The sequence below is a fragment of the Rana temporaria genome, chromosome 3 (assembly GCF_905171775.1).
Source record: "Rana temporaria chromosome 3, aRanTem1.1, whole genome shotgun sequence".
In the NCBI taxonomy this organism is placed as follows: Eukaryota; Metazoa; Chordata; class Amphibia; order Anura; family Ranidae; genus Rana; species Rana temporaria.
This window is the reverse complement of record NC_053491.1, coordinates 218,080,928-218,149,210: the sequence shown is the minus strand read 5'-3', so window position 1 is coordinate 218,149,210 and position 68,283 is coordinate 218,080,928. Positions and strand designations below refer to the sequence as shown.

Sequence of the window (68,283 nt, the reverse complement as noted above, 5' to 3'; positions counted from 1 at the left end):
CAAGTCCGATGCACAAAAATCCTACGCATGCTCTAAATCAATTAGACGCATGCTCGGAATCATTGAACTTCTTTTTTCTCGGCTCGCTGTAGTGTTGTACGTCACCGACAACATTTGTGCGCCCGTGTGTTTGTAACACAAGTTTGAGCCAACATTCCATCGGAAAATCCACGGTTTTGTTGTCAGAATGTCCGATCGTGTGTACGCGGCAGAGTAAAAAAAAAAATAGCCAGCTTTAGGGACCCACTGACCCAAAATATATGCATATCAGTTGTACAGACACATCAATGGTTGCTTGCTTTTTCCAGGGCAGTTCACCAAGCAGCGAAGCAAGGATACCAAACCTGGTGTTAGCAAAGGCAGCTTCCATATTTCTACACTGACACGTTCTCTTAAGTCCAATGAGGCCTCCATTGTAAAACTCAAATCCGACATGTTACACATAGCAAAACCAAGAAGTTGCTTCCTTTTCAAGCCTACACATGAACAAGGACAAATGCAATCTGATGATAAACCTTAATGTTCTGTTTGCAGCACATTGAAGTAACTTATGGTACAAGTCATGTTTAAAGTATATGTTACCCCAACACTTCATATTCCTGATATGTGCCTGCTGTACTATGATAAAATCTCCTGTTCTCTTTGTATTGCTGCCTCTATGTGAAATCCCTGGTGTTCCAGTCAGTCCCTCTGCTTTCATATTAAAAACTGACCACACTAAGCAGGATAACACATCGTGGTCAGTTCTCTAGCTATGCTGGGAACTCAGTGTACTCTCCTTTAATAAATAGACTTGTCCTGACATGCCCCCGCTGCACAGCCATTCACTGGGAAGCTCAGTGTCCTGCTGATTCCCCTCCCCCCAGCTCTTATGCAGTTGAGGACAAAAGGAAATGTGATCACTAAAAAAAAAAAAAAATATTTATAATGTATTTTTAGATCTATACAAAATAAATGTTTTGCCTTTTATTCCCCTTTTAAATTGAATGGGTTGCATCACAAAGTGATTGTTTACAATCAGTTTATTGCAACACTAGTTAAACTGTTGTGTGTTGTGCTGCCATTAATCTAGAATTGAAACTCTAAATTGCTATTAGGCCCCATGTACACTGCTGCTGTTAAACGGATGTTCAGAGGCAATTGGATGCTTTTTTTCAACTGCCCCTGAACACATTCAATGTTATCCTATATGACCATGTACACCGTCTTATTTACTTCCGTTTTTAGGCGAGTGAGTGAGTGAGAAACGTATATAGCGCAGCACATGCAAACTGAAATCGCCTCTGGGCGCTGAAGGCAGTTGCTTTTAACAGCGTTTCTTTGAAAGCAAAAAAATTAGTTCAGGTGCCGGAGATTTCCAAGTTTCAGACGCTAAACGCGGTACCGCGTTTAGTAGCTTTTTCATTTAGGCTGTTTTTGGCCATTTAAAGCGCGGCATGTAAAAGCGGCAAAACGGACGTTTTAAATGTGGTTTACTATCTGTTAAGTTTAATCATTTAGGAGCAGTTGTAAAAACGTCCCGTGTACATGGAGTCTTACAGTGGGGAGACACAGGCATCAGTGTCAAATGATAAGACTTGTGGAGCCGACAGCAAACAAAAACTGCAGGAAGGTAGGTAGGAAGGAGAAATTGGCTGCCAAAGCCACAAGTATACCAATGCTTCCTTAGCAGGGGAGTGCCAATTTTAAATTTTTAGAGACCTTACAAAGCCTTTTCAAAAGAGCTTTGTGGGCTTAAGGGACATTTGATTAGTGCATTTGGCACCTCCATAAAGTAACACAGAAGTATCCTGCTCTCTTGCACTTCTCAGGCAGGCAGTAATAAATGGAAAATTGTATCAAATACCATCATTTTCCTTTCCTGGTGCCAATTCATGGCAGCATACATGTGGTAGCTTGCTGCCATCTTGGCACCAGGAAAAGGAAAATTGTATCAAACACCATAATTTTCGTTTCCTGGTGCAAGTCCATGGCAGCATACTATGTTGGTGTCAGGAAAAGGCATTATTCTTTTTCTTCACATTTTGTGACGCTAGAATCCAACAAAGAATTATAAAGAACACATTGCACTGACTGTTGGCGATTGCTCTTTCTAGGGGTATACCAGGTTGACCCTCGTACTACGCAGGCCTGGAGAATACTCTGTTTTGCAACCAGCTGGAGCTTCCAAAACCATCTGAAGTGAACAAAAGGAACCTTCTTGGTTCCAGAAGACAAAAGATTTGTTTTACTGCTTTCTAAGAAGAAAGGAAAATGCAGATTCCTCTGGTGATTTTCAGATAAACATATCCAGAGCACTACCAACAGCTCAACTCAAGGATGGACTGGCCATTGGGACTACAGGGAGTTTCCCGGTGGGCCGATGGCTCAATGGGCCGGCTTCAGTGACAGCGGACCGCCGCCGCCCCCCTACGCTCCTCTGTCCCTCCCTCCCCGCAGCGCTCACCTGGGGGGAACAAAGATGCAGGGGGAGGACCAGAGGAGCATGGGGGAGGGGACAGACGGCTGACTCAACAGCTATGGCCTGGGAGTTTCTCACTTCTGCCTAATCTTATCTCATAAGGGGGGGGCACCAAACTGATTCTTTGCCCCGGGTGAAATAATGTCTAGCTTCCCCACTGGTACTGCCTATAAGAGTACCAGTACCAGCCTCTCTACTCTAATAAAGTAAAACGGCTAGTGGCTAGTGAAGGGGAAGAGGGGGCTTGGGTGGCCGGGGTGGGGGTGCGGGAGTTGTCCAGTCGCCATCGGAGAGACCTGTCAAAGTGGGCCAGTCTGGATGAAGTCCAGGGCCAAATTTTTGTCCCAGTCCAGCCCTGACTCAACCAGATAACACACATGCAAGTGCCAATGCAGCTTACAGGCTGTCACTGTTTTTCCATCAGGGTCTGGGTACTGTCAACCTCTGGGATATAAACATCCACAGGGATTGTTCTGGAAAAGTCCCACTGCTATTGCACACTGAGGTTCAGCAGAGTAATGCAGTTCAAGTAAAAAATTCAATCAGCCACAGACACTACCAAAAAAAAAAAACTTAGGCAATGCTGGAAGTGGGAGAGGTTTGTGCAGTGTCAAACTTTGCTATTGGCCAGTGTCCACGGATCGGGAGGTGGAGCACAGTCCAATAGTCTAAGGCTGGCCTTAAAATGGCCAGTTTTCCCTCTATTTATTTAGTAGGCTGAATGAAAAAAACAAAAACGAAGTGTGTAGATGGAGGAATCCCTATCATCCCGCAGGGACGTTATATTCTGATAGCAGGACTCGCCATTGTCCGAATACAACAGCATGTCCCTTTAACAGCAGTCAATCAAATGATTAACTTTCCATGGAGCAGGGAGGGCCACACGCTGACGAAAATTCAGCCAGTCCCCACTGAACCAGACAAATTTTGATCAGTCTACAGCCAGCTTTAGAATAAACTCTTCTGTGTCCTGTGATGCGATTAAGAAATATATTTTCTCGAGGCGTCTTCCAGGACAGCCCATGAGACCTAAGGCTCCTCCTATCAGGACAGGAAACACATTAACCCCCACCAGATAAAAAGTATTAGTATTTCCTCCGGACGGGGGTGGGGGGGCAACATGTTTCCTGGAACCTGGTTTCCCTAGGTCTCACCAGCAATGCTCTTGTTGCCGTTAAGGAGATATTTCCTACAGTCTCCTCTGTCCCAGAGCTGTCTGGAGCAGCATGTTTCCCCGCTGGCAGCCTGGCTGTTGGTGCAAAGGAAAACCATGAGAAGCCACAGCCGCGTGGGAAGTTGAGCAGCTATCAGTGGGTGCCCGAGATGTTGGTTCCGGTCTCCAAATGGCGAGAACAGAGGATGCTGGGCAGGTGGTGTTTAAAAGGGTGAAGACCCAGCTGAGGCTGTGGACCACCACAGGGGCAGGATGGATGCCTCTACAGCACCTGCACAGGTAGCGGATGCAAGCTCCAGCACCTCACAGGTAAGCTTGGAGTACTTGTACCCCCTTGCAAATCCTGAGTCTTCTCACCTTGTGAGACTTGGTGAAGGGGGCACATTTTGCCCTCTCTCCTGCACGGGGGCATTATGGAGTTATATCCTGGGTCATTTGTTTTCTGTTTCAGGACAAGGCTCAAGCACAGCCACCCAAGAGGAAGTGAAACAAATTGAGCTCCTTATTCAGTAAAGCACTCTGCTGCACTTGTCTAGACAGCCTAGTTAATGATGACCCAGAAGTATGTTGTCAGAAAATGCCGACTTCAGTTAGGGATGAGCCAACTTCAACTTTTAACTCTTTTAAATCCCTTATTGCTAAGATACAGTTTTCCTCAGAGGGTCCATCCCAAGATAGGACTCCATTCGGTTCTGACCCTCCACCACAGAATGCAGAAAGTGAGGATTCTGAGGAAGAAACTAGATCTTCGCGTTCTTCTCAGGAAGAAATCAGGATCAGATGGAGGGCCTAAAGGATAGAGAATTTGTTAGGGGCTCGAGGTACAAGCTGCCACTAGAGGATGTTGATGACTTGTTAAAGACCATCAATGTGACTTTTGACATAAAAGAGAAGGTACAAAATGTCTAAACCTTATGTACGAAGGAATGCATTAGAAAAAGGCTAGCGTTTTCCCCGTGTATAGTTCCCTTCTGGATAGGATTAAGCTAGAATGGGAAAATCCAGAGAGAATTTTTTTTTTCCGGTAACCTAAAAAGAAGGTTTCCAGTTTAAGGAGGACACAGCGCAACCTTGGAACAAAAACTTAAGACATTCCTCTTAAAAAATTTCAAAAAATACGGATCTAGCGTTTGAGGATATAAGCACGCTTAGGGATCCAATGGATAAGAGGAGATATCCTTTTACGCAGGGCCTAGGACTCATCTATTGCAAGTCTTAAACCAGCCTTATGCCACGTACACAAATGTTCGATGTGAGCTTGTTGTCAGAAAATCCGACCGTATGTATGCTTCATCAGACATTTGCTATCAGAATTTCCAACAATAAAATGTTTGAGAGCTGCGTCTCAATTTTTCCAACAACAAAAGTTCTTGTTGGAAATTCCGATCGTCTGTAGCCAATTCCGACGCACAAAAATCCTACGCTTGCTGGGAATCATTGAACTTAGTTTTTCTTGGCTCGTCGTAGTGTTATACGTGACCGCGTTCTTGACGTTCGGAATTTCCGACAACATTTGTGTGACCATGTGTATGCAAGACAAGTTTGAGCTAACATTCCGTTGGAAAAAAAATCCACGGTTTTGTTCTCGGAATGTTCGAACGTATGTACGCGGAATTAGCGTCTACTTGTGTAGCCAGGAACCTGGAGGTATGGTTGACACAAATACAAACACATCTTTTGGCAGGAACTTCAAGCAAACAAATTCCTAAATCCTTCCCACTCCTCTTTCGGGCAGTTGATTGTCTGGCAGATTCTTCTTCTGTCAGTTAGAATGACAGCTAGGACCTCGGCCTTAGTGAATTCAGCCAGAAGTAGTCTTTGGCTTAAAACCTGGTCAGGTGACTCTTTTAAGTTGCACCTATGTGGTCTTCCCCCAACAGGCGACCATCTTTTTGGCCCTGGTCTGCAAGAGGCACTAGAGCGCACGGCTGACAGGAAAAATGCCTTATCTGAAAACAAGAAAGAAGCAGACAGCCAGAAAAAAAAATTAGATATAATTGTGACCAAAGCAGGCAGCAGGGTCCAAGGTAAAAGGACAACAGGCCAAACAGGCATAGGACAGGGCACAAAGGTAAGGGGGGGGGAAGGGTTGTCTTGTTTAATCCTCCTCAACATCCCGCCAAGCCACAATGACTCGTGTCCCAGTGGGAAGATTAAAGGCCTTCCTCAATATGGGATCAGAGATTCGTTACTTTCCATTCCAGGCCCTACCCTTCAGGTTGTCATCAGCCCCACGCATCTTTACAGAGGTCTTGGGAGAAGCACTGGCTCCGTTGAGGTTAAAAATGATAACAATTGTCCCTTATCTGGACAACCTCCTAATGGTGGCAGAGTCATACCAGAAACTAGAGGCGGAGCTCCAGACCATACAGGATTTCCTACAGTCGCTGAGCTTGTTGTTAGAGAGAAGTCTTCCCCGATTCCAGCCCAGAGGGTGACTTATCTGGGATACAAAATTTGGTTGATAAATCAGATTGTCCTCCCGCAAGAAAATCACTGGATCTCGCTCAGGGAAATCTCAAGAGCAGTGGGTCTGATGACCTCTTGCTTTCCCATAGTTCCATGGGCAAGGTTACACCTACGAGCACTGCAGCGGTCGTAGGTGTAACAGATAGGTGGGACAGATACACAAGTTCCCTAGAGATGAGGATTCGAATACCTTCCAGGATAAAAAGGAAGCTTGTGGTAGTGGAGGTCACAACCTCACCTGACAAAAAGGTCTGCAATGGCCCATTCCAATATCTCAGAGGATCACAACAGATGCAAGTTCCTGGGGATAGAGAGCCCATCTAAACAACACTGTAGCACAGGGACGATAGTCCCCCAGAGGGAGCTTCTGGTGATACATTGGCAGCATTTCAAACAGATGTCAGGGGTCACAATCTGCAGATTCTATCCGACAACATTACTACTGTTGCATACCTCAACAAACAATGAGGAACGAGAAGTCAGATTCTTCAATTTATAGTCATGGGCAGAAGGGAATTTGGCCTCAATCACAGCAGTACACCTGAAAGGGACGCAAAATTGTCTGGCAGATTATCTGAGCCACTGCCAGGTGTGTCAAGACAATTGGTCCCTCCACCCAGAGGTTTTTGTGGAACTTACCAACAGATGGGGATCTCCCGGAGTAGATCTTTTTGCAAATCAGAGAAATTGCAAGACAGAAAAGTTCTTTTCCCTGAACTCAACAGACCAATCTCTGGGGAATCGATGCTCTAGCAAATCCTTGGCCATTCAACCTCTGCTACCCCTTCTCGCCTAATTCCAGTAGTCCTTTGCATGTTTCTTCTGGAAGAGAGAGATCTAATTGTAATAGCCCCTTTTTTTTTTAATCCCAAGTGGCCATGGTTTTCCCTGCTGCAGACTGGTTTCAGAGCCTCCACAAGAGACAAGACTTATTGTCTCAGGGTCCAGTGTCCCACCCGCAGGTGGCATTCTTAAACTTGATGGTTTGGTATCTAAAGAGAAGATATTCAGCTCCCAGGGAGCTTCAAAGTGGTCAAAACTCTGGTTAATTGTAGAAAGGCAGTTACAAGAGCTATATATATTCCAAGGTTCGGAAGAAATGTAACACTTGGTTATCTGAAAATCAAAGATTGACTCGCGATTTTGGATTATTTTTCAGGAGGGTGTCGACACGGGTCTTTCCGTTAAAAAGGTAGTGTTTTCTCTTGGAAAATCCCACTATAGCTAGATTCTTTAAATCTATATCTAGAGCCAATCCGGTAGTTAGAACTTGTCCTACCTGGGACCCGTCTAGTTCTTTCAGGCTCTGGTAGAGTTCCCATAAAATATACTTCAGTTAAGTTAAATTACTCTACTCTAAATTACTCTAAAGACAATTTTCCTTGTTGCAATTACCTCAGCTCGTAGGGTAAGCGAGTCCCTTTCAGAGAGCCATTCCTCACAATCTTTAAGGTTTGGGTTGTGCTAAAAACAAATCTGGGGTTTTTGCGTTAGTTAGCCAGTTTCTTCCACAGATCTCAGGTTATTGTGCTACCAACCTTTTGTTGTACGCCGAAGAGCGAGAAAGAAAATAATTTTTTTTTTTTTTTAGACGTCACAAGAGTTTTTCTCATCTACCTAGAAATCACCACAACCTTTAGGAAAACAGATGCCTTGCTTGTTCTCTTTTCGGGAACACACAAAGTGTGTATCCAAAGCCACCTCGGCCAGATTGATAAATCAGGCTATTGCTGAATTCTACGGGGGTTATAAAAGGTGCCACCTGGTAGTTTTTCCGACCTTCATTAAACAATAATCGCTGGACCTCCTATGTTCTCAGGAGCAGGCGTTTGGTCATGAGGTCCTTCAGGCAGTGGTCCCGCTGTAGACTGGTAAGTTCTGGTTCGTCTCATGGGCTGTCCTGGAAGATGCCTTGAGAAAAGCAGAGTTAGACTTCCTGATTGTCTTCCAGGACAGCCGGATTCCCACCCGGTTATGTCTTGAGTTATGTGTATTATGCATATATGTTTTGCAGGTTTGTCCTACAGTTCTTCAAAAATGACATGAGGCCTGGAGGACTGCCCCTTTATCCAATGGGGGTTAACGCGTTTCCTGTCCTGGTAGGAGGAGCCCTAGGTCTCATGGGCTGACCTGGAAGACTCTCAGAAAAAAAAAAGAGTTACCGGTAAAGCTAATGCAGTTTTGTTCAAATTTACTGTTAATACTACTCCATTAAGCCGGGTTCACATATCTGCAACTGCAGGTTTGTGCCTGGGGTCCAGTGCGTACCGGTTCAGGTGCGATTCAAGTCTGAATTTTTGCCTGAATTTGCACCTGAACCAGACCCAAACACACACAGGACCCAATTCGCTCCTCGGCCTACCCGGACCTGTGTGAACCAGCTCCTTTGAGACGGTCATACTCGCCTGTCATGCAAATTGGATGCCCGAAAAACCCACATCTAATTCACTTATGTGAACCCAGCCTTACACAAAGACCCCAAAATGAATTACACAGAAGCTCAACATTTCTGAAGCTTTTTATTTTGTGGACAAAGAAAAAAAAAAGTATACCTTTAAAATATGTTGGCTTACAATGTTGTAAAAGATTATATCATATCAGAAACAACTTTTAAATAGACCAACAGCAGTATGAAAACCCTAATCAAAAAAAAAGGAAAAATATTGATGCGACAACCAGAAAAAACAAAATATGGTAATGGCATCATCCAGAAGATTGGAAGGCAATACACCAACGTGACGTGACCATTCCACATATAGCACCATAAAGTGGTCCCATATTTGATTTCCAACCTGATTTTTATATAGTGTCAGAGGTTTACTACACAACTTTAATAATGCAGAGCTACAGAATGCATGATGCCCATGGTGTGAATTATGTACTTTGTGTAAAACGCTAGCACAGCTGTGTGAGATAAAAAGGAAAAGGTCATCACCTTCCTTGCCATGGTTTGTAAGCAATTTCCAGCACCCCTTAGAAACCAGCTGCATATCCTTCACAATAGAGGTATTTTATACAACTCAATACACAGCCTTCAAGTAGTTAGAAACATCCTAAAAGGCTGCAAGTTAAAGTTTTGTCAACAATCCAGGCAGGAAAGGGAACATTTATTCTTTTTCACAGACTGTAAAGCAAGGGTATACATATTTTACATTGTAAATTCAATTCATCTTTAATACCCAACAAACCATATAAATCTGTTACACGGATAATTTGAAAAACATGATGTGAATTTCCCTGCAGCAACAAATAACATACAAACGTTTTATTTCATTTGTATATATATAAAAAACTAAAAGTGTCCAAATCAAGTCCGAAGATCCACACACAGTTCAGGATTTTAGGACTTGCATAAATTGTTTTGCTTAAAGCAGTATTAAACCCATAGGCAAATATCATATTGCAGTTTACCAATTCTTAGATGTGATTGATGCATTCGTTTTTCTTTTTTTGTTTGTTAAGTTGTTTCCCTTAAAGTGGTTGTAAACCCTTTACAACTACTTTATGCTACAGGTAAGACTATAAGGCTCATCTGTAGCTACCCAAGATATCACCTAAACCTGCACGGTTTAGGAGATATCCCCTACATGTGCCAGTGTCATCGGCACATGCACACTAAAGCAAAGGCACCTATGTGCACGGCTCCCACGCACATGCGCGGGAGTGACGTCATCGCGGCTCTGGCCAATCACAGTGCCATCGCTGCGATACCCGGAAGTGACCCCCGAGAAAGATGTCACCGGCCAGAGGAGGGGGGGGGGGTGGAGATACGAGGACCGCTTCAGGGGCTTCCATATGAGGCAAGCAATTCATACTAGCTCATTATGTCTTTGTCTTGCAGGTTTTTTAAAAAAAAAATTATAGGGTTAGCAACCACTTTGTCACCTAGTTACCTAGCTAGCAAGTCTGTTTTTTCAACAGAACAAGCTGTCCTCTAAATGTAGCAGTCAGAGAGTTAAGACAAACAATTTAAAAGTAGTTGTAAAGGCTAGAAGCTTTTTACTTGCATGCATTCTATGCCTGAAGGTTAAAAAAAAAAAAAAAAAAAAAAAACTCTTCTGTGTGCAGCATCTCCCCCAGCCTCCGCCATCGTAATAATTACCAAAGCCCCATCTCGATCCAGCGATGTGCAAAAGAGAAGCGGCTCTCCCAGGTCCCTCTATCCTCACTGGCTGAGACACAGCAGCGGGAGCCACTTACTGCTGTCAATCACAGGCAGTAAGGAGGGAGCAGGGCCATGCTGTGCCCGGTGTGTCTATAGCAGATTGCTATAGGGGGCACTCAGAAAGAGGGAGGGGTCAGGAACACCGACAGGGGACCGAGAAGAGGATCTGGGCTGGTCTGTACAAAACCACTGCACATATCACGGAAGTATAACATATATATTATTATTTTTTTGTGAGCCTTTAATATCCCCTTATCACCAACAGGAATACTTACGGTCATCAGCTTTTATTTATGTAAAACCTTTAGCCCCAAAAAAATAAACAACTGTTCATGTAACTGGCTTCAATTGGAAATTTAAAGCTGCTAGGGCAGTTTAACCCCGCCAGGGAGGACAGTGCTGCTGTCCAAAAGGTGTCTGTTGCTCATTCATTCAAAGTTTAGGCACTCTGATACAGGAGGTCTGTTACTAGCTGTCAGAGATGGGCTTGGGCATGTTTGGGATCCTAGTCCCAACCCACCTGCCCGATCCCGCCAGGAAGGCAGTGAGACATTTCCCGATTTGCAGCTGCGGATCAAGAAATGTGCAGTGTCAGCTTCCTGGCTGGATCAGGCAGGTGGGATCCTGAAAAAGCCAGAGCCCATTCCTACTAGCCGGATCACCAAGCGAAAAACAGATGGAAGACCCCAAAAAAAAAAAAAACACGAATGCAGCCACCCCATTTAATGATTGGTAAGATGCAATATATTACATTTTGGGTATTGGGTTTAATACCGCTTTAATGCCAAGGCATTTCTAAGGGGCAGGGCACATGAGGACATCACTTTATGATCAAATTAGCCATGCAATAGGGAACAACTGAAGTAGAAGCACATACAACGTGTACTTTACATATCAACTTTCAGCAATGAACTAGCCAAGTTCTGATTGGCTTTTATAAACCTCTGCACACTGATGTCCATGGTGCAAGCTTTGACCTTACCTTGCTACAAAAGTACTTTGCTATACATGGCTAAGGTGGTAAAAATATGAGCTCCTGTTTGTTGCATCCTTTTGGATGCACAATGATATCACTTACACTGCATTCGACCACATACAATAAAAAATAAATAACAGCCTTGACATGGGACTAAAAATGAGAGCGTTCTTAAATTATGCAATTCAAGTACAAAAACACTTTGTAAGACATTAAATAAAGAACAGAATATTTACTCGTCTTTAACTGCTGCCATCGGGTTAAGTTCACTAATTTATTGCAAGGAACTAAATTGGCCTGTAGCCAGTCAGAATGGACTAAAGTATTATATAGCATAAAAAAACCTTCCCTGCAGAGAACTTCGCCTGACAGATATACTGTATGCATAAATACAGTATGCATAAACATGGTAAAAGAATGCTCAAGCACAATCCAGCTTGAGAAGAAATCACATTTTTTGCTATTTCGTTAAAAGTAAAACAAAATGTTTGATGTCCAAAATTTACAGCACCACTGTTATATCCATATAAAAACAATTGATAATTTCCTAAAATAAGTAGAGCATGCAGTTCATGAACAACTGCATCACACAGCCAACATTAAATACAAAGCGCAACTGTGACTACTCTAGTTTATATGCTTTTTCCCAAAAAGTTAATTTTTTTTTAAAATTCCTACCTTAAAATAATTGTTACTACTACAGCTTACATTTTAATAAAAATAAGGGAGGTAACATTTTAAACAAAAAAGGCTTCAGTTAGTCAACTGCAACTGAGGTTCAGTTCTTTGTGACTGCAATAAAACTGCAGCGACACTTGCATAGCTTGGAACACGCAGCAAATCTTAAGCACTGCTGCTTTCTTGTGGTTGGTCCTCACAGTGGTTAGGCGCAGACACGTGCTCAGTATGGGGCTGAGACGGCGGCTGCCCGTTCTGAACAGACTCCGAGTTACAGGGTGCTAGAAAATAACAAAATCAAACAGTTAAATCAATTCTATCAAATATAAAACTTCTTACAATTTTCACTGCACAAAAAAAAATAAAAAAAAATTGCAAACTTTATTGCTATGTCCTTCTAGGAGGGATCTTGGGCCCCTTTCAGACGTCCGCTCCGTCTGTCCGTTCATTACAAGTCCGTTAACGAACTTGTAATGAATCCCTATGGGGACGCGTCCGTTAGCGGATGGAGCATCCGCTAGCGTCCGCGTCAGTCGGGTTCCGCTTTTCCGAACGGAAGAAACCCTATTTTTCTTCCGTTCGGCAGAGCGGAACTGATGCAGACGGACAGACGGTACGTCTGCATCAGGTTCCCCATAGGGGACAGCGGAGCAGAGACACTTCCGGGTAGTGAATCCCGCCGGAGTGGGCGTTCATATTCAGAGACTAAGTGATTGACGTATGACAAAAGCTTCACCCCCGGTGCATAAGGCGCGTCGCCAGTTTCCGAAAGAAGCCGAACTGCGAGACGGCTCTATACGGCGCCTGCGCACCGACGTTCGGCTTTTGTCGGAAACTGGTGACACGCCTTTTGCGCCGGGGGTGAAGCTTTTGTCATACGTCAATCACTTAGTCTCTGAATAGGAACGCCCACTCCCGCGGGATTCACTACCCGGAAGCCGGAGGGGAAAATACCTATACTACGATATGTAAACCGGAAAAAAAAAAAAAAAAAAACGGCATACTGTACATGTCAGCAGTATGCTGGATTGAATGGTATAAACTTGTTTTTAGGGTGAACCTCCGCTTTAAATCAAATACAGTGTAGCGATATTGGGGGGGGGGGGGGGGGGGGGGGGGGGGGTATCCAAGGGTGTATTGGAGACACAGACAGGCTGAAAGGCTCTGACGGGGGACACAGGCGTGCGCCCGTGCAGAAATGCTAGGATGAGATTTCCATTTTATTAATTAATTTAAAAAATAACAATTTTTTTGCGGCCCGCAAATATTTGTAAAATCTACAATGTGGCCCTCAGGCTTAAAAAATTTGGAGACCCCCCTGCTCTAGACTGATGTCTGAATTCACTCAATAAAATAGAAATACAAATCAGAGCCAAATATGCAGAATGGTGAAGATCCAGAAACACAGACGTGCACTGTTTTAAAATAAAGATTTTTTTTTAGATCTTTTTCTCTCCTACAAACTAAAGTTATATTTAAAATATTAATTTTTTGAAGTTTGGCAAAGGATGTTAAGTGTTAATGTACAAGGGTTTTTTTAAATCCGTGTAAAAAAAGTGTATGGCAGAACAAAAAAAAAAAAAAATAATAATAATAATAATAATAATAAAAAAAAGTACATCTCTGCAATACATGCAGGTTTCCTTATGTTATGTTTTATCCCATTAAAGACCCAGCAAGTGCAGAAAACCAGCCGTTAATCTACCAGAAAGGCACTTGGGTCATGTTGTGGACTGATAACACACAGCCTTTGGGACTGCTTGGTGTCAGCCCTGCCCAGTTGTCTTTTGCTAAACAACTCACCTGCAACCCTACAAAACAGACACAGTTATCTAGTACAAGATAAGAAGCAGAAGGACTTAAAGGGGTTGTAACGGTACAATTGTTTTTCCTAAATAGCTTCCTTTACCTTAGTGCAGTCCTCCTTCACTTACCTCATCCTTCCATTTTGCTTTAAAAACTTCCTTATTTCTTCTGAGAAATCCTCACTTCTGTTCTTCTGTCTGTAACTACACACAGTAATGTGAGGCTTTCTCCCTGGTGTGGAGTGTCATGCTCCTCCCCTCCCTTGGACTACAAGAGAGTCAGGACACTCTCTACGTTGCAGATAGAGAAAGGAGCTGTGTGTTAGTGGGCGTCCTGACTCTCCTGTAGTCCAAGGGAGGGGGCGAGCACGACACTCCACACCAGGGAGAAAGCCTTGCATTGCTGTGTGTAGTTACAGACAGAAGAACAGAAGTGAGGATTTCTCAGAAGAAATAAGGAAGTTTTTAAAGCAAAATGGAAGGATGAGGTAAGTGAAGGAGGACTGCACTAAGGTAAAGGAAGCCATTTAGGAAAAAAAAATTGTACCTTTACAACGCCTTTAACCACTTCATTACTGGGCACTTAAACCCCCTTCGTGCCCAGGCCAATTTTCAGCTTTCAGCGCTGACGCATTTTGAATGACAATTGGGCGGTCATGCAACACTGTACCCAAATTATATTTTTATCATTCTTTTCCCACAAATAGAGCTTTCTTTTGGTGGTATTTGATCACCTCTGCGATTTTTATTTTTTGCGCTATAAACATAAAAAAAAATGAAAATTTTGAAAAAAAATTAAAAAAAAACACAATATTTTTTACTTTGTTATAATAATAGCCCAATTAAAAAAATAAAAAAAAAAAAAAAAAAAAAATCTCCCTCGGTTTAGGCCGATACGTATTCTTCTGCATTTTTTTTTTTAACAAAAATAACGCAATAAGCGTATATTGATTGGTTTGCACAAAAGTTATAGCGCCTACAAAATAGGGGATAGATTTATGATTTTTTTTACGATTTATTTTGTCAGGCCTGCGATATTGCGGCGGGCGTATCGTACACTTTTGACACAATTTTGGGACCATTCACATTTGTACAGCGATCAGTGCTATAAAAATGCTAGGGGATGAGGAAGGGGTTAAATGTATTCCCTGGGTGTGTTCTTACTGTGTGGGGGGAGGGGACTGACTGGGGGAGGTGACCAATGCTGTGTCCCTATGTAAAGGGACACAGATCGGTCTCCTCTCTCCCTCTGACAGCACGTGGATCTCTGTGTTTACACACAGAGCTCCACGTTCCTGCTGTCACCGACGATCGCGGGTGCCTGGTGGACATCACGGCCGCCAGGCACACGCATCGGCTCCCGAGCGATGCGCCGGGCACGTTGTTTCCCCACTGCGCGCCCCCAGCGGCGTGCACGGGGAATGACAACCACAGGACGTCCACCCGGCACTTGAGACCCGCGCTGTGGGTTCAATACAAACTAGCCGACAGAAGCCGGCTTCTGTCAGACCATTCCGTTTTTTTTCCGTTCAGCCTGCTGGGTTGAAGACAAAAAAAAAATGTAATAGTGTGTACTAGGCTTAGACTTTTTGAGAGAATACTGAAAATGTGCATAAGACACAGGATAGCTCTGAATGATTGACATTTTTTTTTTTTTTTGCACACGTTTTGTTAAAATTTCTTAAAATTTTACAGACCAATAAGTAGCAAAAGAAGAGACATTCTTTTATAGGTTTTACTTTAAGCTTAATGCGATTTGTGAAAAAGTGCATTAGGAATGCAAGAAACCTCTCCAAAAACACATGCACACTAGCCTTGAAGGAAAGCAAAAACACCAGAGCACTTACCTTCCAAGTTAGGCAAGTTGCATGATCCGCTGTCTCCATTAGGTATCTGCTCATTGGAATTGCCGCCAGCAGCTTCATCATAGCCAGGATCATGCTTCTCTTCCTTTACAGCCTGCTTCTTTGCATCCGCTATACAGGAGAAAAAAAGTACATAAGTTCAAAACTACAAAATATATTTCACAATGGTTAGAACATTTATTACAACCTATAATAACTTAGATAAGTCATTTAGTCTACAGTGCAATGGGAGGAAATGTACAGAAGACACTAGCCTGTTAATACCGCTCCACTTAGATAGGCCTGTGTGTTAAATTTCTGTATGCAATATATAATGCTAATGTGCACAATAAAAGAAAAACAAATAAAAAAAATATATAACTGTGGCATCTTTAAGGATTTACGTCAAAATGTATAGAAATGAGGGTGATGCACAGTCCAGGTAGAAAGATTAGGCAGCTTACAAACTTCTAAAGAAGCAGATGAATGAGGAGAGAAGCAGCAGCAGCAACCTACCCTGAGCCAATTGCAAGTCAAATGAATATTGCACTTCTTGAACCTCTCTGGCGCTCTCTATGCCCTTTAGATGGTCTCTTAAATCCTTTAATTTGATGTAGTGATGTACCTTGTCCTGAGCACGGGGAAACTGTGCACACCTGGCACTTGAAGAAGGCATAACATAGCAAATCTGCAAAAAACAAACAGAAATTTGAAAGATCCTCCTCCTATTGAGTCCTAAAAATGCATTCTTTATTGTCAGTTAAGGGTGTGCGATGATAGGGGGCCCTGAAACACCCCCCCCCCCCCAAATCAGTTACAATCAGTACTTTGCGGGGGGAGCAGCGTATAAACACCACTAAAATTATCACTTTGCTAATTTAGCCAATTTTTCATAGCGCAAGGTTCTTTTCACGCTAAAAGTTCAGTTAAGCCCTTCAGTCATAAACAGTTCTCCCTATCCAATAGTGAATGCATGAAACCAACCAGGGGTGGACTAATTATTCGGGCACTCTGGCATCCCATAGAACCGGCCTGGATTCTCCTCTAATTCACCTCCCAGGGGCTTGATACTCTGGGCACCTGACCCTTCACTGCATGGGATTTAAATCCGCCAGAGCAGCCGATAGCAGCGATGTCCCGATCACACAGTGTCTGGATTCTGAAGGGAGAACCCCTAGCCCCTGCCCTTTCCATAGAGGATACATTGAATTGTCAGAGGGAAGGATCAGAGAACAAGTACACTGTGTCTATAGAGCTGATAGATGGATGAATGAGCCTATGAACTCAGCATTGTGTATACAGTGTGCTTCCTTCACCTCCCTAACCTGCCTGCTTGGTGCGCTTTGTAGCCGTGCTGGAAGAATCATAATCAGCTGTGAGGGGACCATAAACTAGTCCGCGGGGGGACAGGGGTTATTCACCTGTCAGTGGGTGTTTGTAAGTGTCCACGATACACCGGGACCGCTCACCCACTGTATGCACAACATGTAACAGTACACAGGATCCCTGATAGAGAGACAATCCATGACCTGGAGAGCAGTCCTTCACCCAATACTGTGTATGGCATCATCCAGGTCCCTGATTAATTGGGTCAGTCCCCGTTTTATAAACAAACCCCTCTGCCCTTCTTTTATTGGCTTCTGTCCCTTTACCAAGTACATATATCACAGTTCTAATCCCGGTTTGGTATAGACAGTCCCCGATATAGACACAGTCCATGTTATAGACAGACTATTTTAAAGACAGTCCTTGTTCTGTACAGATGGTCCCTGTTATATATAAAAAGACATTACTTGTTCTGTGAAGACAGTTCTTGTTATAGAGAGACGGTTCTTGTTATATAGAGACAGCCCTTATTCTGTAGAGATGGCCCTTGCTATATTAAGACAGTCCCCGTTATACTGTTTATAGAGACAGACCTTGTTCTTTAGAATTTGTTTTTCTATAGAGACAGTTGTTCTAGAGAGATTGTCCTGTAAAGACAGTCATTTTTTCCCCTGAATGTTCTGAGGTTTATGTGCGTCTGCAGCACTCTACTTGTGGCACAGCAATCAAAGCACATTATACAGGTAAGCCTGGGTTTTGTTTAACTATGCCCCATAAGCCCCTCCCATCAGTTAACGCAACTTGGCCTCACCCGCTGTTCACCGTGGTGGGCTAAGCGCGCAGCATTACTTCTCTCCTTTCTTTTCACAGGGGTGTAGTACCCCAACAGGGAAGGGGGGGGTAGTTTTTAGCATTAACAGGTGATCAGCAAGTGCAGCAGGTGTGTTAAAAACAAAATGTATGGGTGGCCTTAATGCACATTGTTGTGTTAACACTGTGCATAACAATTAGATATAGCCCTTGTAAAGAATATAAGATGAGAGCTTCTCAAGATATAGACACTGATAGCCGGATTCAGGTAGAGCGGCGTATATTTGTGCGGGCGTAGCGCATCTGATATGCGCTACTCCGACGTAACACAGAGAGGCAAGAACAGTATTCCCAGAGCACTTGCTCCCTTTGTTGCGCCGGCGTAACGTAAATTGGCCGGTGTAAGCCCGCCTAATTCAAAGTAGGAAGGTAGTGGGCGTGATTTATTAAAATGAAGCGTGACCCCATGTAAATGAAGGGCTGATCGAATGGCGCATGTGCGCGCATGCTCAGAATCACGTGGCATATACTCCCTAAGATACGACGGCTCAATGCCTACGACGTGAACGTAACTTACGCCCAGCCCCATTCACGTACGACTTACGTAAAATACGACGGCTGTTCCCTGGTCCATACCCTAACATGACTTACACCTGCTTTATGTGGCTTAACTTTACGCCGGACGTACGCCTTACGTAAACGGAGTAGATTACTGCGACAGGCGTAAGTACGTTCGTGAATCGGCATATCTCGCTCATTTACATATTCGACGCGTAAATCAATGGAAGCGCCCCTTGCGGCCAGCATAAATATGCGCCCAAGATACGACGGCGTAGGAGACTTACATTGGTCGGATGTTGCCAAAGTTCAGGCGTATCTTGTATTAAGAATTAGGCGCAGAGATACGACGGTGCATCCATGCACTTACGCAGTGTATCAGAAGATACGTCGGCATAAGTGCTTTCTGAATCCGGCCCTGAATGTCCATGTGAGGACTTTATTGGCATAACTGTTCAACCATGCACTGGATCACATGTTTGCAAAATGAAACTGCATGCAAGGGTACCTGGCAGAATCAAATATACCACACCAAATATAAATCAGACTCCCCCCCCGTTTATGCACTTTTTAAGTCCTAAAATTGAAAACTAAAAACAATACATGGCATAATTTTTTAAAGCATCCTCGCATTTTTCACAAGGAGTTCTGGAACATTCACATTTTAGGATACAACAGGTGCATTTTGTTTGTAAAAATTGTCATTGGATTTTCAAGGCAAAATACTGACTGTATCTGTATCAGGAACTCTGTGTGGCTGGACTCCAAAATCAAACTTTTTAATCTTGACACCAAATACTTCTTTACTGAAAATTTCATATATACCTACAAAAAAAAAATAAAAAAAAACAATGCTTTAGGTGTGTTACAATTACCATTGGAGCGTCATATAGTAAAAGAAACAGGTCCCAACTCACATTTTCCGTTGAAGACAGCTATACGTGGTTTATACTTCTGAAGCTTCTGTAAAAGGATTCTTCCACCTTCCCGAAATTCTTTGCTGGAAAGAAGAGAAAGAAGTGATAAAATGATGTTCAACTTCTAAATCTAGCTAGTTACCATCCAACATAGTCTTTTAGATCGACTAACTATGCCGTGTGAAAGAATCATTAACCATTTAAGACCCGGACCTTTAGGCAGCTAAAGGACCTGGCCAGTTTTTGCGATTCGGCACTGCGTCGCTTTAACTGACAATTGTGCGGTCGTGCGACGTGGCTCCCAAACAAAATTGGCGTCCTTTTTTCCCCCACAAATAGAGCTTTCTTTTGGTGGTATTTGATCACCTTTGCGGTTTTTATTTTTTGCGCAAAATTTATAGTGTTTACAAATTAGGGGATAGTTTTATTGCATTTTTATTAATATTCTTTTTTTACTAATAATGGCGGCGATCAGCGATTTTTTTCGTGACTGCGACATTATGGCGGACACGTCTGACACATTTTTGGGACCATTGTCATTTTCACAGCAAAAAATGCATTAAAAATGCATGGTTTACTATGAAAATGACAATTGCAGTTTGGGAGTTAACCACAAGGGGACGCTGAAGGGGTTAAGTGTGACCTCATTTGTGTTTCTAACTGTAGGGGGTGTGGCTGTAGGTGTGACGTCATTGATTGTGTTTCCCTATAAAAGGGAACACACGATCGATGACGCCGCCACAGTGAAGAACGGGGAAGCTGTGTTTACACACAGCTCTCCCCGTTCTTCAGCTCCAGGGACCGATCGCGGGACTCCAGCGGCGATCGGGTCCCGTGGTCACGGTGCTTGGGACCGGGTCGCGGGCGTTGCGCCCCAAGGTTGGGCACTTAAAGAGGACATACCTGTACGTGCTTGTGCCCAGCTGTGCTATTCTGCCGACGTATATGTGCAGGAGGCGGTCCTTAAGCGGTTAAAAAAATGGTTACTAAAACGTTATTTTTTTTTTTATTAACCAGTTGCCGACCAGGCCATAGCCTAATAATAGCTACAACATGTTCAGATAACTCTGGGAGGGCGTCGTATGACACCCTCCCAGAATCGCGCGTACCCGGGAATGTCCATAGCCGTCGGGTCTTCAAGGCACGGCGCATCACGGTGGCAATGACAGTGGCCCTTTACCATGTGATCACGCTGTCAAATGACGGCGTGATCACTTGTAAACAAACCGGAGCATGTCCGGGCGCAGCAGCGCTGTGGGCTGGATCAGAAGTGCCCACAGCGCTGATCTCTGCTCATCCATCCTCATTCCTGCATGTTGGGCCTCTGTAAGTGGCCATGCTGTGCAAAAGCACATTTACACCGATTTTTGCTATGTTTACCAAAGATATGTAGCAGTATAAAATTTACAAAGACAAATTACTAAATTTGCAAAATTTTATAAAAAAAAAAATATATATGATGGTTGAACTTTATGGACTTGTGTCTTTTTTCAACCTGACTAACTATGTAAGAAAGAAAAAAAAAATATATATATATTATATATTTTTAAACAAAATGACTTGCTATGGGAGTGGGTGCCTGTTTGCTCCCAAGCCATCTACGGAGCCGCACTCCATAGACAATCACAGCGGGGCTCAGCCCTGCCCCTGATTTCCTTCTCACTACTTGTGACCTTCAGCAGCAGGGGCCAATGGCTCCTGCTGATGTTCGATTCCTTATGTGAAGCGGAGAGGAGAAGAGATGCAGCCGAGCACAGCGCTGGATCTGTTCTCCCCTCTCTTGCCCTTCACATAGGGAAGGGGAAGGAAAAGCAAAGGAATGCATTAGGGCATGGGTGCTCAATCTGAGGCCTTCCAGCTGTCGTGGAACTATACGTCCCATGAGACATTGCAAGGTTGACAGTTACAAGCATGACTCCCAAAGAGAGGCATGATGGGACTTGTAGTTTTGCAACAGTTGGTGGGCAACAGGTTGGGCACCCATGTATTATAGGGTATAAATATTTTTTAGCTTTAGTATCACCAAGTAAATATAAATTGAATGGAATTGTATTTTTTATTTAGGCCCTGCCATTACATAATCATACTGTAATATGTGGCCAAAATAAGTCCCAATACATTTTATTATTTAAATTTTTACACACACAGCTCATTTTCTTCACTCCCAGGGACTGAATCAAAAGCAAGCCCTTAATACCAAACGCACTCCAACCCTTAAGCCTAGTACACATGGGCCAAACAGGAAGCATCGTTTGGTTCAATAGAAACCGGACAATATTCGGCCCGTGTGTACTGCAGCCGGGTCGGTTTATGCCGAAGGGGCATGACTAAAAAAAGGTCCGCCAACCAGCTCCTGATCAGCACTCACAGCCAATGGCAGAGCGCGCTGGTCCTGTGAATCAATAAACTATAAGTACCAACAGCCTTTAGTTCTCAATGAACTACCAGGGCACTCTAGGTGGTTCATTGAGCTTCCTGTCCTTCAGTAACTGCCTGCATGTATCGGGGGGTTTACCTGCACAAAAATGTGCATTTATTATTTTGTAAAGATGAACAAGCTGAAGTTAGAAACTGATTGGTTACGATGTACATCTGTACTAGATTCTTTGTGCACCAGTTTTAGTAAATCTCTATGTCTTTATATTAGGTAGTCACACTCCAGCTGAAGAACATCAGGCTTGAAGGTGCAGGCGTTTCTCTGCTCTGTAGGGTGATGGGTGGGAGATGGAGATTTACAGGGAGTGAAAGCAAAGGGTGGATGTGACCCCTGAATAACCGCTGGTTAAAGTGTTCAAGGGGCCACAAAAGGTGCGGCAGCTCTAAAAAGTGTTGTCACTATCCTTAAAGGGGTTGTAAAGGTAATTTTTTTTCCCCTAAATAGCTTCCTTTACCTTAGTGCAGTCCTCCTTCACTTACCTCATCCTTCCATTTTGCATTTAAATGTCCTTTCTTCTTCTGTCTGTAACTCCACACAGTGATGCGAGGCTTTCTCCCTGGTGTGGAGAAAGCCTCTTAAGGGGGCAAGCAGGAGTGTCAAGACGCCCACTAACACACAGCTCCTTTCTCTATCTGCAAAGTAGAGAGTGTCCTGACACTCCTGCTCGCCCCCTCAAGAGGCTTTCTCCACACCAGGGAGAAAGCCTTGCATCACTGTGTGGAGTTACAGACAGAAGAACATGAAGTGAGGATTTCTCAGAAGAAATAAGGACATTTAAAAGCAAAAATGGAAGGATGAGGTAAAGGAAGCCATTTAGGGATTTTTTTTTTTACCTTTACAGCCCCTTTAAGCTGGCAATACAGGGAGCTAAATTTTCAAGCCATGGGTGGCCCTGTCGGCACCACCCAAACATCCTCAGATATGACAATTGAAGGAACTGAGCAGAACATTCTCCACCTATAGTGTCAATCAGATGCAGGCATTGTTTGGGCATTGGATGAAAAAAAAAATATACAATAACTGGCAGAGAAAATTCCCTCATTTATACGTTTAGCACAGACGGGTGAACCAATTATTCTAACAGCCATGGGTACAATACTATGAGCATTCCTATACAATATGCAGGCTTAACAATCCCTATATAAGTGTAATGTTACACAGGAGGTTCCCTTAAACCATCCATCTATACATCTATATTCTGACTCTTCTTACCTAGAGAGGTCCTTGCTCCCTGGAGTGGTTCTCTCCACCATGTTAGTGAAGCCAATGCCATATTCCTCTGGAAGCGCAAGGTCATCAAGGTGGTTCAACTGCTTGTCACTGAGCCCCGATAGGAACAGACATTTCCCTGAGAAGAACACTTAGGATTTACTATGATTTCAATGGTGACTTTTCTTGTCCATGACCAGACACATAAACCAATACATTTTATAAATGCACACAGGTAGGTTAGGGATAAAAAGACATTTATGGAAACTGTTAGTTGCCTGGCCATTTCTACCCTCAATACCTCTGATCAACTATCTCAAAACAAGCAAGTGGCGTGAGAACCGCTGAACTGGATATTTATTCCACACAGTGAGCCAAAGTATTGAAGCGAGAGGATAAGCACAATAGACCACTATCTAGCATTTTCACAAAAAAAGGTCAGCAAGGACCAAGAACATTTATTTCCACACAGGTTCCCTTAAAAGAACAAGCATACCCAACATTTCATACTGTTGATATGCGACTGCTGTACCATATACTTGTAGGAGAAAATCTCCTATTCTCTTTGTATTGCTTCCTTTGTGGGAAATCCCTGATGCTCCTGCCAGTTTCTCTGGTTTCCTTTTAAAAACTGTCCACACTACGCAGGAGTACGCACCATGGTCAGTTCTCTGGCTGTGCTGGGAACTTCTCCAATAATCAGTGTTGTCCCGAGACACCCCCCCCGCCCCCCTCCACAGCCATTCACTGAGAAGTTCAGTGTGCTGCAGTTTATTCTCCCCTAGCTCTTATGCAGCCGAGAACAGAGGGAATGTGACCGTTTATAAAGAAAAGGGTTATACAAAATGTACAATGTTTTTTTATCTATACCAAACGTTTTGCCTTTCATTTCTATTTTAAACTGAATGGGTTGTTTTACAAGGTGATTGTTTCCAATCAATCACTTTAAATTCTAACCCTCTACTAACATTACTACAACAAAGTCCCATGCTAGTAACGCCTTTTACACAATTAACTGGGATTACCAATTACTGAATTTTCCAGATTGTATTTAATTGGAATAATCGCAAAGGCATTTATAGCAATTAAAATCTGCCACCTACACTCTGGTAAAATATTTTTCCTATCAAATTTGTACACCAAGGAAAACTAGGATGGTGATGTAAAGCTAGCAAACATTACCTCGCAGAGGCACAATACCCAACGACTAATTTAAACATCAACATTGTAATATTATTTATTGTAAGAGAAAACATTACTTTACATACTACTAGTGCAAGCTTCTACATGATATACTCATACCACTGTATTTGTTCAAGTGATTGTAAAAGGCAGAAGATTTTTAATGCATTCTATGCATTAGGATAAAAAGCCTTCCGTGTGCAGCAGCCTCCCTAATATTTACATGAGCCCCATCTAGATCCAGCGACTGTCTAGCCACGTAAGGACCGCCTCCTGCAGATATACGTCGGCAGAATGGCACGGCTGGGCACGAGCACGTACCTGTACGTCCTCTCTAAGTGCCCAGCCGTGGGTCGGAGATAAAGAACGGGGAGATCTATGTGTAAACACAGCTTCCCCATGATTCACAGTGGCAGCTTCATTGATCGTGTGTTTCCTAATATAGGGAAACACGATCAATGACGTCACACGTCCAGCCCCACCCCCCTACAGTTAGAAAAACATATGAGGTCACACATAACCCCTACAGCGCCCCCTAGTGGTTAACTCCCAAACTGCAATTGTCACTTTCACAGTAAACAATGCATTTTTATAGCATTTTTTGCAGTGAAAATGACAATGGTCCCAAAAATGTGTCAAAATTGTCCGATGTGTCCGCCACATAATGTCGCAGTCACGAAAAAAAAAATCTCCTATTTTGTAAATGCTATAAATTTTGCGCAAACCAATCGATAAATGCTTATTGCGATTTTTTTTAACAAAAATAGGTAGAAGAATACACATCTGCCTAAACTGAGGGATATTTATTATAGAAAAAAGTAAAAAATATTGACTTTTTAAGTGGCTAGACTGGCTGCAACTCCTCTCCTCATTGGCTGAGACAGCAGCGTGGCACCATTGGCTCCCGCTGCTGTCAAAGTCAGCCAACGAGAATAGAAAGGGGGCGGGGCTGCAGCTCTGGGTCTAAATGGACACAGGGAGCTGTGGCTTGGCTGCCCCCATAGCAGGCTGCTTGCTGTGGGGGCACTCAACGGACAGGGGGGGGGGGCCCAAGAGCACCAAAGAGGGACCCGAGAAGGGGAGGATTGAGACCACACTGTGCAAATCCACTAAGCAGGTAAGTGCAACATGTTTTTTTTTTTTTATTAAAAATGGCAGAGACTTTACAATCACTTTCAGCTGGGGACTGTTTCCTGTCAAGGTTGAAGAATAAATGTATTGATCATTATACAATTATTATTTATATAGATAACAGACGTTGGTAACGTGAATATGCCAATCTGGGGTGTGGTATCACATGAATCCTGATAATGACTATCCAGGATTGGTAGAACACAGAAACTTGCTGCCACGACACATATCAAAGAATGCAAACATGCAGCAGATGACTTACAGAAATGGTTTCCAGGACCTGGGTAATGATGACCCTTGTAAGCTGCCATGAGACCTGGGTTTATTCCAATCTGAAGAGAATTAAAAACGTACAAATATAACATGACTGCACTGTAAACAACCCACAAAAAGCTGTAAAACTTCAAACTATTGTTTACTTACAATAACTATGTCCAAGTTAAATGTAAGAATATCTGGCAAAGTTTTTGCCAAAATGTCAGCTTCAGGTACCCCGTTGAATCGGTCCACTTTCCTTTTCACTTTGAAAGTGTCCGTGATTTTCTCTTGTTTTCCTGATTTCGGGGTCTTGGCACTCTTCGCAGGTTGCTTCTTTGGTTTAGGTTCTGGTTTTGGTTTAGGTTCAGCTGGAGCTTTCCTTTTCCTCTTACCCTTTGTTGCACCTTCTGAAAAAGACAGAGACATGTATACACTACATATAGCTTAATGACCTCAGCGGGCCTTTCATACAAACTTCCTGGTCTAACATGGTTGTAAAACTTCCCTCGACTACTGTTCCGGAGAAAACTACATTTTTAGTTTTACCTTCACCTTTAAACACTGATGACAATGATTAGCAGGACACAAAGTGAGAGCTCATCTAGGAAGTTTTAACTAGACGCACACGTGAACGCATTTGGTATATTGCCAATATATGTACATACTACTAAGAAAACTACTTTTTTTTTTTAAACAAAACGAGAGATACTAGTTCATTCACAAGTGCTGACTACAGAGGAAATACACAGAAAACACATGCAAGGGCCCGTTCACACCACATGCAGTGCTTTTTATCTGCATCAAAAACACATGGAAAGTATGTTACATGGATTCCAATGGCATATTTTACACCAGTGCAGTCAGTTCCAGTAGGAAATCAGTACAAAAAAAAAAAAAAAGGGGGGGGGGGGGGGGGACTTCTGGAATGCATCTAAAAATGCAATAAAAAATAAATAAAAATGCACGCAGAAATGGATCTGGAGGACATTTTTGTGGTGTGAACTGGCCCAAAAAAATAAAAGTTGTGATCATGAATGTTTGTGTAATTACTCTTAAAAAAGGAGTGCATGTCTGTTAGAGCATCCAGTGTGTGTAATTTTCTGAGTGCAGTGTACAGTATGTGAGAGAGTGCATTACCATGCAAAAGACCGAGTTCTTTGTATGTAAGCATCTCTGATGTGCAGATTTTAATTGAAAAGCCTGGTATGACAGTGATGTTGCATGGGGTGAAAATTGGCCCGACTTACAAAAATAAAACAGTAGAGCTTTTACTGAAGACCCAGAAAATGTGTGTGTGTACCAGGTGTCCCAGAACTTTTGATGTGGATTCATGTTCCTAGACAGTGACAAACCGAGCAGTAAGAGAAGACTGAGGATGACAGCCCCACAGTTAAATATACTTCAGTAATGGCAGCTCCTTAATTTCAATTCTGATTATTTATTTTTCTTTTAAGCCTTTAACATCACTACCTAAAATAAGGACCACTAAGTGATCACTGGCTTGCAGCACTCGGCTGTATACAGCATTTTAGCTGAATTTTGTTTGCCCAAGAAAGAAAGCAAAATGTTTAGGGCTCATTTACCCCAGCAGTGTTGCCTAATGCAGTCCCAAAGCAATCAGCCTGATTTCCTATGGCCTCAGTTCACCCCAAAGCGTTGTTTTAGGCCGGGTTCACAAATGTGCGGTGGGAATTGAAGCTCCGTTTTCACTACTAAATGATAAAGTAGTTGCTCAGTGTTTCAGGTCAGTTTTTGATCAGCATCAGATCAGGCTTTTATCCTGCTCACAACTGAATGACATGCGAGATTCAGAAGCGTTCCCACAGAATTCGCACCTGAGCCAGACAGCACTGCTCAGAAAAATGACAAGACTCTTTCAATTTGCACTGAATCCACACTCAGGCTGCACCGGACATATGTGAACAGGCACAATAGAAAGCAATGTTCATTCACCTCATGCGAATGGGATGCGGTTCAAAGCGCATCCAAATGGCACAGTGGTGTAGTAGTAAGTACTTTCGCCTAGCAGCAAAAAGGGTCACTGGTTCAAATCCCAACCACGACACCGTCTGCCTGGAGTTTGCATGCTCTCCCTGTGCCTGCGTGGGTTTCCCCTGGGTACTCCGGTTTCCTCCCACATTCTAAAGACATGCTGGTAGGTTAAATTGGCCCTAGTATGTGTATGAATGTGAGAATTAGGGACCTTAGATTGTAAGCTCCTTAAGGATAGGGACTGATGTGAATGTACAGTATATATGTAAAGTGCTGCATAAATTGACAGCGCTATAGAAGTACCTGAAATAAAATGTGTGAACCTAGCCTTAGTGCGCACTGAAAAAAAAAGGAAGGGCATGCTGTATTTGTCCATGCCTTTCCAATGTGCTGCAACACAACACAATATGCTGCAGTGCATAAAAATCAATTACAAGGTGAGAAAAAAAAAAAAAGCACTGCAATGGGTTTTAGGCCTTTTTCACATGGGCTTCAGCTTGTATAAGAGTAGTGTGAAAAGCAAGTTTTGACAAAGCATTTGCAGAGCTTTCAGTAAGCTTTCAAAGTACAATTCAACTCCAATTTGTAAATGTTAAACATAGATCCTAATGGAAGTGCTGATGGCCACTTTAAAACAAGCTACTAGCACGCTGGTTCTCAACTCCTGTCCTCAGGACCCACTAACAGGCCAGGCTTGCAAGATAACTGAAATACATCACAGGTGAGTGATTGCAGTATTCTAGTCTACATCTCCCCAAGGTAATGCGTAAAATCTGGCCTGTTAGTGGCTCCTAAGTACAGACTTTGAGAACCACTGAACTAGCAGGATTCAGAAATTCTTGAAGCTTGTTGAAAACCTGCTAGCCACTTGCTTAATACAGCGCTCCCAAACATGCTGCTTGTAGGACTATTTCTAACATCCCGCAAGCGCACTACCCCAGTATGAAAGCACTTGGGCGGCATGGGAGGTAGTTTTCAGGCGCTATTTCTAGCGCTAAAATGCCTAAAAACTGTCTCAGTGTGAAAGGGGTCTTGAAGCTTCAAAGCTCTACAAAAGCATTTTCAAAGATTGCTGTTCACATTGGCAATTCTCTTCAAGAATTTCTGAATCCCGCTAGTTCAGTGGTGTGACATTGCTCTTATGCCGCGTACAGACGGTCGTTTTTTGTGATGAAAAAAAAACGTCGTTTTTAAAAAACGTCATTTAAAATGACCGTGTGTGGGGAAAACGTCGTTTTAGGTCTTCTGAAAAACGACAAAAAAAATATTCGAACATGCTTGAATTTTTTGTGTCGTTTTTCAAAACGTCGTTTTTAAAACCGTGCATGCTCAGAAGCAAGTTATGAAGCGAGCTTCAATGGAAGAGTGCCACCGTACGTGCTGAACGTAACCGCGCTTTGCTAGAGCATTTTGAAAAAACGATGGTGTGTATGTTTCATCGTTTTTGAAAATGAAGTTTGAAAAACGTAGTTTTGTTTCATGATTTAAAACGTCGTTTTATTTCATTACAAAAAACGACCGTCTGTACGCGGCATTAGGTCTCTTTCAAAATGAGGCATTTTTCAGGCGCGAAAGGGCTAAAACAATAGCACCTGTAAAGCGCCTCCCCTGCAGCCCCAGTGTGAGACCCCGAGTGCTTTCACACTGGAGCGGTGTGCTTGCAGGATGGGGGGAAAAAAAAGTCCTGCAAGCAGCATCTTTGGGGTGTTGCAGGAGCGGTGAACACACTGCTCCTCAAACTTCCCTGCCATTGCACCCCAAAAACAATGGTAACGTGCCGCTAAAAATAGCAGCACTTTACCGCCGACGCCTCTGCCCCAGTGTGAAAGTCCACACAAGCTTTAAAGTGGAACTTCAGTCTCCCAATCAACATTGATTGTTTCTAATCCTCATGCTGCTAGCATTAGTAAATAGATATACTTTTCTATCATATTTTATTTTTTGCACATTTCTTTAATTACTTTGTGGTTTCTTGCCTAGGCAAATGTCGTCATACATCCCAGGAGGCTTCAAGAGCGGAGGAGAGGTTTTCTCAGCTAAGCACACTCTTCTGTATGCATGCTTGAGCTAAGGGCAGATGTATTCCAGAGAGTAAATGCTACATGAGTCATTTGCCCTTACTCAAGAAGGCCAGAAATGCTAGGGGATGATTGGGAAAGTTTGCTTTGAATATTACAAATAAATGAAAGCGTTTTTGGTTTGTGGTGGTCAGCTGCAGCGAAGATGTGCTTTAACAATTGCAGTTCACAACACACAATAATGCATGCTGTGTGGTGTTAATGAGCACTGTGGAAAGCTAAAAGGAGACCATACAGAGCAATATGCATCAGTTGGGGTTATTTACGAAAGGCAAATCCACTTTGCACTACAAGTGCAGTCGCTGTAAATCTGAGGAGTAGATCTGAAATGAGGGGAAGCTCTGCTGATTTTATTATCCAATCATGTGCAAGCTAAAATGCTGTTTACTTTCCTTGCATGTCCCCCTCAGATTTACAGCGACTGCACTTCCAAGTGCTCTTTGAACCACTTGTAGTGCAAAGTGGATTTGCCTTTTGTAAATAACACCCGTTGTTTATATCCAAACTTGTATTTTTGAGCAAACACCAATGTAAATGCTACAGGTTGTTTCTATTGTTGCAGTATGTATGGCTAACCTTGGGATTTTTCTCAATTCCTTTTTTTAAAATCAACTATCCATTACTGGCCAGATCATGTCACTTAATGTTTCTCATGCTGCAACAGAAAAATCCCAATTGGGAATTGTACAAGACCCATGGCTATAAGTCCTCCCATTATTATAGTTTAAAATAACTAATTGAACTAATATATGCTTTAAGTGTACCAGATAAGCAGCCTTACCTTGTGTTTCCTGTGGAGGCTCTGGGGCTTCTGTTGCTTGCATTTTCATGGGCTCAGTGCCGTATACACCATTCATACTATGAAACATTTGATTCTCGTTACCAAGCATGCCAGAAAATGCTTGCAGCTCGTGGGGTGGGACGTCTGTGAGGGTGTGCAGAGTCCTTTGCTCGTTGCCCAGTTCCATATTTGGTGAAGCATTCATCATTTGATGGTATGGGTAACCATAAAACGCCTGACCTTGCTGGAAGGCGTAATAGCTGAAAAGAAAACAAGTGTGAAAAAAAAAAAAAAAAATTACCCAAAGTGTTGGAAATGTGACAGCTGTATGCTATATTTGGACTATTGAGACGCAAGAGTGATTTCCTTGCACATTTCTAATCTCACTAGAGGTTTGTAAACCCACAAGATAACCTTACAAAACCATCTGGCAACAGAGCAGGAAAATAAAATTAATAGAAATATTTTTTACAATGGCATTGTTCAGCTTCAGATTGTATAAGAGTATTGTGTAAAGCTTTGAACACCTTGGTTGAAGCTTTTTAAATTTATTGAGGACGTCAAACACAGATTTTAGGGCTCATACACACTAGTGCACGGTTACATTTGTCCATGCACTGTGGTGCTATTCATTGTGAATGGCAACCCATTACACCCTCCCGATGCACGTTTGTTGCAACATACTGCAACTCACTACAAAAAAAATATTTAGATTCATTGTGGTGCATCATACAACCAATTCTAAGGATTGGACTGCCTAATACAACACACATTATACCAGTGTGAATGGCCCTTAAAAATACTTTGAGTCCAGGTTAACACTGATGCAATTTCACAGTGAGATTTCTGTTGTCACAGGTGCAAAATAATGCAATTTTTGAGTGGAGTTGGCATAGCTGGAAAATAACCACTTCCATACCAGGCCTATTCTGGCACGCCTCTCCACAAGTAAAAATCATAATTTTTTTGATAAAAAATTACTCAGAACCCCCAAACATTATATATATTTTTTTTAGCAGACACCCTAGGGCAGTGATGGCGAACCTTGACACCCCAGATGTTTTGGAACTACATTTCTCATGATGTTTAACAGTGCATGAGCATCATGGGAAATGTAGTTCCAAAACATCTGGAGTGCCAAGGTTCGCCATCACTGCGCTACGGAATTAAATATCGGTCATTGCAACTTTTTATGTCACACGGTGCGAATCTATGAATTTTGGATCGCATCAGCGTGAACCAGGCTTAAACAAGCTGCTGATAGAATTCAGAACTACTTGAACACCTGCTAGTAGTTTGTTTAAAGTGACAGCCTGCACTCCTATTACGTTCTGTGTTAAACTTCCCCATACTGACAATCACTTTGCTTTAAATGCTTGGCAAAGGTTTCCTGTACACATGGTTCTTATACAAGCTGAACCTGTGTTAGCAAAAGTCTAAGGATCAAAAAAAGTTGAATGAGACACATTTAGTGGTGTATTATTTAATAATTTTACAATTAGAATCGTGTGTGAAAATAAAGTCAGCCCAATAGTACTAGTGTGGCATTTGGAGGACTCCAGCAGTCTTTAGGGCTCATGCACACAAGGGCAATTATTGCTCTGCATCACCCAGCTCAGGCTGGGTTCACACTACGGTTTTCCCGTCCGTCAGCCGCATACGATTTCAGTATTGAAAACGTACGGGCACGGACGGGAAAACGTATAGATAGAGAATGCATTGCAAATCGTATGCACTCAGATGCATCCGGGTGCGTACGATTTGCTGGCAAAACGTTTTTTAAACGTACGCAAAACCGTGTTCAACCACGGTTTTGCGGTCGTTTTTAAAACAGTATGGCAACCGCATACGTTTTCCTTTAACATTAATGTCAATGGAAAACGTACATATGTGCGGTTCCATACGTTCCCGTCCGTTTCAGCCGCATACGGTTTTACATATAAATCGTATGCGGCTGACGGACGGGAAAACCGTAGTGTGAACCCAGCCTCAGCGGATTTCTATGGCAAGTACGATAACGTGTTTCCAATCAGCCACAGACAGGAATCCTGTTTAAAGTGTTTGTTCCCCCAGGATTTCATATTCCTGATGTGTTCCTTCTGCACCATGCACTTGTATGAAAAAGTATCCTGTTCTCTATGTATTGCTTCCTTTGTGTGAAATCCCTAGAAAGTTCAGTGTCCTATTACTTCTCCTCCCCCAGCTCTTATGTAGTTGAGAACAGAGGGAATGTGATCACTTATAAACACAGGGGGGATTTACAACGTTTTTTTAGATCTATATACAAGTGTTTTGCCTTTCATTTCTTTTAAATGTGCTGTCCTACCAGTAGCAATTAGTATTTCCTTCCTTTTATAAAAAAAAAAAAAAAATCACACAACCATCAAGTCACATGCAGTTTAGCACGTGTGAAAACATGTCATATTTGCTGATGCGCAAGGATGCCATTAGGAGTTAATGCGCTCCCCCCCCCACACACCTCTGCTAAAGAGTAATGTTTTTGCCTGTGGGTTGGGAACACATGCGATTTTGCATGCTCTAGACCACATGTGTCAAACACAAGGGCCGCAGGCCGAATCAGACCCCCTAGGCAGTGGTCATCAACCCTGTCCTCAGGGCCCACTAACAGGCCAGGTTTGCAAGATAACTGAAATACATCACTGGTGATATCATTTGCTGCTCAGTGATTGCAGTATTCTAGTCTGCATCTCCCCAAGGTAATACATAAAACCTGGCCTGTTAGTGGGCCCTGAGGACAGGAGTTGAAAACCACTGACCCACTGACCCAAGGCCATTCTACGTGGCCCTCACACCTCTCCTGCAAGCGCTGCCCCTCACTTGTCTCCCCTCAGCAAAGAAGATAGAAATCCTCTGCCAGATCCTGAACTTCTCCATGCAGCCACAGGGAGGCTCATCTGTCCCCGTCTCAGCAATCAGCAGCAGAGAGGACAGAACTTCTCCTGCACATCCTGTGCCTCTCTGTGCAGCCACAGCACCCCCCTCCTCTCTGCCTCCCCTGAGCTGACTCCAGCCCTCTTTCAAGACCCTGCACTTTCTGCTTGCCAGCTCTGCCCCCAGCAGCACAGGGTAAGGGTGGGTGCTCTGTGATGTAAGTGAGGGAGGGGGGACACTTAACTTCTGATGGGGGGGCACTTGACATCTGATCTAAGAGGGGGGGGGTTGCTCTGGACATTTAGTCCTACAGACACAACCGGCCCTTTGAGAACAAAAATAATGCAGATGCGTCCTGCAATGAAATGGAGTTTGACATCCCTTCTCTAGACTAAATCAATGACAGGCTGACACTGTCTGCATGTAATTGCACATGCAGTGAATTACCTGTGGTTAAACTAAAACTGAAGGCATTTACTAAAAGACTGCAAGCAGGCAAGCGATTATCACAGATGAGACATGCACTGCAATAAAATATACCTCTCTCCATAAACATAATCTTCTGAGACATGCAAACTGGGAAACTCAGCTTACATTGCTGGCACAGTGCCTGTGTGCTGGGCTGACTCCTTCACACTCACAGGAGTTACATTGTCCTGCGCTAGCCAATGGAGATGCCCAAAGACTGGCACCCAGAGAGAAGATGACGGTGCCAGTGAGGGACCTGAATCACTAGAGGCGAGGAAAGTTTAGTGTCACTTTAAATTAGAACTTTAGTCAGAGATTTAAATTCTGCTAGATCACTTCAGCCTGGCCCCTTTTGCAGGTATAGCAATATAAAACATTAAAAATAAGTGTCTATACTTTAAGGCTGGGTTCACACTGCTGCGAATTCTTTTGCGAATTTGAGCCGTTGCGATTGCTCAAATTTGCAAGTCATTAAAATAACATTGTTTTCCATTAGTGCCGTTCACATCAGTGCGGTGCGAATCTAAGCTGCGGAAAAAAAAGGGTCCTGTGCGAGTTTGATCCGTGTGCAATGCGAATTCAGCTCTATAGACTGGCATTCCATGAAATTTCAGCGAAATCGTGGTAAAATTGCGCGATCCTAGCCTAAAATCCAGTAATACATTGTATTCCCCTGCTCTGCACATGCTCAGTTCCTCTCCATTTTTAGGCACTGCCAAGTTTGTAGAGGCCAATCTAATGACAGTGTTAAAGTGGCATTAAACCCTTCTATCCTCGACAGCTAAGAAAGCTGCTTCTGTTTAATCTGCAACTGCCATGGTGCTGCACATGTGATCAGTTATGACTGTTTGGTTGAGGACACAAACAAATATTACAGTAATCAATTCCAGGAATGTAACCATTTGTTTAAATCAATGGGTTTAGTTCTGCTTTATGATTTACTGCTGTTCAGAGGCTCTGGGCTTCAGCAAAATGGCAGCCTCCAGCAAGAAAAAACAGGAGCAATGCTGGAGGCAATTTACAGCACACACTAATTTTTGGTAGCATAATTATTAATGTGGAATGTAGCTGTTATGGGAAAAGTTCCGCTTTAAGGATGGACGCTCGCCCCATGCAGGAAGACAGGTCACATACACAGCCAGGAGTGCACATCTGTCCCTTAGGCCCCTTTCACACGGGCTTTCCGATCAGGTCCGTCTGTCAGTTTTTCAGGCGGACCCTACTGTCCCTAATATCAGCTGTGACCCTGTCCGTGAAATCCAGAGGGATGAGGACCCTTTTTTCCATCCGCCCGGAGATGGGATCGGATGAAAAATGGATTTATAAAGGGTGCAATGGCAGTGATCTCCCCTAGACTCGTGTAGCATGTCTCCAGTCTCCATCATTTTCTCCTGGGATATCTGCACTCTGACAGCCCTCTTATATGTACATTACACATAGCAAACATTATGTGCGTGGCCCTTGGGTGATGTCATGGCCCCCTATACCTTCATGAGCCCTAATCAGGACTTGGTGACTGTAAACATGTTGATGGCAGATTGGTATCAGTCCTCCTGTCCTGTATGCGCAGGGCCCTTGGGTGATGTCAGGACCCTGTTTACCTTGATGAGCCCTGATCAGGACTTGGTGATTGTAAATATGTTGGTGGCAGATGGGTGTCAGTCCTCCTGTCCTTTATGTGCGGGCCTTTGGGTGATGTCAGGGCCCCCCTATACCTTGATGAGCCCTGATCAGGACTTGGTACTGTAAATATGAAGGTGGCAGATGGATAGCAGTCCTCCTGTCCTGTATGTGCGGGGCCCTTGGGTGAGGTCAGGGCCCCCTATACCTTGATGAGCCCTGATCAGGACTTGGTACTGTAAATATGTTGGTGGAAGGTGGCAGATGGGTATCAGTCCTGTCCTGTATGTGCGGGGCCCTTGGGCGATGTCAGGGGCCCCTATACGTTGATGAGCCCTGATCAGTACTTGGTGACTGTAAATATGATGGTGGAAGATGGCTATCAGTCCTGTCCTGTATGTGCGGGGCCCTTATGCGCTGTGTCAGTGCCCCCTATATCTTGATGGGCCCTGATCAGAACTAGGTGACTAAATATGTTGGTGGAAGTTGGCAGATGGGTGGCAGTCCTCCTGTCCTGTATGTGCGGGGCCCTTGGGTGATATCAGGGCCCCCTATACTTTGATGAGCCCTGATCAGGACTAGGTGACTGTAAATATGTTGGTGGAAGGTGGCAGACCTCCTGCCCTGTATGTGCGACCTTTGGGTGATGTCAGGGCCCCCTATACCTTGATGAGCCCTGATCAGGACTAGGTGACTGTAAATATGTTGGTGGAAGGTGGCAGATTGGTATCAGTCATCCTGCCCTGTATGTGCGGGGCCCTTGGGTGATATCAGGGCCCCCTATACTTTGATGAGCCCTGATCAGGACTAGGTGACTGTAAATGTGTTGGTGGAAGGTGGCAGATGGGTATCAGTCCTCCTGCCCTGTATGTGCGACCTTTGGGTGATGTCAGGGCCCCCTATACCTTGATGAGCCCTGATCAGGACTAGGTGACTGTAAATATGTTGGTGGAAGGTGGCAGATGGGTATCAGTCATCCTGTCCTGTATGTGCGGGGCCCTTGGGTGATGTCAGGGCCCCCCTATACCTTGATGAGCCCTGATCAGGACTAGGCGACTGTAAATATGTTGGTGGAAGGTAGCAGATGGGTATCAGTCATCCTGTCCTGTATGTGCGGGGCCCTTGGGTGATGTCAGGGCCCCCCTATACCTTGATGAGCCCTGATCAGGACTAGGTGACTGTAAATATGTTGGTGGAAGGTAGCAGATGGGTATCAGTCATCCTGTCCTGTATGTGCGGGGCCCTTGGGTGATGTCAGGGCCCCCCTATACCTTGATGAGCCCTGATCAGGACTAGGTGACTGTAAATATGTTGGTGGAAGGTAGCAGATGGGTATCAGTCATCCTGTCCTGTATGTGCGGGGCCCTTGGGTGATGTCAGGGCCCCCCTATACCTTGATGAGCCCTGATCAGGACTAGGTGACTGTAAATATGTTGGTGGAAGGTAGCAGATGGGTATCAGTCATCCTGTCCTGTATATGCGGGGCCCTTGGGTGATGTCAGGGCCCCCCTATACCTTGATGAGCCCTGATCAGGACTAGGTGACTGTAAATATGTTGGTGGAAGGTAGCAGATGGGTATCAGTCATCCTGTCCTGTATGTGCGGGGCCCTTGGGTGATGTCAGGGCCCCCCTATACCTTGATGAGCCCTGATCAGGACTAGGTGACTGTAAATATGTTGGTGGAAGGTAGCAGATGGGTATCAGTCATCCTGTCCTGTATATGCGGGGCCCTTGGGTGATGTCAGGGCCCCCCTATACCTTGATGAGCCCTGATCAGGACTAGGTGACTGTAAATATGTTGGTGGAAGGTAGCAGATGGGTATCAGTCATCCTGTCCTGTATGTGCGGGGCCCTTGGGTGATGTCAGGGCCCCCCTATACCTTGATGAGCCCTGATCAGGACTAGGTGACTGTAAATATGTTGGTGGAAGGTAGCAGATGGGTATCAGTCATCCTGTCCTGTATGTGCGGGGCCCTTGGGTGATGTCAGGGCCCCCCTATACCTTGATGAGCCCTGATCAGGACTAGGTGACTGTAAATATGTTGGTGGAAGGTAGCAGATGGGTATCAGTCATCCTGTCCTGTATATGCGGGGCCCTTGGGTGATGTCAGGGCCCCCCTATACCTTGATGAGCCCTGATCAGGACTAGGTGACTGTAAATATGTTGGTGGAAGGTAGCAGATGGGTATCAGTCATCCTGTCCTGTATGTGCGGGGCCCTTGGGTGATGTCAGGGCCCCCCTATACCTTGATGAGCCCTGATCAGGACTAGGTGACTGTAAATATGTTGGTGGAAGGTAGCAGATGGGTATCAGTCATCCTGTCCTGTATATGCGGGGCCCTTGGGTGATGTCAGGGCCCCCCTATACCTTGATGAGCCCTGATCAGGACTAGGTGACTGTAAATATGTTGGTGGAAGGTAGCAGATGGGTATCAGTCATCCTGTCCTGTATGTGCGGGGCCCTTGGGTGATGTCAGGGCCCCCCTATACCTTGATGAGCCCTGATCAGGACTAGGTGACTGTAAATATGTTGGTGGAAGGTAGCAGATGGGTATCAGTCATCCTGTCCTGTATGTGCGGGGCCCTTGGGTGATGTCAGGGCCCCCCTATACCTTGATGAGCCCTGATCAGGACTAGGTGACTGTAAATATGTTGGTGGAAGGTAGCAGATGGGTATCAGTCATCCTGTCCTGTATGTGCGGGGCCCTTGGGTGATGTCAGGGCCCCCCTATACCTTGATGAGCCCTGATCAGGACTAGGCGACTGTAAATATGTTGGTGGAAGGTGGCAGATGGGTATCAGTCATCCTGTCCTGTATATGCGCCCTGCACTGCTCAGTACATAGAAAGTGATCTGAGAATACAGGACAACAGTTTGTTTACACTAAACAACCATTCTGCTGACCCCCATGCTGCCCTGCAATCAGCTAACACACCACTACCTGCACTAACCCGACCAACATAATAATCTATTTAGACTCAGTTACATCAGGTAGGTTTGCCACCTCATCCCTTTAAACCCAAACACGCATGAACTACACAGGTTCCGAGACCAAGTGAATGCAGATAATGCACTGAGTTTAATTACCACAGAACCTGTATAATTAATGTGTGTTCGGGTTTAAAGGGATGAGGTGGCAACCTTAACATCATTGAATATTCAAGTCAGAACCAACTGCATAGTAAATGACAATCCCAGCCCCTACACACTGTCCTTACATATACGATCCTATAATAGCTGTACACTGCCTCCGATCACAACAGTTATAAATGAATGGAACTGCTGCCTTCCATCCCTCCACTTTCTCCCTCCATAACACACAATGGCCGGGGCTCTGCGCCTGCGCACTGCTCCCTCCCTGTAGGCCGCTATTAAATACCCCAAGAAGACGCCGCACAGCGCCTCCCCGCTCCAATATGCGACCATACCTGCCGGGGTCCTGAGCCTCCATGGTCCTTCTGTCTACAGCGAGGAGTCTGAGACCCCTGAGTTCTCTCACCGGAGGATTCTGTACACACTATGGAAGCACAGGGGTCTCTTCAGCCGTACAAACACACAGAACACACGTCACCGCACCGCCGGCCAACCAGAGCAAAGCTACGCGGCACGTGATAACATCCAAGGGGGAAGGGGGATTAACTCTCTGCCTACTGGGGTCTAGGCTACTAAGGGGGATGGGGGGTCATTGCTACACACTGGTGGGATTGTAATGTACCCCCGTGATCGTGGATTCGGACACTCAGTGCAAATAAGCATTCCATATGGAACGTGTACTGAACTATACATTGTATGATGACATTGATTCCTAGACACGATGTGATCACATCTGATTCCTAGTATTGATTACTGATCAAACCATCCCTATAGATCTCTATGGACGACCATGCTGAGCTTGGAGCCCCAGAGCACATAGACACGATGGCTCTTATAATGGAGGTTACATGGTAGTAATGGAGACGATTTGTTGTCCCAGCAAGTAATCAGAACTATAGGGTAGACCCCAGACTTACTTCCACTCAAGGAGAGCTATGTGGATCTGCTGCAGGATGTAAGGCCAGGTGGAGGAAGGTGTAGTGCGCATGTCTATACACACCTGTCATCACACCTTCCACTCCCAGGTTGTCACTGTACTACCTGATTATCTAGTAATAAAATATGTGCAGCTTCTTTCTTTAAAAAAAAAAAAAAAGTGCAGCTTCAATCTGAGACATTGCACACAGGTGTTTGCTTCTCATAATAATATTTTTTTTAAGATTAGTTTAAAATGTAAATCACTACTGAGACTTGTGAGATGTTTAAAATAAGTGACACTGCAGTAGGATAACGGCTTCCTCTGTGATCTGCTCCACATGGCTGAACTGTACATTGGATTGGATTCAGAATCAATCGTTTTTACAGAGATCTTCATTCAGTACTTGTCCTCACTAATCCTAGCCTCCGAGCTATCCCATTGGTCTGCTACACCTATAGATACACTGTTGGTTATAGTAATTGGTGACAAGATGGTAAATTTTAAAGCGGAACTTTACCCATAACAACTTGCTAAAAAAAAATAATGTTCTTTAGCAAGGAACATCTATTCTACACTAAAACTTATGCTACCAAAATTAATCTGTGCTGTAAATTACCTCCAGCATTACTCCTGTTTCTTCTCGTCAGCGGCTGCCATTTTGCTGAAGAGCAGTAACTCATAAAGCGGAATTAAACACATTGTTTCAAAAAACAGTTACATTGTTGGATTGCCAACTGTCACATTTGCTTGTGTCCTCGACCAAACTGTCTAACCATCAAATGGCTGGTGTCATGACTGATTACACGTTCAGCACTATAGCAGTTGCAGATCAAACAGAGGCAGCTTCCTTGGCTGTAAGCCCAGGTTCACACAATAGTGAACACAGACATTGCAAGTGATTCACACTGCTGTGCTGATCGCATGCAATGTCTGTGCTATAGTGTGAACCCATTGATATAAGGAAAGACGGGATGGACAGCCGCACTCCAAAAAAAACATAAGGCTGTCTTTATTGTAAAAAATGCACTCTAAAACAAGCAGAACACAGGGAAAACAGCCTACGCGTTTCACACTCCGATTAGTGCTTAGTCATGGCTATAGTGTGAACCCAAGCTAAAGCATAGGAGGGTTTAGTTCCGCTTTGAGGCTATCAGCAGATTAGCCTCTACAAACTCAGCAATGCCTATAAATAGACAGCAACTGAGCATGTGCAGAGCAGTACAGTGTATTATTATTTCAAGTAATTATATAGCACCATCAATTTACACACACACACACACACACACACACACACATCGGAACCTCAGATAACAAACATAATCCGTTCCAAGAGAATGCTCATAATCCAAAGAACTCACATATTAAAGCGAGTTTCCCCATTGAAGTCAAGGGAAACTAAAATAATTTGTTCCACATGAACTTCAATGGGATGCAATACCGCATGCGGCCAGAGGTAGGGAGGGCACCGGAGAGCCTCGGAAAGGCCAGAGGACAGTATTTCTGTGTCTTTCCGAGCATTGCCAAACGGCGCCGATCATCACTGCTCGGCTCCGGCGCCCCCACACCTCAGACCTGATTAGGTTGAATTTTGCTCGTCTTGCGAGTCACTCGCAAACCGAGTTAGAATAAAAAAAATAATAATAATTAAGTTGCTAGCAAATCAAAATGCTCGTTAACTGCGTTACTCTTAAACAGAGGTTCCACTGTATACATTATATATTCACAGAAGTCCCTACCCTCAAGGAGCTTACAATATAAAGGTCCCTAACTCACATTCATACATACTAGGGCCAACTTAGACAGGAGCCAATTAACCTACCAGCATGTCTTTGGGGTATTACTGGATGTTAAACAGTATAGACAATTATTTTTAATGTTTTACATTGCTATACCTGTAAAAGGGGCCAGCCTGAAGTGATCTAGCAGGACTTTGTTTTCTGACTAAAGTTTCACTTTAACCCAATTTCAATCAAACTGAGTCAACTAGCCAAGGTGGAATATTATTGATCACTTGCATTGATCAACAACATTTGGTTATATTTTGATGGAACAGATGAGAGTGCATGGTTGAAACTAAGGCGATTGATAATTTTGAAGATATAATCATAACTTATCAATCAAAATTTACTTCTCTGTCTGTAGCATATTGATTGAATTGGTAAGACTATAGATCGATTATTCCTATAGGGAGAGATCGATCGGAAAACCACTAAGGCTGGGTTCACGCTGAAAAAAACATGCGGCACACAGCAGGGTTCCAGTACGCTCCTGTTCCGTTTCAGGCCCGAATTGTTGCTTGAATTTGAACCTGAAAAGAAGCCAAAGACTCATGGGACCCCTGTGCAATCTGCTCCGCAGCCACCCAGGAGATGTGTGAACCGGCTCCATTGAAAGCCGCGCATACTCTCCTGTCATGCTAATTGGATGTGGGGAAACCTACATCCAATTCACATAAGTGTAAACCCAGCCTTATTTATGCAGGGTTGGCTACCGTTATGGCTTGTTCACACTATCGGGGGGGGGGGGTTATTTACAAAAGGCAAATCTACTTTGCACTTGGAAGTGCAGTTGCTGTAGATCTGAGGGGGACATGCAAGGAAAATAAACAGCATTTTAGCTTGCACATGATTGGATGATAAAATCAGCAGAGCTTCCCCTCAGATCAAGTGCACTTGTATTGCAAAGTAGATTTGCCTTTCGTAAATAACCCCCTATGTCTGTTTAGCTGCCTTGATCATTGCAGGGCCAACACAAGGACACATTCGATACACCACAATGCTGCATTGAGGTGGGTTGTGGTGCATTTGCATAAAATACAACTGACGTGATATGCTGCATTTCATTGACCTAAATTAAATGTGATTTTGTGGCACTTTAAAACAATAAAACAGCCCTCCCTTCCTGCCCTGCAAGGGTATTTTTATTTTGTTATGCCTGGAGCTGGACTGGTGTCATGAAAACTTGTTGGATGCGAGTCATGCTGATAGCAGAGGAATGAAGCAGCAGACAGAAATTACATTTAGTGCTCTTAATTAAGACAATTGCACACTATAGAGGGATATGCTTTGTTCATATTTTATGTCCGAGGTGTACAACCACTTTAAAGTAAAATTTCAGTTAAAGCCTTACTGGTTTTGAAAATGCTCCCTACCCCCTCCTAATACCTATACTGACTAACCCCTGTATATGTTTTCAGCTTGCTCCAGTGTGGTCATATGATCTGGCTCCTCTGTATCAGCCAGCGGCGACTGCAGGGGAGAGGAGGGAGCCTATGAGTGATGTAATCACTCCTAGCTTTCACAACCCTTGTTGGGTGCTCTCTCCATTCCCTTGCAACCACCATTGTCTGACACAGGAGAACATGTGACTGAAAATAACGGACAATTGTAGCATACCTACCGTAATTTTCCTTTTTCTGGTGCCTATCGTAAAGGACTAGCGACAAATGTAGAGCTTAAGGACACCGCCACTCGCTGGTTCTTCTTTTTAATGGCTTTGTTTGCCGATTTTTATTAAAAGCAAGTTCAGAAAACAAACATAGTTTTCCCCCACAGGGGTTTCAGCGTTCCTTTTTCCATAAACAAAACAACGTTCAGCCTAGTTGGCTCTCACTTGCAGCACTGCTCTGGCCTTACATTCCAGGCCCTTGTCTGTTTCACCGACCACCTTGGTGCACATAGTTAGCAGCCTCTTGCTGAACTGGCGCCCTCCTGACTCCTAGTACAGTACTCAGACTTCCTATATGCTGGGGTAGAGCCCAGAACTATGGTCAGGTTACTACTAAAAGCCCAGCACACACCTGACCAATCAGTATGCTGGCTGTTTTCAAAATCAGGACCCAGAACTGGAGAATTCATCCCACCCGGATCTCTCAGAAATCCCCGGGCTCCAGGTCCCAAAGTGGACTTATCTAAGAAAGGAGGGAACTGAAATGGCAGTTTCCTTTTTATGTTACAAGCTTCCTGGAGCCCCTCAACCTGTCCGGTTGAGAATTCTGGGTCACAACCTCCTCTAGACACTGGCAGGGCAATGCTCTGCTACACTATCCATGATAGCTTACTACCACATGTGTGCTGCCATAGACGCACCAGGAAAGGTAAGTATACACATCTTTCTTATGCAGGTTAGTTAGTATGTGTTTTAAAATGGGGAGGCGGGAGCATTTTTAAGACTATATAGACTTTAGCTGGAATTCTACTTTAACGGCTTAAGCCCTTTTCACACGGGCGCTTCAATCAGGTCCGCCTGTCAGTTTTTCAGGCGGACTTGATTGGAGCCTCCATTTACTCTTATGTCCGCTGAAACCTGCTGCTATCCGATCTGATCCTGTCCGCCAAATCCAGACAGATGGTGGTCCCATTTTCCATCCATCTGGCGGACAGGATAGGATGAAAACAGACAGGCAGTCCGTTTTCATCTGTTCGCCCCATAGAGGAGAGAGGGACTCTGAGGCCTTGTACACACGGTCGGACTGTCCGATGAAAACGGTCCGCAGGACCGTTTTCATCGGACATGTCCGCTGCCGGATTTTGGTCTGATGGCTGTACACACCATCAGACCAAATTCCCCACGGACAGCGAACGCGGTGACGTGGCCGCGCCGTCGCTGCGATGCTGACGTGGCGACGTGCGCGACCCTGGAAGGTCAATGCTTCCACGCATGCGTCGAATCACTTCGAGGAATGCGGGGGATTCCAGCCCAGCGGACATGTCCGATGAGTCGTACTGACCATCGGACATGGTTCCAGCGGACATGTTTCTTAGCATGCTAAGAAACATTGGTCCGCTGGAAACCTGTCCGCTAGGCCGGGAATCCGGTCCGGTCGGCGGTACAGACGACCGAACATGTCCGCGGACCAGTTTCAGCAAACATGTTCGGTCGTGTGTACGTGGCCTGACAGGTATGTCTCTGCACAGTGCGCGGCGATGGACCTGTCAGAGTCCCACTCTCCTCTATGGGGAGATCAGATGAAAACGGACCACCGATCTCTGCTGAGCAAGCAGAGTCCATCAAACAGATTTGCCTCGTGTGAAAGGGGCCTTATTTATACTTTGCTGTTGTTTGAATGGACTGCCAAAGCACCAAAAAAAAACCCTCCCCCCAAAAAATACACAGTATTGCACTACTACATGTTGTGGTGCACTTCAATTAGGGTTGCCACCTCATCCCTTTAAACGCATATGAATTCCACAGGTTCTGATAAGGCACAAAGCAGGTTTAATTACTACCTCAATCAGCCACAGAACCTGTGCAATGCCTTTGTGTTCGGGTTTAAAGGGATGAGGTGGCATCAAGGTTTTATTGATAAGTCCTAAACATTTTATAATAATTGAAAACTGAATATCCGGTGACTTGTACAAGGCAATAAGTGACAAGTCAATGACCCAACAGAAGTCTGTGTGAACTGACTTAACAGGTGCAGCCAGAAGCCTTCAGACAGCAGGCCACAGCTGTGGGAGGAAAGTTCTGTAAGTATAGATCTGTGTGCTGGGAAGGTAGGTGGCCTTAGGTCTGGGGTGCTAGGCAGTGAAAGCGACTCTCAGGGTTCTGTTTATAGTACTAAATGCTACGCCATATGAGGTAGAGAATACCAAATAAATATTGAATGATGTAGGCATTGCATAATTTATTAGCTACTTATAAATAATGTTTTTTTTCCACAAGAAAACTTATAAATAATGTTTAGAAGATACAGCCTTTAACATTACATTTTTTTGTTGCCCCCTCGTGTAAAGTCCTCCTGGGGACACCACACTTGCATAGTACTTTATTCCCTGTAGTTTTCAGAAAAAAAAAGTATTGTTAGCATATAAAATGATGCAATAGGTTTATAAATGTATTATAAATATTGTAATGACTTTATTGTTTTTACACGTGACTGACAATGGACAGGTCAGCTCAGGACAAGCAGCTGCCCGTCCATTACAGGAAAGTCCACTCCGTGGAAGAGACAACCGGAAGTACATTAATAATGTCTGCGTCTCCACAGAAAGCTCAGCTGCGGGTTTCTGCGGTTTTACATTCTATATGAATGTGTTTCTATAGTACGAACCTGCTCGTTGGATTTCTCGGTACTGTCGTGATTTTTTTTTTTTTTTTTACACGAGAGGTTGAAAAGGCCGCTGTTCCAGCCTCTCTGGTATCGCTGACTGTATGGTCTCCGGAGTAATGGCCGCCACTGTAGAATAGGAAACGCATTTGGAGACATAACTATGAAAGAGTTTGTCCTCTTGCAGTAGAAGACTTCTGATGTCATCCCGTTGTACGTGCAGGACTCTGAAAAAGTGACAAGGTGAGCGTACAGGAGAGGGAAATGTCGGTTGTGTGTGTATAGAGGACATGAAAGTGGAAGCTTTTTATTTTTTATTGTTAGTATTTGTCTTCATGTAAATATGTACTGTGCATATATATACATTTTCTGAACTTGAGGCTGCAATAACCATGTCTGGTGTTACAGAACTAGACTACCTTCCACCTTCTTTAGTTCTTGTGCCTAGTCTCACCCTGATGTTTTCCGCTGGCTGACTGCTATGCTTGTTACTGCCATCTGCACATGCCCAGGAGACAGATCCTCTTCTTCTTACTGCCTGCGCATGCACAGGAGACAGGTCCTCTTCTTCTTACTGCCTGCGCATGCACAGGAGACAGGTCCTCTTCTTCTTACTGCCTGCGCATGCACAGGAGACAGGTCCTCTTCTTCTTACTGCCTGCGCATGCACAGGAGACAGGTCCTCTTCTTCTTACTGCCTGCGCATGCACAGGAGACAGGTCCTCTTCTTCTTACTGCCTGCGCATGCACAGGAGACAGGTCCTCTTCTTCTTGCTGCCTGTGCATGCTCAGTAGAATGCCATTGGCTTCTATGGGCCTGGGAGACTGATGCTTTTTTTCCCCCTCTCTCTCTCTCTCCACTGTCTGCGCATGCATTTTAAAACCTATTGGCTTCTATGGGCCCAGGAGACAGATCCTCTTCTTCCTGCACATTCTCATTGGAGCACCGTAGGCTTCTGTGGGAATGGGAGACTGATCCCTTTTCCCTGGTGCCTGTGCATGCCCATTAAAACCTATAGACTTCTATGGGCCCAGAAGACTGATCCTCTTCTTCCTGCTGCCCATACATGCTCAGTGGAGCACTATAGGCCCAGGAGAAAGATTCCATTCTTCCTGCTGCCTGCACATGCTAAGTGGAACACCATAGGCTTCGGTGGCATTGGAGACTGATCCTTTTCCCTGCTTCCTGCGCATGCCCATTAAAACATATAGACTTCTATGGGCCCAGAAGACAGACCCTCTTCTTCCCACTACCTGTGCATGCTTGGTGGAGCATCAAAGACTTCTGTGGGAAATGGAGACTGACCCTTTTTCGCCACGAGGCATTGCAAGGCTGAGAGTTACAAGCATGACTCCCACAGGCAGAGGCATGATGGGATTGGAGTTCCGCAACAGCTGGAGGGCCACCAATTTGAGACCCCTGATTTAGGGGAAGTTCAGAATTTCTGATTTTGTGGAGTTAATTTTAAATATTATTAGCTGACTGTATTAGTAGAATTCTTGCATGAGTATAGGGAAGGATGTTTGGCATCGCTTATATACAAAGTAGACAGTTTATGATCAGTTTGTCTTATGCATCATTCCCATTATGCCATTATTTTGAAGTAGTGTGACTCCAAACCCTAACAAAAAAATAGGGCGCAACAGTGCCTGGTGCCTCTATGAAGATATATAAGAAGTGAAGTGGTACTATTATCACTTACTTTAGCTGTTGGTTGTTCGTATAAGGCCATGACGAAGGACAGGATCAACCATTTTTTTTTGTAGAATACAGAAAACAAAACTTATAGTGACTGAGCCAGTGTGAGTATGAACAGCATGTAATACAACATATACTGATCGTTTTTTAATGACACTCCAAACGGAGTTCCGCCCACCCCTCTGCCTCCAAAGATGAAAAGTCAGCAGCTACAGTTAGGCCCCTTTCACACTGGGGCAGTATGTGCGGTGGCAGTATAGCGCCGCTATTTTTAGCAGCGCTATACCGTCGGAATTGCCGCAGTATTTGGCCTCTAGCAGTGCGGTATTTACCCCCGCTAGCAGCCGAAAAAGGGTTAATACCACCCGCAATGCACCTCTGCAGAAGCGCATTGCTGGCTGTATAGCCGTGGTGTCCCATTGTTTTCAATGGGAAAGAGTGGTATACACACCGCTCCTCTCACGCTCCAAAGATGCTGTTTTGCAGGAGATTTTTAGCGCTAAAACGCCTGAACTACTCCTCGGTGTGGAAGGGGCCTAACTGTAGCTGCTGACTTTTAATATTAGACTTGCCTGTTCTGGAATCCAGCAATGTCAGCACCCCAGCTGATGTTTTCATTGGCTGTCTGGTGCTGCCACCGCCATTGCCGGTAAGGGAACCCGGCAGTGAAGCATTGTGGCTTCACAGCCGGGTCCCTACTGCACATGTGCCCAGGGGAGGGGGCTGAACTTCTGATGTACCACGCTGCGGTGAGGTCTGACAGAAGTGAGATCTAACAGAAGTAAGTGGGGACAGGGCTCCTGCCCCCCCCCCCCCCCCCGAAATGTGGCACCAGGGGGGATCGGATAAGCAGAAGTTCCACTTTTGGGTGGTAGTCCGCTTTAAGTATTTCATCTCTGTTTCGGTTAGAAAGCAATGGCTTATATTACGGACCTAGGTGGTTTTTAGGCTGCATTTGTCAATGTAACAGTTTTTAGTGTCGGGCCCAAATTATTCTTTGTGCTGTTATCTGGGGCTATGGAAAGAGTTGTCCTTAGAGGTGGTTTAATGTAAGATTAGAGTCCTTGCTACATGGGAAAATAAGCAGGAATAAACCTCTAAGGTGCAATTTTACTTCTCTGGGTGTAATGAAAATTAGATGTACAATTTCATTAGCAGTGTAATGGGTTTGATATGCTGTGGTAAATAAAAGAACATTTTATTTTTTCTTTGTACTTTAATTCTGCTTGAATGTTTCGTAACTCTCCTAACTGAAATAAAAGGGTTAACATGAATGCATTAATTGTATTGCAAAGCATGATGCAACAGAACTGCCGGCTGTGGCTCAGGGAATTAGTGGTAGATGCTGGAGAAGAGAGGCAATAATTGGCTGATTGCGTTTTTTTTTTTTTTTGCAAACTGTTTGCAATGTAATTCTCTATAATCCTATATCTTTTATATTTTCTATGCTTTTTATTTGCACTGAAAATGTTTGCTCTAAGACTGCTGTCTTAATTTGTTTGAACAATGACTAGATTTTTGGACATGCTGACTAGGAAGTTGTGTGATGTGTTTCTGTGATATAGAGCGTAGCATTAGTAGCTTAAAGCGGTATTGAATTAAACAAACTAAAATTAATAAGTTATAGCTCACCAATTCTTAGTTGTGGTGGCTTCATTCATTTTCTTTTTTTTATTTGTCTTTTTACCTGGTGATTCAGCCAGTAAGGCCCCTTTTACACGGGGAGGACGCCGGCAAGGGATCCACCTGCTGATCCTTGGATGACAGGTCTGTGTCCGTTCTGCATCGGCGGACACTGTTCTCTATGGGGCGGTCAAGTAGAAACGGACCACCTGATCCCCCATCCATAGGTTTTTAGCGGATCGAATGCCAACGAGTGTCAGCGGACACATGTCTGCTGACATCTGCTGCTCTATAGAGAAGAATGGTCGGCTCTTATTCATTTATGTAAAACCCTTATTCCAAAAGGGGGAAAAAAAACTGGTTGCTGTAACTGCTCAAAAGCGTTAGCTTAAGTTCATCTTCAACTTGCTAGTCAAGTCAATGCCTAAAAATTGTATACATGCTAGCGGGTGGATGAAGCCTACACAAAGCCACAGGTTTTCATCATGCACCATTACAGCCTTCTGGCCGCTGGCATCCTAAAAACCTGTGATGTCATTTGTTGATCGGGCACCTCCACAGCATCCTTGTTTGCCCCCCTCTATCAGCATTGGGGTCACATTAGCTAAGCGAGGGAGAGAAACATTGCAATACTAGTCAGTACCAGTGTGCAAAGGTGTGTTTTCTTTGAAATAATAAATCACCTCTAACACTCTAATGTTGTTGTGATATGTAAAACTATTAGTTTAGTTTTTTTACATTTAGAGCCCCTTTCACACGGGTATGGTTTGCATGCAGGACTTTTGGTGTGTTTCAGAAAGTGCACCAAAACTGCGAGACATAATGGAACTCTATGGGAAAGGGCATCTAACTGCATCAAACCCGTGGGGATAATGCGCTACACCCGCGGTGCAGTCAAACCGCACCACATCAGTGTGAAAGGGAGCTTAGAATCGGGTGCTGGCGATTTGTGCAGAATTTTTACTTTGGAAAGGGGAAACTCCCACCTGGCCGTGTGTATGCACATTGGTTGTGGATGTACCCGTACGTCCCTCAGAATGGGTCCCTTGGACACAGCACATCACAGATCAGCATATGGGCTCTCTGATTGGCCCTCCCAATCACCGCCATCACGAAATGTAAACAGAGACATGTGTCTCTGTAACAGTGCTGAGCTCAGTGTGGGAAAGGGGAGTGGATGCTGCAGCCTGTGACAGCTTATCTCTGTGTAGCTGATCATTTTATTGTTTGTCTACACAGATATCATACAGACTACAGTCATCCCACACAATACAACAAGCACCATCTGTCCCTGTCCACACTGCACATCTCTGTCAGTGTCCCATCAATATCTATCAGTGTATTAAAGTGCACTCGTCCTTGTTTATTTTGAACAGCAGCTTCCACTTTATTAATTATATGGTATATTCGATTCTTTGGCATGGGTGGATTGATTTACACAAATACTGTGTGTCAAAAAATTGCAAAACGTACAATTTTTTTCTCTAGGGCCTCTAATAAAATTATATATATATATATGATGTTTGGGGGTTCCAAGTAATTATTTTTTATTATTTTTTTAGCAAAAAAAAAAAAATTTTTTTACTTGTAAAACAGTGTGTCGAAAGAAGACCTGGTCCTATGGTAATGCCTAAAGGTGCTATTTGCATGTTGGCCCTCTCTATGTGGCTAGGCTGTAAAAAAGTCTCGCACATATGGTATCACCATACTCAGGAGCAGAGCTTTTTTTCTCAGAAAATAGGTGCAGGAACTCAACCACGACCCATTCAGATTTCACAAACAGTAGAAGGATCTTAAAGGGGCATTAAATACCAGGATTGCATTACATACAGAATGCAGAGTTCAGGGGGGTTACACACAGAGTGCAGAGCTGTCACGTGTAAACACAGAAACCAGACTTCTGTATTTACAAGTGATTGTGGTGAGCGGGCACCAAAGGGTCTGAGCCAAAGGTGGTGGAACTGAGTTCCCCCAAGTTCCCCCTGAAAAAAAGCCCTGCTCAGGAGTAGAAGAATGTGTTTTGGGGTGTAGTTGCAAGTATGCTTATGCCGCGTGTGTGATAACATATTTGTAAAAAAAAACACATTTTATATACTTCAAAAAACTCACAATGCCTCTTACTAAATACCTTGGAATGTCTACATAAAAAACTTGACTAAAATGCAGTTTTAGTCCCATTTTAGTCATCTGCACGATAGGGAATGAAATGAATCCCCATCCATCAGTTTTTAGCAGACAGGATCGGATGTCAGTGTTTCTGTTCACACCCGATTGTCCATAGAGGGCAATGGATGGTCTGATTGGGTCCACCTAAAACACTACCCAATTGGTCTGCCTGTATGAAACGGGCCTTAAAGGGGTTGTAAACCCTTGTGTTTTTTCCCCTTAATGCATCCCCCCCCCCCCCCCATTTTACTTATCTAAGACCTGAAATTTCCCACGGCGGAGATGTGCTGTCCCTCTGCCCGGGGGTTCTTGGCTTTTGATTGGATAGATTGATAGCAGGGCAGCCATTGGCTGTTGCTTCTGTCAATCAAATCCAATGATCCGGGGGCAGGGCCGAGTCTTGCATTCGGTGTCTATTGACACCAAATGATGGACTCGTGAGCGCGCCCGCAGGGTAACCCCCCCCTGGGAGAGAGCTTCTCCTAGAGGGTTATACGATGCGGGGAGGAGCTGCCGAGGGACCCCAGAAAGAGGATATTCGAGGCCACTCTGAAAAATTAACTGCACAGTGGAGGTAATTATGACATGTTTGTTATTTAAAGAATTGTAAAGCATCTTTTTTTTTTTTTGTGTGGTTGTGTACCGAGTCCCAGGCTCAGGTCTCCCATTGATAAGTAATCTTTGTTTTTAGGCTGGGGTTCCTCAAGATGTGCAGGCTTTTAAAAGGTGCTGTGACTGAAAAGGTTGAGAAATGCTGGTCTAACACTCCGCCAGGGTTCAATGGAACCCTATGGCTCCTTCAGCTGATAGGAGTTCCTTGAACAATGAGCAATTTCTATGTCCTAGATATCTATTCACTGACACCTAGGATCTTTTTAGCTGTTTATCAGAAGAGGATTCTTCCCACTGACCAGTACACTAATGTGAGCTGTAGATTTTGAAAATGTAAGCAGGGGTTGCCTGAGGCTAGAAAGCTATTCAAGGGTTCCTCCATTAAAAAAAAAAAAAAAAAGTTTAGAAAGGCTGGTATAGGCATACCAATGGGATAAAAAAAAAAAAAAACCACTGTCATGTATAATAAATAATAATAAAACATTTTTTTCATTCTTGTCTGTTTCTAGGGAGCTCTTCACCACAATGCCTGCAGGAGTCTCTTGGCCTCAATACTTGAAGATGCTCAGTGCCAGCCTTCTTTCCATGTTTGCTGGTGCAGAGCTCGTACACAGATACTACAGACCTGATCTTGTATGTATGTCTAAAGCCTCTCAATACTTAAAATAATTAAGTTCATCGTAAAGGATTTCAAGGGAATTGCATCATTCTTGCAAGTGCATGTTATAAGTGCATATTATGCAATAGCAGTTTAAGTGTTTCTGTGGCACGGTTCCTGCAAAAACAGTCTTTTATTATCTACACCTGCAGGGTGTTTTTTTTTCAGAGTACATCATTTTTAGAGACTGTTTTGCATGAACAACTGCAGCACATTTTCACATTCTTTAGAAACACCGGTGTCCGCTGGGTATTTATAGGCTAGGGATGAATCTCCCAAGTCGAACCCAGCTTCAGGTTAACATATCTCCCTGATATATTTGATATACAAATTATGTATAACTTTTATATTTTGGGGGTCCTCTGGACAGTATGAATGATTAAGAGGAATTCAGTTTTACAGAAATAACCTTTTATCTGAGCTAAAGCAAATCTTTTCTTTCCTCTGCCATTGTAAAGGAACATTTAGCAATCTAGGAGATTTAGTAAAATAAACCTGTTGGCCATTTTTAAACTTTTAAGAGTAACTTTTTTCCTTTTTTCACAAGATACATCGTAAGCCAATAAAACCTTCTCTGTAGTCTTTTTGATACAAATTTAAATTTGTTACTAAGGCCCCAACTTCACTGTCTAGGGCTAAGCTATATCTGTTGTCCATCTGTCCAGTGAGAACTTTACTGGACTTTAAAGTTAAGAAATTATGACATAGCTGGTCTTCCTCTGAAAATGTTAGCTGTCTGGCTAAAATATTTTACAACACACATGAAGCAATGTTGCAGATATGCAAGATTTTTCTGTTGGCTTTATCTAGATAAGTGGTGGCAACCTACATATATATAGCTCATGACAGGTTTACATCAAGATGGCATACTTCACCAATCCAACATTTTAAAGCCCAAATCCAAGCAACTTAAAAATTATCTATTGTGGTGCTGCTGAACCTGCATTGCAAGGGTTAATTTCTTGTTGAGGTCTAGGGGAAAAAAAAAAGATGATTTACATAAAAAGGATCCTACGCTTTTCCCCACAGTTAGACCAGTCCTTGCATGGTCCATAGCTCTGCATTGGGCATGTTGACACTGAGGGAAAGTCCAATGCCAGAGCATGGGGGAAGCGCCATCTGCCAAAGAGCAGAGGATCAGCTAAGTAATAGTGTTTCTCCTTTCCCCTAGACAAAATAAACAATTAACTGCTGCAGTGTGGGATACATTTTAAATTATCTGGAGTTGGGTTTAAAATATTTAAGCCTCGTACACACTAGTATTTTTTTTTTTTTTTTTTTGTTCAACCCAGCAGGGCTGAACGAAATAAAAAAAGACAGATCAGGAGGAGCCACTATGCTAACTATACAACATTAGTACAGCAATTTCCCCTGCTGTGGTATTGTGGTCTGACATGGGAGATTGCCATTGGCTGAGAGCGCTGATCAGGAGCAGATTATCAGATTATTTTCGGTCATGCCCCCTCAACAGCAGTACACACAGACCAAATGTTTGCCGGTTTCTACTGAACCTGCCGATGCCGCCTGATATGAGATCCATGTGTAGTAGGCTTTAAGCTTGGATCCTGAGACTAGAATCTTAAGAGTTCTGCCTAGAATCACACTGTTGTGGTGTGCTCCTGCAGGCACATCAATGTGTATTATAAGGAAGCCAATTAATTTTGAATGTGTTGCCAGCACACCACACAGAATTTTTTTTCCTTCAGTGCACCACAATGCATAGTTGGTAACACTTCGTGCAATATGGATGTGCGTTGGGGTTCCATACAGTTGTTTGCCACAACACAAAGATGCAAATCTGGCCCATGTAATCAACACTTTGCTGCAGAGAAGAAAGAAAATCTATTCTTTAAGTTTTGGTGCAAGTTCCTTGACTAGAAACCTTATTTTAAGCCTGGATCGTTTTTACACTGAAGCTTAATCATAGTATACTCGGGGCTCAAATTGTGGAATACAACTGAAATTATGGGAAAAATTCTGCAAGGGCCCCCTTTGCCCTCTGCATTCTTTATTGCAGACCTCTAAGGGGATATTTTGCATTGTTAAACAGGTTTACTACATTTGTTTTTGGTTATTATTTTATCTTGTTCCTATGTATATTTTAAACCAGCCATAGACTGTTCTAATCTCGGCCAGTTCAGCAAGAATTTTGTTTGGGCAGGTTGATTGTACCCAAGTCTATTCATCGACTTATAGCCAGTGGCTATAGCTGCTAGCAACAATGACTATGTTCTCCTGTCGGGGAGCGGCTCCCCAAGTCCTCCCACTGGGAGAACACAATAGCTTCACAGGAAAGATTCCCCCATCAACACTGACTGGAGCAATTTTTTTTGTTGTTTCCTGTCCTGAAACTCGTGGTGGAATCATCAATGGCCTGCCTTAGCTTGGTAAATGAGGAAAAGCTGTGTTCACTTACATCATCCGATCATATGTAAGCAAAAATCCTGTTGTGTTTTTAAAATAAATATATATATTTCCTTCACTTGAGACTAAATATTTTAAAGTGAATGCAGATTTGCCTTATTCCCCACTGGAATTTAGTCACCTAGCTAGCAAACATTTTAGTTTTAGATTCTCAGAATAAATACTGGTTCTTTTCTTGTGACAGTAACCAAACATTAAATTGGTATTTCAGAGTGTGCCTGAAATTCCACCCAAACCAGGAGAACTGAAGACACAACTTCTTGGAATAACACAAAGCAAAGACACGAAACAGGAATCCAGCTAAATGTTATTTAAATGATTGTTTTTATAAAAAAGCAAACCTGCTTTATGTTTATATACATTGTTTACTTTAAGTGAACGTGATACTCAATTGTTTGTCTATTTTTCACAAACAGAATGATTAGAATTTACAATCTTTATGTAAAACTGACCATAAACTTTGTATTATTTTCTGAATGGGAAAGCCATAAATAAATCCATGTGAATGATGCTTTCTTTTTGTATAATATTTATTTTCAAATCAAAAGACAAAAACAGTATGACTTCACAACAATCAGGGTAAGAGGTCAGGGGGGGAACAGAGAACAGACAAAAATGGGGAAAAGGGAAGGGTACTGAGGGGAGGGGGAGGCACCAGGGGACACGTTTAGTATAGCCCAAGCATAGACAACCATCACATTTCGCAGGGGAGAGCCGCCATCCACAATGTGCGGATGTCAGGGCACCCCACCCATCTCGGCCCGACCCAGACATTCGGTCCACATGGCCAGGCCTCCCTCCTAAACTAGAGGGGAGGTAGGGCAGCCAGCCACGCTGAATGATGCTTTCTATACATTTTTATATTCAGGGCTTTTTTTCAGGGGGAACTCAGTTCCACCACCTTTGTCTCAGACCCTTTGGTGCCTGCTCACCACAATCACTTGTAAACACAGAAGTCTGGTTTCTGTGTTTACAAGTGACAGCTCTGCACTCTGTGTGTAACCCCCTGAACTCTGCACTCTGTATGTAATGAAATCCTGGTATTTAATGCCCCTTTAAGGCCCTTCTACTGTTTTTGAAATCTAAACGGGGTCGTGGTTGAGTTCCTGCGCCTATTTTCTGAGAAAAAAAGCTCTGTTTATATTCATCTTTATTTTGGATAACCTGAGTTGAGTTCATAACATATTTGGGTGTTAAATGGTTTCTCCACTTTTGTGAAAAAAAATTTGAGCAAAAAAATATATTTTTTAATGGCAAATACAATTGCTACACAAGCCACATTATAATTTAATGTTATGTAAAATTACCTTTCCTTTTCAGTCTGCAACCACTATAACTTTATGTAAAATTCAAGACAGTAGGGCAACCTGGAGGCATCCTGTATACAGTGAGTGTACAGAACCTCTCCAAAAATGTCCTTTCCTGGTTGTGTGATTGGCTCACTGATTTTTCCCAGAAGTCTGCATTAAGATACAAGTCAAATTTTAGGCGTCCTCTGCAATAGGACTTTTTTTTTGGTGGGATACTTTGTAAGGATTAATTTTTTCCCAAGGGATGTAAGCACTGCAAACCTATCAGCTGATTAGAACAAACGCATTCTGATTTAGGAAATAGATATCCAAGGACATAGTTGAACAATACAGCTTTCCTTAGAACAGAAACAGGGCAGGACTTGCAAACAAAATATGCAAACAAGACCAAGGAGTTATGGTTGTTTAGTTTAAAACAAAAAAAAAGGGGGAAAAATCTATTGGGAGTTATAGCAGCATGTCTAGTAATTTTCACAGTGAAAGTTAATTTTACCAAAATTCTCGATTCATTATATGTTGGTAAGTTGAGGCTATTGTGTATAAATTGAATCATCCTCTACAGTAAATAAATAAGAGGAATTGTTTAAGTATTTCTCTAGGAAAATAAAATGCCCTTTATTGCAGTTATATAATATAACATGAACAACCCCCACCCAAAAAGAAGGAAAAATCCTACTGTAAAAGGTAAATGACAACATCGTAAGCCAACCAAACGCTATACACTCGGCACACTTACTGTGCAATATCACATGCATAGTTTTACTTTCTTAAAAGATGAAAATGGAAAATTGTTCTTATAAAAATGTATACATTATTTTAAATGTCGACCAGTTTACCTTTTATTTAGGTTCCTATGAGTAGTTGGTACCAGCGGAGTTTGCCCTACCATCAGTGCCTCATTAGGTGCACAAATTTTGGGTTGGCGTTTAGTACATAACACCATTTTTACAAAGAAATCAGTTTTACTTCTTATAGCATGTGTTAACTAGTTGGCAATCACAGTTGGAGAATTGTCATGGGAACCTCCTGAAATGCCAATGACCAGTTACACCAACCCTCTCTAAGAAGCAGTCGGTGTGCAGTAAATGCTCCTTAGTGCACATTTTAGGGAGGATTCAACTCCTTGGTGAAGGTTTTGCAGTAAGAGGATGCTAGATGGAGGGTGGATGAAGACTTGGAGATTTTAGTGGATTACCTATCCAATTTTGATTTGAAAGGTGATTAAAAATAGTTCAAATGATCCCTTAATGTATATTCTAATGTGCATTTGTGTAAGGGAATTCCAGGAAAAAAAAACATCAGCTCAAAAATTGGATCAGATCTTTAATGGTTTTACTGGATACACCCTTCATATGAAATATATATTTAAGATTGTTAAAAAAAAAAAAAAATTATTAGAAATATTGACTAAAATTAGTAGTAGAGGCAAACAGAACTATTCCTAAAAAATGTTACCTCCCCCTCCTGCTAACGATCCTTTATACACTCTATAAAAAGATGAGTGTCTGATCTCACAGCTGCCCCCCCCCCCTAACTCTGAACTTAGGAAGGAGTAGGGTGTTAACCCTGTGCATTATTTGCTCATGTTGCATAATCAGTGCACAGGATGGGAAAGGGATAAGAGCTGTCTACTGACAGCTCACATTCCTTACTCGCCTATATTCCCTCTGTTATTCAGGTGCAGACCTCGCACTATTTGTCTTTTCACTCAAAAATAATTGGTGCAGGTTGCGCACATAGACCTGAAACAGGTTTATCTGCTCTGTTTATGTGGGGCAAGCCACTTCTTAGTTTTCTATAATCTAATTTCACAAGAAGCATTAGTTTTTAGTTAATTCCCTGGCTTGTGTGAAATAGTGACTGGATCATCACTATTTTTATTTTAATCATATGTTGCCAACTTTTTGCCTTTTTCTGCAAATTCATTCAAAGATGTCATAGTTCAGCCGCAGGACTATCTTGACACTGATGTTTTCTATGCTTTTTTGCTTAACCGACCCAGCCACTGTGATTGGCAGTCAGTTATCACGATTGGGAATTTTTTTTTCTACTGCTCCCAGTTATTGTTAATTGACCAAGAGCTGTTGGTAACAGTGCAGTGGGGGACGCAATGGAGTATGCTTCATGGATCAAGAGGTATGCATCCACCTCAGTGCTACCCCATAGATGCATACAGCCACCGGGAAGGGGTTAAAGCGGAGCGGAGCAGTTAAATAGGAACGCCCAGTCCCTGCAGACCATACCCGGAAGCGGCGGAGAAGATCTATCTCTAAAACGGTAAGTACTGCTTCGATTAAAAAAAAAAAACACCCGATTTCCCCTTGACAAAACGAGCCTCAATCTAATGTTAAAAATTGAGTTTTTGGGTGAACCTCCACTTTAAAGTGTCAATAAAGGAAAAAAAAAATTTTCTTTAAAATAACTAACATGTCATACTTACCTCCACTGTGCAGTTAGTTTTGCACAGAGTGGCCCCGATCCACGTCTTCTGGGGTCCCTCGGCAGCTGTCTCTGGTCCTCCCCGTAAGAACTCATCACATTCATGCGAGAGAGCTCGGGCGCGCTCCCGTGATACAGCGAGCAGCCATAGGTGCTCACTGTATCACTTGGCCCTGCCCCTCGGCGCACCCCGTCACTGGATGTGATTGACAGCAGTGCCAGCCAATGGCTACGCTGCTCTCAATACATCCGCTCTAGCTAATCAGCGGCCAGGCTGTGCGGCGAAATGGATCTCGGGACTGAGCGTGGGACTTTCGAGGGGTCAGGTAAGTAAAATAGGGGCTCGGGGGGGGGGCATGGGGGCCGGCCTCATCAGATGTTTTTTCACCTTAATGCATAGATTGCATTAAGATGATTTTTTTTCCCTTTACAACTCCTTTTAAGGACTTAAAGTATAATAGATGTAAACCCAGTCTGGTGATTCTGCTATGAAGGTCTTGTTAAGATGCTTCTTGTTATGGGCAATGCTTTGTCCCTACCTTCATATTGCTCCCCTGCCTTATACCCTGTCACATGTGTCTTTTTGAAAACTATAAACAGCCATTTTGTTACTTGTGCTTGCCCCCCCCCCCCCCTGTTGTCACCACCAGGTAGCCATCCTAAACAGTGACCTGCAGCACTTCATGCACTTGCTGCTGGAGTAAGTGCATGAAGACCAAATGTAGTTGAATGAAACTGGAGAAGATCTCCAGCACTGAGATTCAAGAAATAATGGAAAAAAAGTGAAAGGGTATTCCCCCCCCCTTTTTTTTTTTCATCAAGAAAATTGTATTTGAAGGAACACAGTTAAACGTTCTCATAGATATACTGAAAAGAGAGAAAACAACCCTTTTAATATTAAGTGTCCATCTACTACACGCATTAGACATCTGGCATACCAGTGGACAAAAGCGCTCCATAGTTGTATAGTTTGTTTTTAATCTTTGCATTAATGTTATTTGTTTAGTTAATGACAAGTAGTACTTTTATTTATATCAGCCTCAATTTTTAAACCTTTAGGCCTCAGATGAGCCACAGTTCCTGCACCTGTGGACCTCAGATCAGCCCCAAATGCTGCACCTCCAGACCTCAAATCGGGCCCCAAATCCTGCACTTCCAGACCTCATACCAGCCCCAAAACCTGCACTTCCAGACCTCATACCAGCCCCAAAACCTGCACTTCCAGACCTCATACCAGCCCCAAAACCTGCACTTCCAGACCTCATACCAGCCCCAAAACCTGCACCTTCACACCTCATACCAGCCCCAAATCCTGCACCTTCACACCTCATACCAGCCCCAAATCCTGCACCTCTAGACCTCAAATCAGATGCAAATCTTGTATCTTCAGACCTCAAATCAGCCCCAAATCTTGCACCTTCAGACCAGTCTTAATTCATGCTCCTTCAGTCCACTCCAGCTCCAATTTCTGTTCCTTCAAACCTCCGATCATTCCTAATTTCATGCACCTACAGACCTATGATCAGCCCTCATTGCATACACTTCAGACCTATAAGCCTCTATTAGTACATCGGCTCCGACCAGAGCTGACAGTTATTTTTTTTTTTCGTGCAACCCCCTAGGTTGAACGGGGGGGGGGGGGGGGGGGCTATGGTGTGTACTAGGCTTTACTATCACTGAAATGTATTATTTTTTTTTCCTTTGCATTAGTGGCACCTGTATAAGCAGGTATGCTTGTAGGTTTCCTTAGCATGGTGCATAGGTGGATTTCAGACATCAATATGCTAGCTAGGGAGCAAGCCATCATGTTGTTGCAGAAGGCATATGTTGCTGACCCGTTATTAAGAAACGCAATATACATACAGCTTTATGGGCACCAGGAATCGTGTCTGACTTATCGGCACTGCTTGATCAGTGTACCCTGACAGCCTGAGTAGTTCTCGCTGTCAGAAAAGCACACCTTGAATGTGTGGATGGGGAAATCTGTTTGGATTTTATATTTTTATCAGCTGTATGGCTGATTAAAAATGATCCCCTTTTCACAAAAAATTAAGATGTGTTAACATGCTGTGGATGATAAGCTGTCACTTCTAGGGTGGATCAGAGGCATTCTGCTGGCACATGACCACTTTGACCAATCGGAATAACTCTTAATCCATCCCGGAAGCCCTAAGCAAACAAGGCGAAGAGGAACAGGGTGTTTTCATTCCATGGACCGCTGCATGGGCTGTGACTGCTAATCACCCACAAAGGTATATGCAGCGATGGACAGGGGGGGGGGGGGGGGGGGGGGTTGGTTTGGGGTGTAAAGTGTTAGTTCATCTTTTTTGTAATAAAGTGATAGTAAAGCCTCCATTCTATTTTTTTTTTTTTAACTAAATAACAAACACATCATACTTACCTGCTCTGTGCAATGGTTTTGCACGTAGCCACCCCCTGTTCCTCCATAGCAAAGCTGCTTTCTATGGGGCCACTTACAGAGCAGGGCTCAGGGCCAGTAAGGGGGGGGGGGCAGAGAGCCAGGACAGTAGCAGCTCTTGTGCACATTGCTGCCTCGTGGTCAGATTTGGGTAAGAATGGGGGGGGGGGGGCCCGCATGAAGATATTTATTTATATATATATATATATATATAAAAAACCTTCAGCCACCTCAAAGTAGATGTAAACCTAAACACATAAATAAGTATGCAGTCACAGTGTATCATCTCTGTATAGAGCTGTACAGTCTAGTAAGGTTGGTGAGAATGATGCAATTAGAACATAGAGGGCCATTAGCAGGGAAATACTGGATTCCTTAATTAGACGTCCCCCTTCCCTTGGGAAATTTCAACACCTGAGCCTCTGATTTAGTGCTTTCTGGTTTAGATTGATATATATGAAAATGAAGATCAATATTTGATGATAAAAGAGCAAAAAATTAAAAACACTTTCTCACCTGAAATTCCATGTTGCATACACAAAGCCAAATAAATGAACTCTCCAGATTTTATTTTTACATTATTATTATTATTTAATACATCAATGGGATTAGTCCGTTGTCTGCTCAGGGAATGCTCGTTGCGGTATACACATTCCAGAGAACTCTATAAGGAATAGACCTGTCTGTATGCATAAGGTCTGTTTCAAGAGCAACTCCCCCAAGCCCTACCCAAATTTAGCAGCATAACATTGTCATTTAGAAAAAAAAAACTAGATGCTTAGTAAAATATCAAATAGATAGGTGGCTTTAGATGATAAATGTATCCATTGTCTTAAAGTGGTATTTAACCCAAAACAAGCATGTATTTGTTTGCAGCATACCAATCAGATGCAATAGTTGCACCAGTTTTCTTTTCTTTGGCTCCCCCCCCCCCTAGTAATCTGGCCAGTAACAACCCTCCTGTATTAGAGTGCCCCCATTCTGGAGGTATAATCACAGGGGCACAGCAACATTGTCAGTATGGGGACAAAGTAGTGTTAAATGTATTAGCAGATTTAGATAAACTAACAAACAGTTTTTTTTATTACATTTTTTTACTTTTGGGATAAAGGTTTTGCATGAATAAATACAAATTGATCATTGAACCAGTGTTGAATGGTTTGTCACTTCCATGTAAAATGATACATTATGCTGGATGGTTTGTGCTTTTGAAAAACAGACTTGCTGGATGGATCTTAGTGCTCAAAACTAAGCTCCAGGGGGCAGAGTAAAACATGTTGGGGGCGTGGCCTGGTTAAAGTCCAGGCTGAGGTTGCCACTCCATACACCTCTTAAATGTTCGACTTTCAGGTGTTAACCCTTTCTTTCTTGCTGGAGTTAAAAAATTAAAAAGCTGATCATTGTAAGCATTAAGGTAAAAAAAACCTTGTGACTTTAGAACCGCTTTAATTTTGTCATAATTTGCCTGCATAATCGGTAATTTGCCTGCATAATCTGTAATTACAGGAGTATGGCTGCATACTCCCATTCACTTGCATGTGGCACCTTCATCTCCCTGGGTTTAGGAAAGCACTAGCAATTTTACACTTAGCCCCCACTCACACTGACTGCGGCTTTGAAACTGTGCGACTCCATCTGAAATCGCATGACTTCAAAGTCACATCACAGTGCTAATTCGGGTGCAACTTTTGAAGACATCTGTGCAGCTTCATGCACAGGTATCTCTTCAAGTTGCACCTGAAATCATCAAAAGTAGTGAATTTTTTGCACTTTTTCAAATCAGTGTGGCACTGCAAATTCAGCATTGCACCGGTTTGAACAGTGTGATTGCTGGCAATAGGATGAAACTTGTCATGCAATTTCACCTAATGGGACTGTAAGCGAGCAACCAGGTGTGGGGGTAAGGTGACATTAAGGGCAACCGTTCTATCCAAGTTAATATGTAGGCCCAAGATTGATGAGAAACTTGACGTTGCAGATTGGGTGGTAAGGGGGTTGGTCAAGGTCAAAAGTGCATCATCTGCAAAAAAGTTAAACTTATGTTTGTGGCCCCCGTATGTTCTGATCAGCCCACAGGGTCATCGCCAGAGGTTCTAGTGCCAGGATGAAGAGAGCTGGGGACAGAGGACAGCCCTGTCTTGTACTACTAAAGATCAAAAAAGGGGATAAGAATAACCCTGCATACGTCACTGAAGCAAAAGGGGATGAGTGCAAGGCCTGAATCCAGGCGAAAATGGACTCTCCAAAACCCGAGCGGGATAGTACAAATCTGAAATACTCACATAACAGGGTGCTGAAGGCTTTGTAAAGATCTAAGGAGAGCATGAATCCTGGAATTTTCAGCTGATGTAAAAGATGTATTAGGTGGACGGCTTTGTGAACATGGTTAGCGGCCTATCATCCGGGAACAAAACCAACTTGGTCTATGGATTAGACGGCACAAAGTTTTAAGCTTAAGATCCTCCCCAAGATCTTCAGGTTCTCATGTAAGAGGGAGATAGCGTGGAACACTTGAGGTTCAGGAGTGTCGTCTGATGTTTTGGGGATCATAGAAATGTGTGCCCTAAGCATGTCCGAGGAGGGCCAGGAACTGTTTTAAGGAGGTAAAATAATTTCTATACTGTAAGCTCTAACGAGCAGGGCCCTCTGATCCCTCCTGTAATCAGACTGTACTGTCTTCCCTGATGTTGTAAAGTGCTGCGCAAACTGTCGGCGCTATATAAATCCTGTATAATAATGACAGGTTGATGTGATCTGTTGGGGGTTGAAGATGTGACCAAACCGGCTTGTATGGTTTTGCAACCAAATTACGTTTCCTGGCTAATGGGCTAATGGGTTTTACGAGCCTTCGTGTGGGCTATGCCCGGGGGGGGGGGGGGGGCTGGCAGCCTTAGGCCTGGGGGGGGGGGGGGGCAAGTCCAGTCAAGTAGCCCATAGAGCGTGGAAAAGTGATGGATCGAGGAAAACAGTCTAAGATTTTTCATGATCACAATAGTCCGCCCAGAGCCTCCCCTTACATCAGAGTCTGCACAGAGGCCCCCCCTTACATCAGAGTCTGCACAGAGGCGCCCCCCCCTTACATCAGAGTCTGCACAGAGGCCCCCCCCCCCCCTTACATCAGAGTCTGCACAGAGGCCCTCCCCCCTTACATCAGAGGCCCCCCCCTTACATCAGAGTCTGCACAGAGGGCCCCCCTTACATCAGAGTCTGCACAGAGGGGCCCCCCTCCCTTACATCAGAGTCTGCACAGACCCATATACATCAGATCTGATGTAAGGGGTGTTCTGGGAAACTTGATTTAAGGGTGCATGCTGTGGACTATTGTGTAAAGAGGGTCTCTGCTCACCAAAGCCTCCCCCCCCCCCCTTTAGCAAAGTCCATAGAGCACCCCTTTTTATACACTGGGAGGCAGGAGAGGGTGAGCTTACCAGGATGGAGGCGAAGGCAAGCTGTCTGATGCTTTTTTTTTTTTTTGGGGTTCAAATTTCCTGTCCAGTAGCCACACATGCCCAGGGAGTGTGGGCAGGGCAGACTAAGGAGGAGGAGATGAGCTCTATCTCTCCTTGTGTCTGTGCAGAGAGAGAAAGGGATGTCATCGTTTGTGTGCGCTATGTGTGAGACGAGACATGGCTCAGCTCTGCGGCCATCTACCTTGGAGCTGATGCAGGCACGGCTGCACAGTAGGAGGTGAGCAGCGGCCGTGACTTGTGTTAACAGAGCTCCAGCAGGCATATTCCTGGGCTGCAAAAACAGCATTTGGTAGCCGCGGCCGGTGGCTGTGCAGTGTCCCCAGCCTGGGGGGAGATTTCAACCCTGCCAGCCCTCCCCTGGCTATGCCTCAGAATAGACTAGAAGGGAATGGAGCTCTGTTAGGTGCTGATCCCGCATCACCAGAAGCTCCCACAGGCGAAACCAAGGCGCTGATGGGGCCCAGGCCAAAGCCTTGACTGCGGTGCAGCTGTTATATCTTCTAGGGAAGGATATAGGCAGAAAGGGTCAGGGTTGTGGGACCAGGGTAAAACATAACTCGGAGAAAGGCAAACTTCATAAAAGCATAACAACGGCAACAGATGGAAAAAAAATAATGAAAAACGAACAGGAAAGCATGAGAGGGAGCAGACCAAAATTTGGCCAAACATATTTGCCTTCTCTGCATATCCAATCCTCTTCTTGGGTCCTCCATGCACATTGCTGGGGGGGGGGGGGGTTATAGTTGTAACCCTTACCCCAATACTCTTTCAAACCAAAGAGGAAGTGGCTTTGCAGAGAGACAAAGTTCCAACCTAAAACTATTAGGGTCCTTTCACACAAGGCAGACTCCGTTGCTACGGGAGATCTGTCCGCAGATCCCCGCTGAGCCGGCAGATGCCCACTGAGCAGGGAGGGGCTTGTGCAGCACCACTTTCCACTAATGAGAGATCTGTCCATTTTCATCAGATTTATGTCTTATTTTGGCAGATTGGATGTCAGCGGACATGTCTCCATAGGACTGCATGGCGCTGCCGTTCAGGTTTGCCGTCAAAACTGACAGGACTAAAATTAGTGCTCATGGCTCTCTAACATAAAACTTCGTACCAAAAAAGTGTAAAAATAAGTCAATTTATTGATGGGTCCAATCCAAAAACATAAAAAATATATAATAATAGTCCATGTGGTAAATACAAATGGGGTAAATATGATAGACTACAGTATACAGTCAGCAATAATATCATCCAATTACCATCGAGCAAAGGGTTAATATTTTGGGACTCAGAGAACAGCTCCTCTGGTGGAGGAAAAACACACAGTACCTGACCTGAGGTATTGTGTTTTTCCTCCACCAGAGGAGCTGCTCAGTGAGTCCCAAAATCTTTATTGCTGACTGTATACTGTAGTCTATCATATTTACCCTATTTGTATTCACCACATGGACTATTATATATTTTTTTTTATGTTTAAACCCATCAATAAATGGACTTTTTACACTTTTTTGGTACCAAGTTTATGTTTGAGAGCCATGAGCGCTGATTTTAGTGCTTTCGTGTGTTTTTGTTCTTCCGGGTAGGATTTCTTCTTGCAGCTCTGGACTCTCCCATATACAGCCTCCAAGGAGATATTGGTAACCTCCTGAAGTATTTACTCTTGTTTATACTACCATTGTTTAGCGCCAGTGTTCTTGTTTTTTCATGTCAAAACTGACAGGCGGACCTGAACAGTCTGATTGTGTGAAAAGGGCCTTAAACCCAAAGGCAAAAAACATTCTACTGCAGCGTACCAATACTTAGCTCCAATGGCTGCATTTGTATTCTTTTAGGCTTTCCTTTAGTTTTTACCCATAATCTGGCCAGTATTTTTTTTTTCTTATGAAAAAACTAATACAAAACACTTGTGCCTTGGTGATGGGTGGCAATGTATTTGGGCCACTGCTGTCAATACTATCCCCACTGGAGGAACAAATTGGAAAAACAAACACCTGCTCCACCTAGAGGACTATGCTTGATCCCAATGTGATGCTCCGTGTCTGACTCCTTATTTTTTTTTTCATATGGTGACTTCTATTGGCTAAATAGTGAATTGACATTTAGGTGCATACGTTAGTATCTGTGTGAAGTCCAATGCTAGTAAATGATCAGAGTGACAATATTAAAGTGCATATAGTGATAGCTGTGCAAAAAAACAGTCTTTCCCGTGTGAAAAGTGCTGTTGTGCCCCATCCACCTCATGGAGGCTGTAAAAGATATGCACCCACCAGATATGTTGGACTCCCTTACAGCAAGGAGTCTACTGTGCTTGTAGGTCATTAATGGCGACCAATGCAATATCCTCCGTTTCCCCCTCTATGGTGGATTACCACCAATTATGACTCCACGTTTCACCCATGACAGCAGTTGGGGAAATTTTCTACCCACACCTACTGTCACAATGATTCCGCTGTGCCATTTTTAAATTGCATTAGTTCTGTGAATGAACTACAAGCACTGTAGGCCACCACAGCCGAGTTTGTAGTTCTCTCAATCAACGGCAAAGGTGCTGGTGAGCACTTGTAGGATAATAAATTCTTCCTGCAATTCAGTAATTACCCATCCATAGAGAGCCGGTCAAAGGCTCCTGCTATTGCGAATTGTATGTGGGAAACTTGCATTCAAGTTGCAATGGTGTGAACCCAGCCGCAATGAATCCAGGCAATCAGCAGCAGTTGAACTGGCCACATATTGCTAGATCTGCTTGGGCGTGACAAATACAAAAAAGGTCAATAAATTCATAAAATTTGGATATCTTAGCTTGATCAAAACAGTGATCAGATAAACACAAGTGTTAGTGTACATTGTGTAAGGCAGTGCAATTTCTTCCAACATATTTCTACTCTAAACTACGAAACTTTTGCGATAATCTAGAGAAGACATCCTTGCACCGAAACAACATGCAAGTACTTGGACCAATGCAGTTCAGATACGATGTTTAAAAGCTTAAAGGCAGGATTTTATACACAAGTCTGTTTTAGTGCCACTTTATTCCATTCACAACACTAGGTGTGTCATATGGAAAAATTGACTACTTGCCTTTCTGTAATTTTACTTTCCTGGTGCCCATCCATGGCAGCATACGCATGCTTGGCCAGGGGTGGAGCGGCCAACCATGCGTATGCTGCCTAGAAAGCACCAGGAAAAAGGCCATTACATGTTTAACCGCTTCAAAAACAGACACTTCCACACATTTCCTTCCCAGGCTAATTTTCAGCACTGGCACCCTTTGAAATGAGTTGGTCATGCAACACCGAACCCAAATGAAATTTTCTTCCCACAAAGAGCTTGCTGCTGTTTTTCTTTTGGCAAGAACTCTTAATTTTTAGTTTGCCAGTAAATTTAGTAAATAACCAATTTCCCCTTCGCCGATGAGGCGGCAAGAATATGCTGCACTGATGATCAGTGCCCCGATTACCTTAGTTTTCCCCTGCGAGGAGATTCCACTGATCGGCTCGACTCACACAGCCAGTGTGAGGCAAGGAGAGCAGATAATCACTTCGGTGTTTACATGCGATTGTAAACAGCTGATCACATGGGTAAAGAGCTTCAGTATCAGACATGGCTCAAATGCCATACTGCATGCCCCTGTGGGCACACAAGAGCGGTGCCACTGGGGCAATGTCTAATGACGCTGCCCCAGATTGAGAGCCCACCATCATTTTACTATACGGCAGGCAGTAGGTAAAGGAACCCCACATCCTTGAGAGATCTATTGGAACTTTCATCCCCCCCCCCCCCCCCCCCATGTTCCAGCTGGACCGTTTGTAAAACACCAGTCTAACAACCGGCTTCTGTTGAACAGAGGGGGCTACACACAAATCAAGTTTTCATCCATGTATGGCCAGCTTTAGAGACTGATTTCAGAAAGCAAAACACAGCTTGTTCAATAACAAAGTCACCACAACTTTATTGTTGAAAGGAGGTTGCTGTGGACATTGACTGTAAAATTGCGACATTAACTAGAAGTGTTACAAGATGAACCAGCCGCTTTTAGTCAGGGATTTTTTCCAAGGAGACAAACATAACCATTATACTTGACGTTTCACATTCGAGTCCAGTTCTGCTCTGTAGTGCTAGGCCATTAATCAGTCAGCTTGGTGCGAGACGGTCCACTAAGATGAACAGATACCCAGTCCT

At 43.6% G+C, this 68,283-nt stretch overlaps 3 protein-coding genes across 7 annotated transcripts in view; 1 reads left to right on the top strand and 2 right to left on the bottom strand.

The window, feature by feature from the left end:
- Positions 1–9,962: 9,962 nt before the first annotated feature.
- On the bottom strand, positions 9,963–39,333 carry TDG (thymine DNA glycosylase). Of its 2 annotated transcripts, none has more exons than XM_040344250.1 (10): positions 39,243–39,333; positions 30,252–30,511; positions 25,566–25,807; positions 25,405–25,474; positions 22,833–22,968; positions 19,184–19,266; positions 18,997–19,091; positions 16,089–16,260; positions 15,576–15,704; positions 9,963–12,204 (listed from the first exon to the last, which is right to left on the bottom strand). In XM_040344250.1, the coding sequence occupies exons 1-10, from the start codon at positions 39,311–39,313 to the stop codon at positions 12,089–12,091; spliced, it is 1,374 nt and encodes a 457-aa protein (XP_040200184.1). In that variant the 5' UTR covers positions 39,314–39,333; the 3' UTR covers positions 9,963–12,088. The 2 variants fall into 2 exon arrangements, with proteins under 2 accessions (XP_040200184.1, XP_040200185.1); XM_040344251.1 differs by lacking the exon at positions 39,243–39,333 and adding an exon at positions 38,661–38,816.
- A 3,858-nt stretch (positions 39,334–43,191) lies between these two features.
- C3H12orf73 (chromosome 3 C12orf73 homolog) lies at positions 43,192–54,985 on the top strand. Of its 4 annotated transcripts, XM_040344246.1 has the most exons (4): positions 43,192–43,340; positions 44,661–44,712; positions 51,903–52,030; positions 54,687–54,776. In XM_040344246.1, coding segments are annotated over exons 1-4 (330 nt in total). In that variant the 5' UTR covers position 43,192; the 3' UTR covers positions 54,689–54,776. The 4 variants fall into 4 exon arrangements, with proteins under 4 accessions (XP_040200180.1, XP_040200182.1, XP_040200181.1 ...); XM_040344248.1 differs by lacking the exon at positions 44,661–44,712 and having other exon boundaries at positions 43,213–43,340; positions 51,903–52,026; positions 54,687–54,985; XM_040344247.1 differs by lacking the exons at positions 43,192–43,340; positions 44,661–44,712 and adding an exon at positions 45,384–45,536 and having other exon boundaries at positions 51,903–52,026; positions 54,687–54,985.
- A 13,043-nt stretch (positions 54,986–68,028) lies between these two features.
- HSP90B1 (heat shock protein 90 beta family member 1) overlaps positions 68,029–68,283 on the bottom strand; it is an 18,096-nt gene continuing 17,841 nt past the window's right edge. Inside the window, exon 18 of the mRNA XM_040344245.1 lies at positions 68,029–68,283. This exon is cut by the window's right edge and continues 319 nt beyond it. The gene's annotated coding sequence lies outside the window, so the exon portion shown is untranslated.

What these genes read in the sequence shown, in the direction of transcription:
- C3H12orf73 (XM_040344246.1), top strand. Translation starts at nt 43,193, where the DNA reads ATGTTACAAGCTTCCTGGAGCCCCTCAACCTGTCCGGTTGAGAATTCT. An exon ending in CCATAGACGCACCAGGAAAG is followed by an intron (nt 43,341 to 44,660) that starts GTAAGTATACAC and finishes CTGACTTAACAG; the next exon opens with GTGCAGCCAGAAGCCTTCAG. An exon ending in AGCTGTGGGAGGAAAGTTCT is followed by an intron (nt 44,713 to 51,902) that starts GTAAGTATAGAT and finishes GTCTGTTTCTAG; the next exon opens with GGAGCTCTTCACCACAATGC.
- TDG (XM_040344250.1), bottom strand. Translation starts at nt 39,313, where the DNA reads ATGCGCACTACACCTTCCTCCACCTGGCCTTACATCCTGCAGCAGATC. An exon ending in TTAACTTGGACATAGTTATT is followed by an intron (nt 25,475 to 25,565) that starts GTAAGTAAACAA and finishes AATTCTCTTCAG; the next exon opens with ATTGGAATAAACCCAGGTCT. An exon ending in AGGTCCTGGAAACCATTTCT is followed by an intron (nt 22,969 to 25,404) that starts GTAAGTCATCTG and finishes TGTTCTTCTCAG; the next exon opens with GGAAATGTCTGTTCCTATCG.